The following is a 60,948-nucleotide window of genomic DNA, read 5'->3' as shown; positions in this document are numbered from 1 at the left end:
TATTCACGCAATGACACTATTAAAAAAATACACTAGTTCCACCTTAAATGCTGCTGCTATATTCACGCAATGACACTATTCACAAAAAATACACTAGTTCCACCTTAAATGCTGCTGCTATATTCACGCAATTACATTAGTTCCACCTTAAACCGCTAAGCAGTTAAGTTACAAGTGCCTGAACTAAACCACTGCACCACTTAAGGTGGAACAAAGCTACAAGCTGATGAGTAAACAGCCACGCTCTGTTCTTTTTTATGCTATTCCACCTTAAAAAGGTTCCACCTTTCATGCTAGTTAGTTCACTCCACTAGGTAGTGAACACTAGAGGTTGGAACACGGCCCTGCTCCTGAGGGTGTACTTCCGGTGCTCGGCGGAAGTGATCAGAGTGTTTGGAGGTGACCGAATGGCAGTATCAGAGTTCGGATTTCGGGTTTCTGTAATAAATTAAAGGTTAAACTCGGTTCCGGTCAGCGCGCGGGCCGCGGGGTTCGGTCAGCATGGGGTCCCACCTGGTGCGGAGCTACATCACGGAGCGGGAAGCGGCGCCGGACCCGCTGAAACCGAGCAAGTACGAGCCGGAGCTCGGCTTCAGTGCGGGGAGGACCGAGAGAGGTACTGCGACCCCATACTGATAAATACATAATAAATATATATTAAATACACATTAAATACAGATTAAATACAGATTAACACTTCAGCGCAGGCGGTCCGAGAGAGGTACTTACACCCCCACAGTATTGACACATACATATTACTATAAATACAATATGATATTATTGATTGATTGATTGATTGATTGATTGATTTTTCGGGGTTATACGGTCATGAAAAACCTGGAAAAGTCATGGAATTCCAAAATAGCAGTTTACCCAGTTTTACCCAGAAAGTTTTGGAAAAGTCAGGGAAATTTGCCATCTACAAACGAAGAAAAGCTATTTTGAGCTACCAAATACATCAGCCCTGAGTTAATTCAGTAATTTAGCTCTATACGATGAAGCTCTCAAGATTTGACACACATTTTATTATTGAAGATTGTTTCAACATTGCTTAAGGAAATTTTATTTTTTAAAATAAATTTTAGGCCTACTATAATCAATTTTGTTTATAGTTTTAGTTGACTGGTTTTATTGTGCATTTCTGCACTGATGATTTAACAATTGCATTGAAGGTATGGATAAGCCATGGAAAAGTCATGGAATTTTTTTGGTTAAAAACTGTTTGAACCCTGATTATTGCTTAATTGATTTGCATAATATTAGTGTTCGTGTAGCAAAGTACACAGACACATCATCCTCGCCTTCAGCACAGTTGAGCCTGCAAAGGAGCTGCAGAGGCAGAAATTACTGCAAAAAGGTTAGGACATGTTTATAAAATTGTATGGTATGTTTCATTACTTTAGAGGAAGAAATTTCACTTGAGGATGCCCCACAGGTGCTCAATTTGTTTTAGGTCTGGAGACTTACTTTAATACTTTAGTCATTGTTGTATGTCACAGTACATGTTGAAATTCAGCTCCCAGTGCTGGCAGCACTCACACAGCCCCACACCATGATGCTACCACCACCATGCTTTACTGTAAGAACTACCTGTACTACAGAAACCATTTATACTGAAACATTTACTGCTAAAACTCTACAGGTTATAATCAGAATCATTATTCCAGTATTAGCTTTAAAATGTTTAGTAATAACAATATAGGTGAGGTCTATAGAGGAAAAAAATTGTGTAGAAGGAGTACTGTTCCAAAATCCATCATTTAAAAATAAAGTAAAGAAAAACGTACCAAGACATGGCGATGGTCCACCCAAACTGACAGATTAAGGAGAGCACATGGTCATTCTGGCACTAAGACTAGCATTAGCATTAGCTTTAACTCCTGTAAGTTGTGAGGTGGAACCTCTATAAGAAACAGTGAGTTTTTGGTGCCGTGACCCTGATGTAATTTCACTAGTTGTGTTTGCTTGGAAGATTCTGTTATACCCAGAACTCCTCCCACAAGACCTGCCTGATGTTCAGTGCTGTTTACGTAATCTGTTAGTGGTGTTAATGTTATGGCAGTGTATATCATATATATGTAAGTGTATTTAACTGTAAGTGTGTTTATGTATTATGCAGTTCCCGTGGCGACGCAGGAGCAGATGAACCTGGCCATGCTGCCGGTGGAGCAGCGAGATTACTGCGCTCATCACCTCCTCAAACTCATGAAGTGCAAACGAGATAACTTCCCCAACTTCCTCGCCTGCAAACACGAGAGACACGACTGGGACTACTGCCAACACCAGGAGTAAGACCTTTACAATATAGTGATATTTAGATATATTGCATGATTTTCGTTTGCGATACATTATCGATACGTGGCATCAAATATTGATAGTTTTACTGAAACATAGTCTCTGTAAACTCTCTAAGAAATAATTTACCTTACTAAAGTTATTAAACCAGAATATATTTTATATTTTACGTTCTTAAATGATCAGTTTTAAACATCTCTGCTGGATTTTCTCAGTCAGCTTTATGAGGTAGAGTCACCTGGAATTCAGGCTTTCAGTTAACAGCTGTGCTGAACTCATCAAGAGTTAATTACTTGAATTTCTTGTTTCTTAATCTGTTTGAGAGCATCAGTTGTAAATAACTACTCAACTAAGTAAAGAAAAAAGTATCCTCAAGCGCAGTCCCAGCAAAGACCATCAAAAACATTATAATGATGGAACTGGCACTCATCAGGACCGCCCTAGGAAAGAAAGTTACCAGCCTCAGAAACCGCTAAAAGTTAACAGCTCCCCAGATAAGAGTATTTTAGTTTGTTTTCAACACTGTTTTTAAGTTACTACATGATTCCTTATGTGTTCCTTCATAGTCTGATAGATCACTTCACTATTCATTTATAATGTAGGATAAAATTCAATGTCTAAAAACATTAAATTAGAAGGTGTGTCCATGTTTAATTGGTACTGTAGTCCCAAAAATAATTGCAATAAATGGAATTAATGTCATTTTAAGATTATTTTGATAAACTATTTAGAGTGTTGTACATATTTTCCATATTTGTAGACCAGGGGTGTCAAACTCATTTTGGCCGAGGGCCACATTGGCATATTGGCTGTCCTCCGAGGGCCAGATGTAACTTATAAATGTAATAAAATGTAACCAAATGTAATATATGTAAATGAATGTAATTACTCCTTAATGTTAAATAACTCTCAATATATTATTTATTCAATCAAATATTACAGTTGCATGGAAAAAATGTTTGCTTGTTGCTCTATTAACATAAATCCTTTTAATTTGTCATGTCATGAAATCCAAAAACTCCATCAATCAAGAACCAAACTATTCAAGTGAATAGAAATGACATCAAGTTATATTAACTTTGAAATTATTAACTGAAATAAGGCTTAATAAATATAAAATCAAAAATTGTGAGCTGTTAAGAACATAGCATTTCCTCAGATTTAGCAGTTCCTCATCCAACCACTAGTGGGAGCTGCAGCAGCAGCACCACAAGTCCGCAGTCTTTACTGAGTCAGAGCTACAGCCCAGCCACGGGCTACAGGGCTCAGCTCAGCCAGTCTGGAGCGTTTTTACAATTTTTAAGTTCTTCTGTGTATGAAATAAAGATTTTTGTAACCGAATAATACAGCTCTCTACAGTTCATCTTTCAGCCCAATCAGCTAACAGCAGCCGTTTAGAGCATGAGTCACTGCTGGGATTACATTATAAACAGGTCAGTTATCGCGCTGCTAACCTCAGGATGTTTATAACTACGGAGTTTAGTGGACACACCACGGCTGCAAGGTTAGACTGTTGAAGGCTACTGAAGACTACTAAAGGCTATTGGAGGTTATTGAAAGGGTTATTGAGGGCAGAAATCAGTAAAGGCTGGTTAGATAAGTGATTCACGTCCTCGTACTTTGCTGCGGTGAAACTGCGACTAGCGCTGTCACAGTGATGTTTATTAACGTCATTAAAACAGATTTTGTCAGCTATTGTCTTATAAATGTTTACACAGAACTTATATCTCTCCTAAAAAGCGTTTATTTTGGTCAGTAACACTCTTCGTAACACAAAAGGCATACCGGTCTTTCGCCTTGAAGCACAGCCGTCCGTCTGCATCAACTTTTCTTTTTCTGGACATTATGGGATAAACATTTATATGTCTCAATTCCACCCGCGAAGTTACACCTTCCCTCCGGCAGGGTTTCCACATCAATGACTACACTGCCGTGTAGTGGCAGTAAGCCGTAACTTTGCGGGTAATACAATCGACAAGCATTGTGGGAAATGTATTTTTTGGTCAAAGAACGCTTCTGACTTATTTATTATAGACACTAAGATCTTACAAGCTCTCGCGGGCCACATAAAAAGACGTGGCGGGCCACATTTGGCCCGCGGGCCTTGTGTTTGACACATGTGTTGTAGACTGAAGATTCTCCACAAGAGGGTGCTATTAGCACATGCGCTGCATTTTGGTAGATAATATAATGATTTAAAGCAGCGACTTTCGACTGGTGGGTCAGGACCCAATAATTTGGTCATGTAAAGCTTGTAAAAAGTAATTTTTTATTTTATTTTATTTTATTTTTTATAATTAATGCTCACCTGATTTTGTACTCATCTTGTATATTGAGGATAAAAAGGAAACAGAGTTTCTTACTAATGTTCTCTGAATGCAGAGAAGTGAAAAATATTATTTTGTGGCCTTATTAATTTTGTGCAGTTTTTATAATCAATTTATTGTAGTAATTTTTATACATGTGTTCGTCTTGTTCATTCTCATTTTCTGCATATTTCTGTTTAAATGGGTTTTAAAGGCAGTTTTTCTAAATTAAAACTGAACAGCTGAGTAGCTACTTAATGACCATGAGGAAAAAGTGGGTCCCAGGCTGAGACCAGTTCAGAACCCCTGATATATAAGCTATTAAATGGATGTTTGCAGCTACTCCATTTATTATAAGCAGCAGAATTAGCTTAATCTGGCTGAATTTTTTTTATTTTTTTATTTTTCATGTTTAAATAATTTTCTCCCTGTATTTGTTCATTCTGACCCTGTTCTGTTTCTCTCTCTCTCTCTCTGCAGTTACGTGATGAGGATGAAGGAGTACGAGCGAGAGAGGAGACTGAACCTGAGGAAGAAGAGGCTCGAGGCTCAGGCAGCGTGATCATCCCTCCTTCATCTCCTCCTCCTCTTTCTCTCTTCATGTTCTTTCTTTTCTCTCTGTGTAAAAATCTCTCAGTAATAAAGAGTAAATAATATAAGCCTTTGTTTCAGACTCTCTTGTTTGTTGATTTGGAACACAGCCACCACAAACAAAAACCCTGTATACAAAGTCCCGTTATATAAAGTCCTGTATACAAAGTCCTGTTAAAGTCATATAAAGTCCTGCAGGCAGTAAAGCATCTTTCTAAGAATCCTAACTGCAGTTACATTAAATTTTAATTTAATTTAATGATATTCTGGTCAATTAAAATTTACATTTTAGCTGCTGTAAAGCGTCTTTCAAAGTATCCTAACTGCAGTTAAAATTAAAATTTTATGTAATTTAATGATTTTGATCAACTTTTTATTTAACTGGGTTTAATTGGTTTTTCAATTAGTTTACAAAGCAGAAAGGTTTTTCTACAATGGCAAAATGAATCTTCTCTTAATTTTTTTAACGGTATAATCAATTTTTCTTTAGTTACGTCATCCAGATCCATTTTTACATTTTCCTCAAATTCAGATTGTAAGTGGCAAAAATTAAAAACCTGAAAGTTGATGATCGCCATTTTTTCTGCAATATACTATAATTAAAAATGTTAAGTTTTATGCCCATTTCTCTTTTTCTGTATTTATCCTTAAATTACAGGTTATATCCTGTGTTGCCCACAGGTGGAAAGCGCTCAGGATTTCTTTGCTTTGCCATTTTTACGTGGTCTCCAGCGGTTGCATTATATATTTGATTTTTGTAGGCTGAATTAACAGAGCAGATAAAATATGTAATTATGACCATAATTAATGATATTCCGACAATTCCTATCAATACATAACCTCAATTTGTAAAAAAAACAAAAAACAATTGTCAATACATAACTAGAATTCACATATATAACTAATATATTGTGCATATATATATATATGGAATGGAATTATCTAATTACATATATTTCATATATAGTCTATTTTACCTTAAATTAATTTAAACCAGAAAAAACCTGCTGGTTAAGTGTATCTACAGTAGTTTTAGTGGCTCATTCTATACACACTTACAGATACAGTTATCTATCCATACAGAACAGAAATATATTTCTAATATTCCTTTGAAAATGTTAAAAAATATTTTGTTTTGCAACAGTTTAGAACAATTTTCAAAAACACACAGTTGAAATAGATTATTAATGATTAGTTTAGAATAATAAAGATTGGTGTCAGAAGTGGTTTGTTTAGTGTTGTGTTTAAGCCACGCCCACTGGATATCAGGATTGTACTCGTGTTGTTAGATCCCACTGTTCTGATTGGATAAAAAAGTAATGTTTTCTTTTATTCAGATTTTTTTAATATGATAGTGTGACATATTGCTTGTTCACAGTATCGCAATATATATGGATATATGGTGATATATTGAGTTGTAACCCCTGTATTTGTTCTTACATATACTGTATTTACATAGCCCTACAGTTATAGACTGTATCAGTTTAATAAAGGATCTATTCTTTCATTCCTTTAACCCAAGTATCTACAGATACACACACACACACCATCACACACAAGTAAAACAATTAATAAGTGTGTATTTAGAATGTAAACAATAATATTGGTAAACAGTGTTCAGACAAAAGTGCCAGAGAACGCTTCGATTTTCTTCATTTCTCTTTTCTTTTTTCAAGAAATCAACAAGAATAAATCATCGAGAACAGCGATAATCCAACGTTTGTGCTCTGTCAGGTTTATGTTCTGCTTCATACATCATATAACTGTTAGCCCAGTAACATTATTATATATTTGTTGTATATTTTTGGAGGGTTTTTACAGTGTTGAAGAGATCAGCACTGCTGCTGATGAACCAATACTATTAAAACTAGACTGAAGCGCTAAGCTGAGGGTAAAATAATTACTGTAATCTGATTTTAGTAGTCATTACATCACATTACATCACATCACTTCCAGTACCATTACAGAAACGCTGCATCGTTTACTATCAACCTAATCTGCTGGCTTGAAAGAGACTCGTAACAGGATTTTTACAGATTCATCTCAGTCTAAACAATCTGGATGCTTAAACTGGATTTTAAAAACTGTTTTCAGACTGCCAGCTCAAAATCAGATCATATCTACATTGTATCCAGACGGTATCCAAAATTGCCTGACTACCAAAAAATCTGATGTAAATCAGAACCAAACCACATTTGGAGTTTAGACTGCCCGTTCAAATCTGATTTTTTGGAATATCTAGCCACATTTATTTTTACAAATCAAATCCAACCTACATTTGTTGTTAGTTTCAAATTTGCCTACACAGCTAAAATCAGATTTTAAAGGCTATGTTCAGACTTTCAGCCTAAATTCAGACTAAATCTGATTTGGCTCATATCTAGACCATAACCAGATTGATTTAATCTGATTTTTTTTCTTCAAATTAAATGCAAACCACATTAGTTGGTGGTTTTCAAATGTATGACTATAATCAGATCTGTCCCGATGTTTCTCAGCCTGGATGCTCCAACTGGATTTCAAAGATTATGTTCAGACTGCCAGGCCAAATCAGATTTTTGGCTTATCTAGATCAAATATAAATCATGTTTGAAGGTGGTGTGAAAGGTGACTATAATCAAATCTGACTATAATCAAATATGTTTTTGCAAAAACATATGAATGAGGGTTTGAAACATAATTATAATCCGATTTGTACAGTCTGAACACTCTTGATGGTCGAATCGGATGTCAGAAGCTGTTTTCAGACTTTCAGTCCAAATCCAATTTTTGGTCAATAAAAGTGTATCCAGATCTCAGTCTGGGTCTCAGATTGGATCTGAACTTGCCTTTTACACATCATTTGCAACTTGACAAACAACGACCTCATCAAATCCAGAGTAAGAGAAAGTCCAAATCGGATGTGGTCACTTTCAAATGTCCACAAACAGTGTGGACAGTCCGATCTGAAAAATTATTCTGAATTACCTGCAGTCTGAACACTATAGCAACTGAACCTACACGTACCTCATCTACACTCCAAAAAACAGTCTCATTTTCTTGATGTAAGATCACTGTGGACCATATTTGCAGACATTACAGTAATACTCAGACAAAAAATAAATCATATCTACTCTTTATTTCCCTTTAACCCAAAGTAGTTGATCATTTCTATCTCACATTTGTAGGTAATGCTAATCGGTGTACATAAGCTTTCATTATAAATTAGCAACATTAGCATCATAGTTCCAGAACATCTTGCGAGGCACCAAACATGCCTTAACTGATCAACTACATCGGATTTAAAGGAAAAAAACTGTATATTTGACCGATACCTTTTTGCTAATGCTGTAAGTAATGCTTTGAAGTTGTTGTTGTTCTTCTTCAGTGCTGAGAGAAGGGCTTTAGACAGGGGAAGCGTTTAGGGAACGAGGGGTCGAGGCGAAGCTGCGTTTGGGACTCGGCCCGGCTCTGTTGGAGAGTTGAGGAATCCGATGAAGTTGGCTGGTTGTTGATGGAATCGGGAAGGTTTCTGAACAGACAGCTAGAGTTAAGGATTTAGGGAACGAGGGGTCAAGGCGAAGCTGCGTTTGGGACTCGGCCCGACTCTGTTGGAGAGCTGAGGAATCAGGATGAACTTGGCTGGTTGTTGGTGGACTCTGGAAGGTTTCTGAACAGATAGGTAGAGTTAAGGGTTTAGGGTTAGGGAACGAAAGCAGGGCAGCTGGATGGTGGTGGATTGGAACGATTGGAGCGATTGGAACGAGGCCGCTCTACAGTATAAAGGGCAGGATGGGCGAGCGGAGAGGGGGGTAGTCGCGGAACTCCTTCAGGTAGCTGCGGTGTTTCCCTTTGGCCCATACGGTCATCTGGATGAAGCCCACCAGGGTGAAGAAAGCCACCGGTAGACACTGCGTCATCAGAGTGAAGCCCAGCCAGGAACCCAACTGTAGGTAAAAACACCATTAGCACAGTTAGCATGATTAGCATGGTCAAATCCTAAAGCATCTAATATTTAACATACTGTTTAAATTAGGTGGAAAGTTGGCACTGATCCGAGCTCGTGGATTTTACTGTTCATGCTGTAAGTAAACAAATGCCTTTTTTATTTAGCCTTGTAAATACTAGTGAAACTTATATATTATATAGATGTATTAAACACAGAGTGATCTATTTTAAGCGGTTATTTCTTTTATTGTTGATTATTATTTCTTACAGCCAAAGAAAACCCAAAAATAAGTGTCTCAAATTTTTTTTATATTATATAAGAACAATTGGTACTTTTTGGTGTGCCAAGTCCTGCTGGAAAATGAAATCTCATTTCAGACGAGTCTGACAAGTCAAACGAGTGCTGGATGTTAATCTACACAGATTTCTGTCCTGAAAACTGTTTATTTGGGTGAGTAAATCTGACTAAAGCTGGAGCATTAGCATTAGCAGCTAACTGCTAGCGTTAGCGGCTAATACCACCTGACAGAGCATCGCTGAGGAACCCTGAGTGGGTTTGTTCCACATAGCTTGTTTTAACACCGTTAATGCGCAGACTACAGTCTGATATACTCGCCCTTCAACAGCAAGAGAGCTACCACTGTGGTTAGCAGCTAATGCTAATATACTGCTCCAGCAGTGCTAGCTGGGGTTAGCAGCAGGCTACAGGCCATTAGTGCTTACCGCTGAACAGCCAAAGAGCTAGCGCTTAGCGCGGTTAGCATCTAATGCTAAAACTGCTCCAGCCTTACTGCTGGAGAACTTCATTGAAACTCCTGTATAATGCTGCTCCTTAATACCTGACTGGTAGAATTCATACATAATGCACATCGGATTAGTGCACCTTATAGACCTATAGTCTTAAGTCCGCATTTGTTTTTGTAAAATCTCTTTTTGATTAATGATCTCACCTCATAGGTGTAGTTGGGGCAGGACACCAGCAGGAAGATCCAGGTGAAGGGGTTTTTAGTCGGATAGGGAATCTTCCTGGTCTTAGAGCCTTAAATTCAGAGCAGAAAAAAAGTAGAGATTAAGGACATTAATAACTTATAGATTTATGAAAACATTAAATCGACGTGTGTATTTGGGTGTATTAATGAGAGTCTGACCTGGAGGTCTGAGGTTCCTCAGTGCGATGTGGATGGAGAAGTTACCGATCTGACAGAACTGTAGAAACATAAAGAACAGAACTCAATACTCTGATCTGATCTGATCTGGGATCAGTGAGACTGAAGTGGAGTAAACTGATCTGGATCTTTACCAGGAAGATGATGAGCGCCATCTTCACCTGCTGCTCCCCATAAACTACAACACAAACATACAGTCAGAGTTTATTCATAAACTACAACACAAACCATCAGTGTTTATTCATTAACTACAAAATAAAATTAAATTCTGTAACAATAAAACCCAATCAGACTTTTTCCCAGCCCACAGTCCATAATTAATACATTTAGGCTTAAAACTAGACCTTACAAGATTCATACTGGATTAAAATATAATAACTATATAACTACTGCTTTCATACCTACATACCCACACTTGCTTCAGAATTTCATACTGGATTAAAACAACTCTATAAATTTTACCTTCAGGCTTAAAATCTTTAGACCCTACAAAATTCATACTGAATTAACACTGCTATAAAACTACTACTGTCCGATATACAGACCAACACCCACTAAAGAAATTCAAACCGGATTAAATCAACTCCATAATTATTGCTTTTAGACTTAGAACTGGACCCTACAAGATTCATACTGGATTGAAATACTACAAAACTATTACTGTCAAATCATAAAACCTACAATCACTGCAGAAATTCATACTGGATTAAATCGACTCCATAATTATTTTTAATCATTATTAGAATAAAAGACCCTAAAGAACTAGACCCTAAAAGGTTCATACTGGATAAAAATCATCCTACTGTCACACTGTAAAATCTACATTCGCTGCCAAATTTCATACCAGATTAAAATTACTTCATAATTATTGGTTTCAGTTTTAGAACTAGACCCTACAATATTCACACTGGATTAAAATCACTACATAACTATTACCGTCAGATCAGTTATTATTACTTTCACACTGAAAAGCATACAGCAGATTCATACTGAACTAAAATCACTTAATTTATGTCAGACCGTAAAGGCTTTACACTACAGAAATTCATACTGGGTTAAAATCACTACATTATTTATGTCACATTGTATACAATTTTCCCTGCAGATTTATACTGGAATTATTACTGTTATTAAAAGATTTTTAATTTTAAGTTTTTTAAGGTTGTAAAAACTACACACTGTAGTAATTCATACTGGAGTAAAATTATTATAATCATCACTGTAAGATAAAAAATAGACCCTACAAGGTTCTGGATACTAGATTAAAATCAGACTATAGACTATAAAAGTTACACAGCGCAGAAATTCATACTGGATAATGGAAGAGGCCACACACAGATTTAGTTATTTAAGTGTTTGTAAAAAGTGTGTATTAGTGAGCTGTGGGTTATCTGAGTGTTGATCCAGTAAGAATTATACAGGTGTTTGGTGTTGGGTGATGGGTGTGTACTCACTGGGTGGTGTGTAGAGTGGGTGGTTGATGTAGTACGCCATCCATGCAGCAAAACCCCAGTAATACGTGCAGTTCTGAAACAGACACACGTTATGTATCAATTTATCACTAAAATATCACCTTTAGAATGATATACATCAGGGGTGTCCAAACTACGGCCCGTTTCCTTTTTTGGAGCGGCCCGCGAGGTATTTTAGAAATAGAATGAAAGTTGGCCCGCTGTTAAGCAGGTTTTTATAATGTGAGATTCAAAGTTTGAACGCTAGGTGTCAGAAACGGGCCAAAGAGTCTAAAAGCGGAGAGGGTGCGCATTTCTAGCGCAAAAAAACGGGCCAAAGAGTCTAAAAGCAGAGAGAGTGCGCATTTCTAGCTCAGAAAAACAGGCCAAAGAGTCTAAAAGCAGAGAGAGTGCGCATTTCTAGCTCAGAAAAACAGGCCAAAGAGTCTAAAAGCGGAGAGAGTGCGCATTTCTAGCGCAGAAAAACGGGCCAAAGAGTCTAAAAGCGGAGAGAGTGCGCATTTCTAGCGCAGAAAAACAGGCCAAAGAGTCTAAAAGCAGAGAGAGTGCGCATTTCTACCTCATAAAAACGGGCCAAAGAGTCTGAAAGCAGAGAGGGTGCGCATTTTTAGCACAAAAAACAGGCCAAAGAGTCTAAAAGGGGTGAGAGTGTTCAAAAATCTTAGTTTACACAACACTGTCAAAGATAAAGATAGTAAGTCATGTAAAATGGTGTGTAAATGAAATAATCAGGAAATGTATTATTTAAAGTGGTATATTTCATTATTTGTTTTATTACAGAGTCTGTGGCCCGTATTTCTCCTTCTGGCCCCCAACAAAAAAAGTTTGGACACCCCTGATATACATGATCCAAAAAGACTGTAACAGGAGGAAAATGATGACCCTGTAATTCCCACTCTGGGAATTAGTGTAAAATACTGAAATAATACTCTTGTCGCCTCAGTATACATAATTCTCTTACTTCAGATACAGCTTCTGGATCTCTCAGCTTGCCCAGAAATGCATGTGTAAAGCATGCCCATGTGTTCTCTCTACTCACCTTAAAGATGTTGCGGAGCGGCATCGTCCCGTGAGAGAAGCGATGGACGAACAGTGTCTCTAGAAGTCTCTTAACGTAGTGGAAGGAGTGACACATACAAGCCAAACTACAACACAGAAAAAAAACTACATTACCCATCAGCCCCCACACCTTTAACACTATAACCAACTAAAGAAACAGGCCTAGTTTAATACTGTAATACTGTGAGTAATGTTATTTAGATGATGATTACAGGAGTATAAGATGTTAGAGGAGCTGAACTCACTGTACGACCCAGTGCTTGCTGGTGGTGAAGTCGTATTTGGGGGCGTAGATGAACGGCACCCGGAAATAAAACATCAGGTAGATCAACAGAGGACCCGCGTACTCTGTTAAAAACACCTGAAAGAGAGAAAAATCAATATATTACATTAGTTATCAGACATATCTCATCATTAAACAGCCAATGTTTAAAAAAATAAATAAATGAAAGTTTCAAAACCTTCCTAATGTTTATTTCTCAACTCACGACAGTCCATGTATGTATGGAGACCTAGCATTATGGTTAGGCCTTGCAATATATATATTTTTTATATGTGGACGATATATCGCCTCAGAATTTATTGCTATAACTTCAGTATATACTGCCTGGCCAAAAAAAAGTCACACTCCAATATTTGCTTGAACCTCCTATGATTACGGCACACATTCAATCTAATGGGGTTCAAGTCTGGGATCAGTTTAAGTTTTACTTTTACCTTTTTATTTACTTTATTTCATCCTTTTATTTATTTTTTTTATTCCCCATTTTATTTCTGGCCTGGGTAAACAGGGTAAATCTGGATATATCACACCTTCACATGAGCTTTTTCCATTGATCAAGAGTACAATTTGCTGGTTTTCCTCACTGATAAGTGCTTTTCTTAAAGCTACACAGCTGTTCAGTTCCTGCATTGTGTTTGTGGGGAAAGCTCTTACTTTCACTATTACACATCATATCCCTGAGTTGTAGTGCTGTTTTACTACCATTTGTTCATCCACTTTTTTATAACCCGTTGGACAGTTCTTAAGCAGATTACAGATGTTTCAGTAGATCTATCTCCTAAATTAGCATCTTTTAGCATCTTTTTTCATGAGCACAGGATGATTCTTTTCACAAAATTGTTTAACAAATGAGAAGCTACTCCCTGCTTCAGTTTGGGTTTTCAAGAGGTTATAAAGAGCAAAGAACTTATATTAACTCAATTAATAATTATTAATATTTCAAAGATGTAGATTTTTGGCAATTCACACTTTCTGTTTTGAAATGCTTGACTGACTACAATACTTTTGTTGAATGTTTCACCATAAAATCTGCAATAAATTGTTATTTAAATTGGGGGTGCCAATGGTTTTACAAATAAATGCTGAAAATATGCATCAATCATGTTTTTTGTCAAATAAATCATATCATAACTGAACTTTGTAAGTGGTAAAATATATAAATTTATAGAAATGCATTTCCTAAAGGAAAAACTAAATACATGCTGCAAATATGCTTAAATTAAGCAAAAGAATCTGCCAATGGGGTGAGCAACTTTTTCAGAAAATAAGCTTAATCACAAAGTCTCAAATGAGCTCAATTTTTTTTATAATTAAGTAAATAAGTAAAACAATCTCACATAGCGGTCGTCATCTCACGCCTCGACTACTGCAATGCCCTGCTAACTGGCCTCCCGGCCTGTGTAGTAAAACCACTCCAGATGATCCAGAATGCAGCAGCACGTCTGGTCTTCAACCAGCCAAAACGGGCACATGTCACCCCGCTGCACATTGAGCTCCATTGGCTACCAGTTGATGCTCGCATCAAATTCAAAGCTCTTACAATCGCCTACAAGGTGATGAAAGAACAGCTCCTTCCTACCTGCACTCGCTCCTGAAGGCTTACGCTACCTCCCGGCCGCTGCGCTCCTCCAGTGAACGTCGCCTTGCTTTGCCAAACACTCACACAAAGCAATCCTGACTGTTCTCATACAGAGTTCCCCAATGGTGGAACAAACTACCTTCCACTACCAGATCAGGAGAATCTCTCACTATCTTTAAGAAACTCCTGAAGACAGAGCTCTTCAAAGAGCACTTACTCTCCTAACACCTCTAACTAACTACCTTCTACTACCAGATCAGGAGAATCTCTCACTATCTTTAATAAACTCCTGAAGACAGAGCTCTTCAAAGAGCTCTTACTCTCCTAACACCTCTAACTAACTACCTTCTACTACCAGATCAGGAGAATCTCTCACTATCTTTAATAAACTCCTGAAGACAGAGCTCTTCAAAGAGCACTTACTCTCCTAACACCTCTAACTAACTACCTTCTACAACCAGATCAGGAGAATCTCTCACTATCTTTAATAAACTCCTGAAGACAGAGCTCTTCAAAGAGCACTTACTCTCCTAACACCTCTAACTAACTACCTTCTATTACCAGATCAGGAGAATCTCTCACTATCTTTAATAAACTCCTGAAGACAGAGCTCTTCAAACAGCACTTACTCTCCTAACACCTCTAACTAACTACCTTCTATTACCAGATCAGGAGAATCTCTCGCTATCTTTAATAAACTCCTGAAGACAGAGCTCTTCAAAGAGCACTTACTCTCCTAACACCTCTAACTATCTACCTTCTACTACCAGATCAGGAGAATCTCTCACTATCTTTAATAAACTCCTGAAGACTGAGCTCTTCAAAGAGCACTTACTCTCCTAACACCTCTAACTAACTACCTTCTACTACCAGATCAGGAGAATCTCTCACTATCTTTAATAAACTCCTGAAGACAGAGCTCTTCAAAGAGCACTTACTCTCCAAGCACCTCTAACTATCTACCTTCTACTACCAGATCAGGAGAATCTCTCACTATCTTTAATAAACTCCTGAAGACAGAGCTCTTCAAAGAGCACTTACTCTCCTAACACCTCTAACAAACTACCTTCTACTACCAGATCAGGAGAATCTCTCACTATCTTTAATAAACTCCTGAAGACAGAGCTCTTCAAACAGCACTTACTCTCTTAACACCTCTAACACACTAACTACTTCGAACCCCATTTCCTTCTTCCTCTCTTTCACTCCTCTATCCTATTACTCCCCTTTGTCCTCCTTTTATCCCTATCCAAAGATGTTTTACCTTTAAACTTATTTTACATTGTACTTGACTATTGTAAGTCGCTTTGGACAAAAGCGTCTGCCAAATGTAATGTAATGTAATGTAATGTAAATTACACAGTGGTTAAAAGACAAAATCTTATCGGAGAAAAAAAAAGATTTATTACCTAGAAATTAACTATAATAACTTTTTTGGAGGGTATGAAATATTTTAATGCAATATATTAAAAGAAAAAACTAAATCCTACATAGATTTCATATAAAATTAAATTAGATTAAAACCTATGCATGCTTTAATTTGTTTTTAATAAGTTAGTCATCCTATAGGAAGAAGAACATTCAGAAAAAGCCAAGGCATAACAATACAGCTCTCAGTGTTGAACAGAACTATAATTATAAGAGAATGTAGGTGATGAATGCTGGAAAACCCCCCACACACAATAAACAGAGCAGTACAGAGTCCAGCACTAACACCATCTCTTTAGGTGACCCTGCTGGTGTGGGCTGCTGGCAGGGGATCACATTTTTCCACTAGTTATATATATCCCCCACAAGCTTTGTATTTATGGGGTGGTCCGACTGAAGCTTTTACAAAGCAGACAAACCCACAGAGCCTCAAACTCATACATCTGATTATGGTTTATATACAGTGTGCATTAAAACTGTTTATTAAGAGTGTTTTCACACATGATAGTCCAGACCAGTCTGAACCAAGGTTTATTTTTTACACTGTAATCTGTATATTGTATTTAATTCGGTTAGTTTTGATTAGTTTCACACTGCACATGCACTAAACCACTTTATTACATCCTTCATATACTCTTTTGCATGAATGTGTGTGTGTGTGTGTGTGTGTGTGTGTGTGTGTGTGTTACCGTGACCCAGCTGATCTGTGCTCCGAGGTCTCTGAAGTAGAAGGTTGCTGTGGTACCCACAGGAAGGTGCTGTAGAACATCTTCATCCTTCAGAGACTTCCCCTCTGCAACACAGCATCACAGAGCATCAGTATCAGTACACCACCACCATCACCCCAATCATCATCATCATCACATCATAATCAATATCACACTAAAACTACAGCTGTGTGAAAGAATTAAACTATATATAGTACATGACTGTGCACACTATATAAACTGTATGGACTATATGGTCTGTGTAGGAAGTACAGACTGTATGGACTATGGTCTGTGTAGAGGTTACAGGGTATATGGACTATGAATTAAATGGAATATATGGTCTGTATAGACAGTACAGACTGTATGGGCTATATGGATTATATGGACTCTGTGGTCTGTGTAGACTGTATGGGCTATATGGGCTCTATAGGTTATATGGACTCTGTGGTGTGTGTAGACTGTATGGGCTATATGGGCTCTATGGGTTATATGGACTCTGCAGTCTGTGTAGACTATATGGGCTATATTGACTCTAAGGTCTGTGTAGACTGTATGGGCTATATGGACTCTATGGGTTATATGGACTCTGGTCTGTGTAGACTGTATGGGCTATATGGACTTCATGGTCTGTGTAGACTGTATGGGCTATATTTACTAAGGTCTGTGTAGACTGTATGGGCTATGTGGACTCTGTGGTCTGTGTAGACTGTATGGGCTATATGGACTATGGTCTGTGTGGACTGTATGGGCTATATGGACTTCATGGTCTGTGTAGACTGTTTGGGCTATATGGACTCTGTGCTCTGTGAAGACTGTATGGGCTATATGGATTCTATGGTCTGTGTAGGCTGTATGGGCTATATTGACTTTGTGTTCTGCGTAGACTGTATGGGCTATATGGACTCTATGGTCTGTGTAGACTGTATGGGCTATATGGACTCTATGGTGTGTGTAGACTATGGATCCTATGATCTGTGTAGATTATGCAGACTGTATGTAGTGTGGACTACATGGCCCATATGACCTGTGTAGACTGTATATACTGTAGGAAATAAATGGGCTCTATGGTCTGTATAGTGTGTATGGACACTATGGTCTGCGTGGACTGTATATACGGTTTGGACTATATGCACTGCATGATCTATGTAGACTACATAAACTGTATGGGTTGCAACTCATTTGTAGAAACATCTGTCCAGTTGTAAGGAGAGAACTTACTGGGGTCAAGACGAATGGACTGTCTGGCAGGATACCACTGAGGGTCTGAAACAAACAAACAAACAAACAAACAAACAAACAAATAATTAATAGAAACAGCCAGTTAATTAGTGCCCTAAATCACATATGCTAAACCTAAACAACATAATTTATCCACAGTTTTCTTCCATCATTTTCAATGCCCACCCACTAATGCATAATACCACCAGTACTGGTAGCCAGCATGCGCTTCTTCCAGGTCTTATAAAGAAGCAACAAACATCTCTAGACAGCTGAACACGCTTGGAGGAGAACACCAACTCCCGGCTCTGTTGTGTCAGCTACAAAGTGACCTGATTGGAGGAGAGGGAGGGCCATCCTGCCCACTAATTATCCAGGTACCTGTGGGGTGCCTCAAGGGTCAATTTTAGGCCCAGTTTTGTTTTCTGTATACATGCTTCCACCACTAGGTTATATTATTCAGAAACACAAAATACATTTCACTGCTTTAATGATAATTTACAGCTTTATTTGTCTTTGATGTACAGGGATGAGTCTAAGACACTTAGACCGTTGGGCCACCCAAGCAAAAGCAGAGAACGTGCTACAATGTTAAGATGTACTTAGCTAATTAGCTCCCATTAGCACGTTATGGTGTGTTGGTTGACTTACGGCTCCTGTGGAACATCGACTTGATCTCTCCGATGGTCGCATTGGGCTCCACCTGTTAGTCAACAAACACAAATAAACGCCGTCAGAGAGGCAGAGTGACGGAAATTAGCGGTAAATTTAGCAACCAAGGCTGTTCCCAGCTACAGGGGGGCACGCAACAGCTGCAATTCTTTCAGACAACACACACACACACACACACAGCAGGTGATGCATGTCCTAAATGTTTAAGCTGGGTCTGGTCTGTGGGTTTAGTCAAAGTGTGGGAGATAACTATTAGATTCTGAGCTTTATAACAGCAAAGCCTGAGCAGCCATTATATAACATGAATTTAATATTATATAATGATTTTTGTTGGTAGAAATTATGATTCTAATAATAAAACCAAACAGGAAAAGTGAAAAAGGGAATGCACATCCGGCTGACATTATTAAGAGCTTAGTTTTATTTTATTTATTACTTTGATTCATTAAAAAAAAAAAAAAAAACATAAACCCAAAAGCTCACCCGATTGGTCGATGCCTTCATTGCTCACACTAATATTTTCCAGTGTGACTTCATAATACACATTTTAAATTCACACTGACATCATGTGCAAAATTTCATGTGTGACATTAAATCACTCTAATTTAAATTTGGACATATTCCAGTTTTTGTTCCAATGTGACATCACAAACGATGCAAATCTATGTTGACATAAGTTTGTAAGATCTCTGGATCATTGATGCACACACATTTCTAGTGTGACATCATATTTAAAATTTCAGATTTACTATAATCAGGACACTTTAATTTCAATTGTGACATCATATAGCAATTTTAGTTCTGCTGTAACATCAGAGCACTCCTATTTCCATTGTGATATTATACACCATTTTCAGTTACAGTCTGACATCATATTCCAATATTTAGTTCTACTGTGACATCACAGCTCTTACATTTTTTTTCTGTGAGGTCACAATCGTCGCAATTCTACAATGATGTCAATAATGAGGTTATTTAGAGCACTAAATATTGTGCACTTTCATTTAGTGTGACATCATACTCCAGTTTCTAGTTCTACAATGATGTCAGAGAAATTATTTTGATTGTGACATCATATTTCACATTTCAGTTATACAGTGATGTCAGAGAACTCATTTTCCATTGTGATATCACACTTTCATTTTTAGTTATACAGTGATGTCAGAGAAGTCATTTTCAGTGTGACATCTTAGACCAAATTTCAGTTCTACTCATTTTGATTGTGACATCGTATTTCAAATTTCAGTTATACAGTGATGTCAGAATATTTTCACTGTGACATCATACTCCAATCATCAGTTCTACTGCAAACATAAATTAAAATGCAAACACTTTGATTCAATTGTGACATCACATTTCAATATATCACAGTTTTTACATTTCCACTGTGATATCACAAAGGTCACAATACTACAGTGACATCAGTGTTGAGTATTTCTGGAATACTGAAAGCCACACACTTATTTACAGCATGACATCATACTCCAATTTTAATTCTACTGTGACATCACAGCCCTTACATTTCCACTGTGAGGTCACAAAAGTCACAATTCTACAGTGACATCAGTGTTGAGGTTCTTTGGAACACTACAGTTCACTAAACTTCAGTTCTACTGTGATGTCAGAACACTTTTATTTAAATTTTTGACATCAGACTCTCACTGTAGTTGTACTGTGACATCACACAGTTTTCAGGTTTTTCCCCTGTGAGATCAGAAGAGTGGCGTGGGTGTGGAGGTGAGTGGCTGGGAGCCTGATCCGGATAATCCGGTGAGAACGGCCGGAGACTCTCTGCACACCTCGTTACGGATTCCTCAGAGCCGCTCAGAGAGGCTTCCGGAAACCCGGCCGGTCCTCAGTAACCCGGCACCACGCAAGACTACACCCAGGAACCACAGCCGCATTACCACACACGCTAAACATAGCAGCAGCCCGCGGGAAAACACTGTGCTAACCTGCTGCTGTCTGCACGCTCACACCAGGGTTTACCCAGAAATTTACATCATTTTCCCCGTTTTTTTTCCATAAATTTACTCATATTTTTGGGGTCTGAAGATATGCTATGAGGAGCTATGAGGCTAATATAGCTAACACGTAGTAGCAACTATGCTAACTATGCACAGAATGGCCAGAAACTGTGTGGAGATATTAAGTAACTCTAATAAATATAATGTTTGGCCGAAAAGTAAAAGTTTGGCCGAAGCCAAAACCAAAAAAAAAAAAAACATCGGACCAAAGGCCAATTACTGAATACTGAACATTGTATTTTGAATGATTTTTTGACTGTTTTTGCCCAAAAACTTTTTTTTTTTTTTGCAGATTTTTAAACTTTCACTATTTTTTTTTTCTCAAAAGCTACAATTTTTCGGACCACTTTTCACATTACAGCAGACAAATAGTTCATTATAAATTACTTTTTTTTTTTTTTAACTTATTCACACATTAAATGTTTTTTTTTTGTTTTAACATTTTTGACAAATTTGGTTGCAAGATTGAGTTTTCTGACACTGTATGACTTTTTCTAACTACACAAACTGAAGATCATAAGCAAAAATAACTATTGAGCTGAAATTTTTGTCCTGTATTTGTTCAGTTTTGAAAAAAATATAAGAAGGATATCTGGTTAAAAAGACGTAAAAAAAAAAAACTGTTAAGAGCTGATCGTTGAGACGTTTATGTAAGGACGTACCGATATTGCACGTCTATGAGGATATACACATTTATACCTTACACAGAGTTGAGACACCCTGGTAAAACTTTATTTAACTGTAAAACTAATACAAATAAATACAGAATAGCTTAAATCAGTAGTTTTTAAAGTAGCACAGCCAGTGTCGACGAATTGTAGAAGAGTGTCATAAATACATCAGCAGGCATTGAATTGAAATATTGGTCATAATTCTGATATCGTGCTTTTTTACCACTTTGAAAAGACGTCTTAACACCTTTTACTTTCACTCAGACGGGAACATTGTTTCAACAATCAGACAACATTTAACGTTTTTTTTTTAAATCTTTTTAACCAGACAGGTTCCAACATGCAACAGCTACTACTTTTAGGATATTAGGGAAATTAGTTCACAACTATTTGCTTAGTTTACCAAACTATTCATTAACAGAAAACAGTCCAACAATCTAAAGAAAAACATGTATCTCCATAAAAGCAACTTTACAGGGGAAGAAAAACATTTCTTAAAGCTACAGTCTGTACATTTTGGGGATTGTGTGGTTTGGTGAGAATGTACAATTACACAATTACCAGCCAGAACACTTGGGACACTGATACTATTAAAGGAGAACTCTGGTGTAAAATTACTGTTGTTGTAGTAAAACATGATAAAAAGTTCTTATCTTTGATAAATAGCTCACCTCCGTTCTCCCACAGCGTTCAGAGATATTTTATTAGTTTAATAGTTTGTTCAAACACCCTTCAGACTGGGAGATACGGGTCATAATTTGCTGTGATAAATCACTTTTTACACCGTTATCCAGCTCAAAGTAGCTCCACACCTCCTTACTAGAACCCGGAGAGCCTTGACATTTAAAACGAGGCATTAATAACTTAAAAAGTGCAGAAGAAGCTCATTAAAAACCTCTATTAACATCCCATGCTGGCTTCAGCTCCGAGCGCCGCCATTACTCTTGGCGTTTGGACAAACTGTTAAAATCTCTGGATCTCGGAACGCTGTGGGAGAGCGGCGGTGTGCTATTCATCAAAGATAAGAACTTTTTAAGTCCATTTTAGACCAGAGTTCTCCTTTAAATACAATACTATGTCCCCTCCCTACTCAGGAATACGACTACAAATATTAGGGAATACTGCTTTAAGTTTCAATGGAGAATTTATAATAAATAGTGTAATAAACTAAAAATAGACAAAAACGGAGATACATGTTTTTCTTTAAAAATCCAGCAGAAAGTTCCAGAGTGTAAAGCTGGTCTTACCTTATCCAGGAAGCAGAGCTTGTCCTTGGTCTTGGCGTCCAGAATCTCCACCTCGAAAAAGACCACAGCTTTCTTAGTTTTTTTGGCGGGTTTGCGCTTGGTGGGCGCGGGGGCCGAGGGGCCCGGAGCCGCCGCGGGGGCCGCAACCTTCTTAGGCTGGGTGGCTTCTAAAGCCAACGCATCCATATCCCCACTCTCGCTCTAATCTGCCCGTCCGCGAGCCCGCTAAACCCTCTGAAACCAGAGCAGCCCCCTGACCAGCCCGTCCAGCCCGTCAGCTGCAGCTCTCCCCCACTGATAATAAACCTCTCTCGCCCCTCAGACCTCTCTCTCTCTCCCCCCCCCCACTGATAATAAACCTCTCTCGCCCCTCAGACCTCTCTCTCTCTCTCCCCCACTGATAATAAACCTCTCTCGCCCCTCAGACCTGTCTCTCTCCCCACTGATAATAAACCTCTCTCGCCCCTCAGACCTCTCTCTCTCTCCCCCCCCCACTGATAATAAACCTCTCTCACCCCTCAGACCTCTCTCTCTCTCTCCCCCACTGATAATAAACCTCTCTCACCCCTCAGACCTCTCTCTCTCTCTCTCCCCCACTGATAATAAAACTCTCTCACCCCTCAGACCTCTCTCTCTCTCTCCCCCACTGATAATAAACCTCTCTCGCCCCTCAGACCTCTCTCTCTCTCTCTCTCTCCCCCACTGATAATAAACCTCTCTCACCCCTCAGACCTCTCTCTCTATCTCTCTCTCTCTACCCCCCCCACTGATAATAAACCTCTCTCGCCCCTCAGACCTCTCTCTCTCTCTCTCTCTCCCCCACTGATAATAAACCTCTCTCGCCCCTCAGACCTCCCTCTCTCTCTCTCCCCCCCACTGATAATAAACCTCTCTCACTCCTCAGACCTCCCTCTCTCTCTCTCCTTTACTGCTGTTACTCCTTTCTCGGCCAGCCCTCTTACTGTATGTCTCTCCCCCACTGCTACTACCCCTCTCTCAACCCTCAGACCTCTCTCTCTCTCTCTCTCTCTCTACCCCCCCCCACTGATAATAAACCTCTCTCGCCCATCAGACCTCTCTCTCTCTCTCTCCCCACTGATAATAAACCTCTCTCGCACCTTATGCCTCTCTCTCTCTCTCTTTCTCCTCTACTGATAAACCTCTCTCACCCCTCAGACCTCCTCTCTCTCTCTCCTTTACTGCTGTTACTCCTTTCACGGCCAGCTCTCTCACTGTCTGTCTCTCCCCTACTGCTGCTACCCCTCTCTCGACCCTCAGACCTCTATCTCTCTTGCTCTCCCCCACTGCCCTCACACCTCCCTCACCCAGTCCTCTCTGTCTCTCTCTCTCTCTCTCACCCCACCTATCTGTTTTCTCACACCCCCTTTGGGTCTTTCCCAAACCCCACTGTACACCACCTGTCAAATGTGGCTACGCCAAACTGAGAACTCACATAAACACATTCACACAAACATATATTGGTATTGGATGTGAATTATGGTACTTAAAAGATTGGATCCTATTGATGGATACTGATCGATATTGGTTAATACTCAGCATTAGAGGGGTATAAAGCCCTCAATATTAGAATGATGGAGCTCCTACCAATACTACAAGCTCCAATTCATTTGAATGGGACAGATAGTGTAGTAACAGTAGGCAATAGTTGCTGAACAGCATTAATGACCAGAGAATAGTTATACTGTTCTGATTGTGAATGAGCTCTTCAGGAACACTAGGCCATAGTGCTGTGTCCTCTAGGAGCAAGGACACAAACTGAGCATGTGCAGTGAGTGTGTGTGTGTGTGTGTAAGGTGGTTATAATTAGTGTGTTAAGGGGAGAAGGGGTGGGGATAGCCGGGGTGCTTTTCACATTTCCTCTAAACGGTGGGGGGTGGAAGGGTCATGTGTCCACCCTCTGTCCTAACTTTTAATTTATTGTTTATGTATGTGGGTGGGTCAAAATATCATGGAAAGTTTAATATATTGTTAAAACCTTTGTAATCTGAAGCTACATGAAGTTTGGAGGTGTGTAGTGATGATCTAATCTGAAGCTACATGAAGTTTGGAGGTGTGTAGTGATGATCTAATCTGAAGCTACATGAAGTTTGGAGGTGTGTAGTGATGATCTCTGAAGCTACATGAAGTTTGGAGGTGTGCAGTGATGATCTAATCTGAAGCTACATGAAGTTTGGAGGTGTGTAGTGATGAACTCTGAAGCTACATGAAGTTTGGAGGTGTGTAGTGATGAACTCTGAAGCTACATGAAGTTTGGAGGTGTGTAGTGATGATCTAATCTGAAGCTACATGAAGTTTGGAGGTGTCTAGTGATGATCTAATCTGAAGCTACATGAAGTTTGGAGGTGTGTAGTGATGATCTCTGAAGCTACATGAAGTTTGGAGGTGTCTGGTGATGATCTAATCTGAAGCTACGTGAAGTTTGGAGGTGTCTAGTGATGATCTAATCTGAAGCTACATGAAGTTTGGAGGTGTGAAGTGATGAACTCTGAAGCTACATGAAGTTTGGAGGTGTGTAGTGATGAACTTTGAAGCTACATGAAGTTTGGAGGTGTGTAGTGATGAACTCTGAAGCTACATGAAGTTTGGAGGTGTGTAGTGATGAACTCTGAAGCTACATGAAGTACAGATCAGATATCAAATCTGATCAAAGTACCTTAATGCTGAGTATAAAGCAATAGTATATAATCCAAGTACCACAACGCAAGTGCTGTCCAATCCCAATCCAATCAGAGTATTCTGAACATTCACCAATACTGACTGAATGATTAGTATCAATCCATATCAATCCAATCCAAGTACCATAGATTATTATGGTATGCATCAGATTTATGCAACAAATTTATGCAGCTGATTAATTCCAAAGTAAAAATCACTTTATTTTTGATAAACTAATATTGTGATGTTATTTATCTGTCACATTTCCGACTCTTAACACACACACACACACACACACACACTTACACAAAGGGGGGATTATTAATAGCTTGGGGAGGCATGTGCAGATGACACCGACAGCCACATAACTCAGTTTAACAGTGTCTCACTCACTCTCACACACACACACAACCTAACAGCGTCTCACACACACATGTGAAGGAGTCTCTCTCTCTCGTTTACAGGACAGGTGTCAGAAGCACCGGACTGAGAGCAGACCAGGGTTTTCTGGAAGATTCAGGAGTGGACACATTTCCCCTTCAATCCTAATAAATCAGGTGTGTGTGTGTGTGTATATATCTTGTAACAGACAGTGCTGTTAAATTTCATAGTTCTGCACTGATACTTCTGGAGCTCACTGTAAGGGTCCAGGGTGGTCTTGTGCATGTGTGTGTTTGGGTTTAGATGCATCCAGACTATGAAGAAACACATTAAGGAATCATGTAGTAACTTAAAAACAGTGTTAAAAACAAACTAAAATACTCCAAAGAAGCATTTAGATGCTCTTATCTGAGGAGCTGTTATTAACTTGCAGTTTCTGAAGCTGGTAACTCTTTAAAAAAAAAAAAAAAAAAAAACGTATCCTGTGCAACAGAGGAAACTCTCGCTCTTATGTTTCTGGGGTCATCCTGATGAGTGCCAGTTTCATCATTATAATGTTTTAATGGGCTTTGTGGAGAATGCACTTGAGAATACTTCCTCAAGGAAAGTTCTTAACATTTTTCTTTTCCGACTGACTGATTTTTTTTCTGTACTTAGTAAAGACTAGGGCTATTCACTGTATACCAACTCTTAACTCTTCAAACACATTAAGAGACAAAAAATACAAGTAATTAACTCTTGATGAGTTCAGCACAGCTGTTAATTGAAAGCCTGAATTCTATCTAGGTGACTCTACCTCATAAAACTGACTGAGGAAATGCAGACACAGGTGCCACGTTTAAGAACGTTTAACACTTATTTTATACTAAATAATTCCATATGTTTTTCTTCATAGTTTGGATTAGTTTAGTATAAATCTACAATACAGAACTTTTTTAATTTTAAATAATGAAAAACACTTTCTATGTTCAGTGTATGTCTGATTATGGGCCAGATTTGTCTTATCACTTATTAACGACCTTTGCATTAGAAGAGCTGTTGCAACACTATCCAGCCAATCACATGATATTAGCTAATACAAGTGTTACGGGTTTTAATATTGTAGCTCATTTGTGTGTGTGTGTGTGTGTGTGTGTGTGTATATATGTATATGTATATGTATATATATATATATATATATATATATATATATATATATATATATATATATATATATATATATATATATATATATATAATTTTACACTAATAATTAGACAAACGTTTTGAGACACCCCCTTATTTATTGTTTTAAAGGCTCTTAAAAAATAATTTATCCTGCTTTTGTTACGGTCTCTACTGTCCAGAAAAGACTTCCAACTAGATTTTGGTGCAACATTGTTGTGAGGATTTGATTGCATTGAGCCAGAGGCCTGTTCTATTTGTAGTATTTCTCTACTACAGGTACTATATATATATATATATATATATATATATATATATATATATATATATATATATATATATATATATATATATATATATAATATTTAAAAATCAGTCAGGTGCAGTCAAGCAATCAGTCAAGTATTTGTAAACTTGGCCTATACACCACATAGCATAGTAAGGGAATGTCTACAAATACAATATATATTTTAATATAATTGTGCTAGTTTGTCCAATTACTTTTAAGACTATATTTCATTCCTATTGAGTTTATGTACAGAAGGTCCAATAGTCCACTGTCCAAATACTTTTGCACCTGACTGCAAAAATTATATTAGTAGAATTTTGGCTCCCCCATGTGGTTACATTGCGTTATAACCAGCATACCCATTCATTCAGTGCTGCTCAAATCAAGTAAACAGCATTGTTTACAGTTACACAGTCTGTTAATCCAGATTACACACGTGTGCTAATCCGGATTAAACATAGACAGGTCCCAAAGTCAGTGAGTCAGTCAGACAGTGAGTCAGTTAGTTAGACATTAGGGTATTGCCATTCAATACAAGCATGGTGGTGGTAGCCTCAATATAATTCAATGTAAGTGTTAATGTATGCTTCTATTAGTTCTATTATATATTCATTCAAATAATCCGAATTCATGCAACTAGGAAAAAGAAAATCCTGTTATAATAAGATTAGATGGAATGAATGGATCCACACCCATAGAGCACCAAAACAGCATCAAAGATCCAATAATATCGAATTATATCGAGTAAAGTAGCGTCTAAATCAATTATATACACGTTAAATGCGCTTAGGGAGCGTCTATAAATCAGAGCGCTGTTTGAAAAACGTAAAAAACAAAACAAGACACTGCGCCACTCTAATGAAATAGGAAATCCTAATAATGATACAAATCTGATACAATTGTTACAATTATGAGCTTTATTCAGATATATATTCTATATATATAGTTATATATATGTACACGTGCTCTAGTTCAGTTATTGTGCAATCTATAGCAGCAGGTTAAAGCTGGACTGACAGGACAGGGAGGTACAGCTCCACTAATCTCCTCCATACTGCCCCAGTAACACGATCCCAGTCTAAAACACCACCCCATCTACTCTACCAGTAACACCAGTAACCAGTAACACCAGTACCCGTGTCTAATACCCACTGGTTTTGTTAATAATGAGGGTTTAATGCAGCTCTTACCTCGTAATGCTTCATTTTTGCTGCAGTTTCAAACTCTTTGTCGTTGCAAGATGTCTTCAGACAGGTCCAAGGTCCAATCAGGGCGCTCGGAAGACATTCCGAGGGCCAATCAGCGCTGAGGATGTTGCCACGCGCTGGACCCGCCCCCTTTGTCTTTCTGGCCAATCGTAGAGCTGGAGGATGCAAGGAGGTGGGTGGTGATTGGACCAAATGTAGGAGATAAGAGCTCGTGCTGAACTCACCTGAACTGACTGAATAACTGAGAGGTGAGATCAGATTTTAGAGTTCAAACGTAGAAGTTCAGAAGTACCAGCTCAAGCTTTTTACACTTTGAGTAAAAGTGTTTTTAAAAAGTAATGGTTTTAAAACTACTTAAAGTATAAAATTAAAAGTAATGTCGGGGGAAAAATAAAGCCAGTCCTATAGTGTCCTATAGTGCACTACCCCCCCTCCCAAAAAAACAAAATGTTCTAAAAGCCATAATGACTATAATGTTAAAATATTCAAATGTTAATGTTGATAATATAATTTGGGATGCACTAGGCTCCTCCCTAGTGTTTCAGATGCATATATGCCACATTGTAAATGAATGTATTTTAGTAGAATGTAAATATATTAAGGGGTTTTATTGAATGATGAGAAGCCGGAATGAAAACAAGCTGAAATTAAATCAGAGTATTGAGGCTATTTAAAAAAAAAATAACCTATTCTTTTGGCAAGGACTTTTACTGTATAATAATTGCACTAGACAGGCTGTGTTTGTACAGTATTTGCACTTGCACTTCTGTGTCAGCAATTTGTGCGACTCACTCAAAGTAGCTGAGTGTAGCATTCATTTAAGGGAGTGTCCACAAATAATAGGACTCAAATGACAAGAAGAGTAAAGGCATTGACACGCTTTTTCACCTTTTTAACCATGATGTTCTAGAGGTGACTTGGTCAGAATTTCTCCAGAACATTAGGGGAAGGGATTGGTCCTGGTATGCAGTGGTCAGAAGAACCTAGGATGGAGAAACGGTGAAGAAATAGTGAAGTCATGGCCACCAAACTCAACAACAACTTCAGAGCTCATGTGGAGTCCATGCCTCAATGGCTTAGAGCTGATTTGATTGGATGCGAAGGGTCTACACGTAAATAAGCAGGTGGTTTTAATGTTATGGCTAATAATGAGTGTACACAGCACTCTTTGTATTTAAACTGTAAGATAAGCCTTATAATAAAGGCAAAACATTGGGCTTTTAAATGGTATATTTAAGACCATAGGCCCCATATACTAGTTATACTGTATGTATCGATGTGCAGTACAGCATGGTATTACAGTGTGTTGCAGAATAAATGTTGAATATTTAATAATCTGCTAAATAAGAGGTTTTATTACGAACCTGAATGTCATTAGCATCCACCCCCTGCTGTACCAAGAAGATGCAATAAAAACCCCAATATGAAAGTGAAAGTGGCCTCCAGTCTCTTTTTATATATTAAGCTGAGTCATTCCTAAATACAGGGGAAATACTGTATCATAATCTGCTGGTGGGAAGTTTGGTACTTACTGTAGGTTCTTTCATTCTCTTCATCTATTATAGTTCACAGATCTGTCTAAAGCTATGGAAATGTATTCATTATGCACCAAAAGGCCCAGTTTTGGTAATAAGAACATCATTAAATTGGCTTTTTGCTTCCTATTTGAAAATGTATCTGAAACCTCTGACTTCTGTATTGCATTGGCTTGCAGTGCAGAAATGGACATTTAAATAATAAATATTTTATATATTAATATTATTATTTATGGGGAGCAACTTTCACCTAAAAAAGAGTTAATGTGAGAAAAGGTTCAGAGCTATAAACTAACCATTCAAAATTTGTAATGAATTAATGTTGATTTTCAATGGTTCATTTCATCACTAGCCATGACGTCTTTTAGGTAATGTATTATGTTATATAAAGGTTGTTTAAAGGTAGTTTTTTGTCCATCATCAACTTTACAAGATGCAATGCAACCAAAAAATATATATTTTTCTTTTATTCAATGTTTTTTTTTTTTGCTATCAGGAGGACACTTTATTAGACACATAACTATTAAACAAACAAAGTTAAACAAACTATTTTATACTGCTTGTATTTAAAAGTAGAATTTTTCACTTTTACTGAAGTAATATTAGTATTAATGGAGTATTTATGGTTAATGGAAGCCCATTCCCACCACCTAAAATTTAAATAAACAGCTCATTATTTTTCTTATTATTAAGTAAACTGCTATCTCATTATTTGGAGATACTAAGTCATTTTTCTGAGATAGTAAGAAATAATTCTGAGATAGGAAGTCATTAATTTGAGATAGTAAATCATTATTTTGATCAAGATCAAGTAGTTTTATTGTTAATACTGCTTATGTACAGGACATACAGATAATTGAAATTACTTTATTAATTTGAGATAGTAAATCATTATTTTAAGATAGTAAGTCAATATTTTGAGATAGTAAATCAATATTTTGAGATAGAAGTCATTATTTTAAGATAGTAGATCATCATTTTAAGATAGAAGTCATTGTTTTGAGATAGTAAAATAATGAATTAGTATTTTAAAACAATGAGATTGCAGTTTACTTAATAATAACAAAATAGTTTTTATAGTATTTTATTTAGGTGGTGTGAATGGGCTTTCATAATGTTTTATCCTTTCAAATAAGGATGTTTTATTTGTCTAATTAAGTTAAAATCAGTAAAAATACAGGAAATATTATAATAAACGACGATAAACTACTTTTTTACCTGTTTATATGAATCTGTCAACGTGTTCCTGTTTTTGTGTCGTTTTTTTCTGTTGCTCGCCGATGATTGGCCGTCATTTAGATTCAAAGATGTTTTAAAGCTTGATTGACAGTCTACCGGGCCAATCAGCGAGCTAGAATTGACGGAGTGGGCGTGGTTTGGGCTGTGCTCTGTTGAGAAGGTGCTGGAGAGTCGGAGAAACTTCTGGAACTTTCCGCGGCGGTTATATAGCGCGGGCGGCCGCAGCTCAGCGGGCAGAGCTCGAAGCTGCAGCCGCGGAGAGAGAGCACTGAGATCGGCTAGGATCTGGAGAGATCACCGCTGCGGAGAACCGGACTTTACCGCTGAGCTCTGACCCCGCGAATCTGTTTACCCGCTTCTTTAGCGTTATTTTCCGCTTTAGCTGCGCTGACACTAAGTTTTCGTAGATGGTGAAGATGGGGAAGGATTATTACAGTGTTCTGGGGATTAAAAAAGGGGCGTCGGACGACGAGATAAAGAAAGCGTACCGGAAACAGGCGCTGAAATATCACCCCGATAAAAACAAGTCCCCCGGAGCCGAGGAGAAGTTCAAGGAGATCGCCGAGGCTTACGACGTGCTGAGCGACTCCAAAAAGAAGGATATTTACGATAGATTCGGGGAGGAAGGTGAGTACAGACCTGATATACACTAAAACTCTAAATTTACTTTAAAAAATGTATATATAGGCCAATAAAACTCACTCTAAAGTGTATTAGGGCTGCACGATACACCTATATATTAGGGGTGGGAATCGATTACTATCTCACGATTCGATTCGATTCCGATTTTGGGGGCCACGATTCGATTCAAAATCGATTTTTGATTCAAAACGATTTGAATTATAAATATTTCTGCTTCTGGCTTATGAATCGTATTGAAAAAAAACCCTCCATAATATACACTGGTCCTGGAGCAAGTAATGTGTTACAAAAACAATAAAATGTGCAGGAATGTGGGTCCTCAGTGACAGAGGAATCACTGGGATATCACAATGACGTTAATGAACAATAAATAAATAATAAATAACACTGCTTTATTACCAGGCTACTAGCGGTGGTGTGTAGGTGACGCTGCTGGGCTGATGTGATGATAGCAGTGGAGCGCTAAAGTTCAGGAGCAGCTGCTGATTAACTAGTTAATTTAAGGTCGTTGTATTTCTTCAGAAAGGGGGCAGGAGGTGGAGAAATTAATTCATATTGTCCATTCCTTAATTCCTCTGTGATGAGGAGCTGAAATTAGCTCTGATTAGCTTATTGTTATTTTTCCGTTCCGCCTTAAATGCTGCAGCCCGCTGCCACCTGTAGCGTTATTTAAGGTGGAACTGGAAAGTTAGCTAGTTAGCTAGCTAACAGTTACTGAAACTAACTACTAGCGATCTTTTTTATGCTTGTTATGAAGCATTCTGCCATAAAACATTGAAACTACACGTTAATCTAAGGTAATATAGTGCTTGTTCTGCCATCTTACCGGTGATTCTCAAACACCTACGCTCTGTGTGTGTGTCTGGAAGATCTCCAAAGGGACAAGCGCTATCCCCAGGGTTGCCAGGTCCAACAAAAATACCCAGCCCAAAATCAGTCTAAAACCCGCCCCTCAGAATCGATTTTGGGACATTTTAAATCGATTCTGAATCGTAGTAAATGAGAATCAAGATTCTTATGTGAATCGATTTTTTGGCACACCTCTACTATATATCCTGTCAGCATCGTCCTCGTAATTGCGCATGCGCACTTTTTTCCTCAAAATCAGTTTGATTATATTGTAATTTCTTGGATACTTTTAATGCTGTACAATATGGTAAAAATATATATCGCAATATGTTTCTTAATTTCCGGTTGATAAAACAATATTGCATTTGTAAAATTATGTTTCTCGCTAAAATGTTATTTTATTATTATTAATGTTAACATTTTTTGGGGGTACTTTTAAGGCTGGATGATATGGTAAATATATACATCAATATATGTTTTATTAATTTCGGTTGATAAAACAATATTAAATTATTAAAGTTATTAGTTTCTCACCAAAATATATTATTTTATTAATATTATTAATATTAACTTTTTTCCCAGATACTTTTAAGGCTGGATGATATGGTAAATATATACATCAATATGTTTCTCACTAAAATAGATTATCATCCAATTAACTTTTTTAGATGCATTTAAGGCTGGACGATATGGTAAAAAAAAAAATATATATATATATATATATATATATATAAATAAAAAAACAATTACGTCATAAGTCTTATATTGATATGAACAGTACAGCTCAGTACTCAATAAAAAAACTAACCCGAAACATTAAAATATCGATATATTGCCTTGCAATAGATACATTATTAATTTAATAATTTTTGATATTGCATTATATATAGCAGAAAAAAAGCATATCATTATGTCTCTTTTCCCCCAGTAGTTGATATATATTGTGCTTGTCATTGTGTTTTCGGTGGCATATAGCTAGCTATATATAAATTCCCCTTGTTTTACACTTGGTCAAACTTTCTCGATGAGTGGACCAATCGAAACTCTCTGCTTTTTTTTTTTTTTGGAAAACCATGTGTTTTATTGAACAGTAATAGTAACACATTTGGGGAAGAGTGAATTTTATAATGTTACCATAAATACAATCTGCAATACCAATGCAATCAAATGACCTGTAATAAACTGTAATAACATTTTGTATTTATGCATTTGTGGCAAAGTTAGCATCTAACCAGCGTCCTGTGACATCAGTAAATTATAGCATTGCCATGTTTTACGCCAGTTTTAATGATGGTAGATCTGAATAATTGAATGTAAAACTGCTGCAGAGCTTCAGGTTGAACTTGTTGAAAGTCATCCAGCTCCACACCCAGCGCTGGGAGCTAATCCAGTCCTGACCCAGAAACTGCTGTAACAGGTCCAGACTAGCAGGCCTACATTCTGCTGCTACGTCACTAACTGATGTGTTAGTGTATGTGTATATATATATATATATATATATATATATATATATATATATATATATATATATATATATATATATATATATATATATAGGCAATAAACTGTATGTACAGCTGCACATGTATGCACTTAAAGTCAGTAATATGATTTATATATGTAGTTTGTTAGAATCCTGCGTTTCTATTGGCCGGTAGATGTCCGTGCTGCTGTGTGTGTTTGTGTGAAGTTGTTCTGGTAAATGCTGGAAGCTTCTGGGCTGAGTTCTGTCAGCACTCTCTTTAATGCACCACGTGTCTGTGATGCCCTGAGGGCAGCAGGGAAACACAGCTACGTGTCAGACAGGCATTTCCCTCTTTAGTTCAGTTTAAATGCAAATAAATAAGAAAATCGTAGTTTAAAGATTTTTTTTAACATGTTTAACATGTTTTTTAAACATTAAAACGAAAGAAAAGTACATTTATCCTCCTAAAACTGTGCTAACATATCTCAGGAACTATATTCCTAGATAAAAGATAAGATAAAATAAGATAATCCTTTATTTAATCACACAATGGGGAAATTTGCATTGTTACAGCAGCACAAAGGAAAGCACAGGGAAGTTGGGCAGGAAAATATATAAACAAATAATAATAGATCTATATTTACCAAATAATACAGGAAGAAAAGAAAAACACTAACAAAATAATGAAGGAAAAATATATTCCTATAGAGTAGGTTGTTACCATTATTATTGCACAAGGACTAACAGTGAATACATATCAAATAAATACTAAAGAAAAAGATGAGAAAATAATTGCACACTAAACATATTGAGAAAGAGATCACAGTACATAGTGAATTGGATATTGCACACAATAAAGCATTACAGCTTTATTGCTATACTGAAGAAGTAGTTTCTATAGTAGTATATTCCAATATTGCCAGGAACTATATTCCTATTAGATTCCACTTATGTTTGTCTTCACACCTGTACATGTCAGTAAGTTTATGCATCCATGTTGCACATTTTATTTTATTTTATTTTATATTTATATTTATATATTTTATGTTCTTACAACTCTACAATTAAAGTTAATAGTAATATCATTATTACTACTGGTTTAGATATTCCTGTAGTGGAATTCATTACAGCACAGTTAATCTTACATCTGCACATCATACAATTCCCCCTCTTAGTTGCTTTTTTAAATTATATTTCTTATATCTTTATACTGTTATATAGCCTATATATCATCCTATTCATGATTATTTTTTAACTTTTTAATTATTGTTCTTTGTCTAGCTAGCTAGCTATATTTGACTGTATTCCGTCTGCACAAAGTATTTAAATTTTTAATAGCATATATTTATGTTGTGAGTTGTTGCATTAAAACATATAAATCATATATTTATAGGAAACTGTCTGGAAGTTAATGTAAAAAAGATTTTATTCCTTGTGATTTTGAAGCATGTCTATTGATCACTTCAACAACTGATAAACTTATAGACAATATCCCATCATGTATAATATATTAATAAATAGCTCATAATATTCTATAGTTTCTAAAGCAAATCCAAATATTATTTTGTTTTTATTATTTCTCTTTAATTACTTCTAACGTCGGCCTGTAATTTGGGCAAGTGTCGTATACTCGTTGACGAGTTTTGTGTCAATAAGTGTCCAGCAAGTGATTTTACTTTATTTTTAATAGCTCTTTTTATGTGCCTAAATAAAGCATTACTACAATTCTGTTATTATATGGCTGCCGTCTGTCAGAGATCATATAGTGTAGTTTACAGAAAGTTTACAGTGTTCTGTATTTATAGCACAGACTAAACAAGCCAAAAACAAGCTCTGTTTATGAGCAAGAACTTGGTTATATGGTATATACAGAATTGCAATACAGGGGTTACGCAGTATATACTGTCAAATTTTAGAAAGAACATCAAGATCTAACGACAGAATATAACACTAATATCTTAGTGGGTGGGGTTTTAACACAACATTAAATTAACCACTTCTGACACCAATCACCAATTAACTGTGGCTCATTCTGGGATGTATCTCTGCAGGGTTGAAGGGTGGAGCTGGTGGAGGAGGTCCAAATGGCCCCGGCGGTTTTACCTACACGTTCCAGGGCGACCCTCACGCCATGTTCAGCGAGTTCTTCGGCGGCAGGAACCCGTTCGAGCAGTTCTTCGGCCACGGTTACGGTCCTGAAGAGGACATGGAGACGGACAACCCCTTCATGAACTTCGGTATGGGAGGAATGGGGGGGATGGGCGGTGGTCGGCCCTTCAACATGCGGCCCGGTGGGCCGGGCGGGAAGCTGGAGAAGAGGCAGGACCCGCCGGTGACCCACGAACTGAAGGTCAGCCTGGAGGAGGTGTTCAGCGGCTGCACCAAGAAGATGAAGATCTCCCGCCGGAGGCTGAACCCCGACGGCAGGAGCACCAGGTCCGAGGACAAGATCCTGACGGTGGAGGTGAAGAAAGGCTGGAAGGAGGGAACCAAGGTCACCTTCCCCAAAGAGGGCGACGAGACGCCGACCAACATTCCCGCCGACGTGGTGTTCGTGGTGAAGGACAAGCCGCACCCGGTGTTCAAACGAGACGGATCTGATATCATCTACCCAGCCAAGGTCACGCTGAAGGAGGTGAGTGAAGGGTTTGGTTAAAGTTTAACAAATTTCAACAAATTGATTAGATTAATACAGTAAGGTTCAGGATTTTATTAAAAAATGCACTAAATACTAGGAATTCACCAATTTTTTTGTTGTTTTCCGAAACCAAAACTTGACAAAATGAAAAATAAGTACATTTACCTCGGCAGTGCAATTCTTATCTTAGATTTACCCAAGCATTTAATTTAACCATACATTTACCTCAGCTGTGCTATTTTATGCAAAAATGTACCTCAGTGGTGCAATTCTAAAAAAATAATTTATATTTGTAGTGCTTTTCCTGAGCATTGCTTTTTAAATCTTAAATTTACCTCAGCAGTGCTAATTTAATAATAAAATTACAATAGCAGTTCTGTTTTAACCATATTACCTCAGCACTTCTGTTCTAATCACAAATTTACTTCATCAGAACTGTTCTACTATAAATTTACCACAGCAATGCTAATTTAACCATACGTTTACCTCATCAGTTTACCTAATCAGAGCTGTTCTTACTCTAAATGTATCTTAGCAGTGCTAATTAAATATAGAGTTACCTTAAAATCACAAAAAACGTGGACATTTATTGGTCAAAAAGCATATGAACCCTGTGCTAAGGGGTAATGTAGCGTTTAGTATTTCTGAAAATAATAATGAATTACTAATAAAATACTAAATAAAAGCTGTGTACTCCTGTTGCAGGCTCTGTGCGGGTGCTCAGTGAAGGCTCCCACGCTGGACGGACGCTCCGTTACCGTCACGGTGCAGGACATCGTACGCCCCGGGATGAAGAGGCGTGTCACAGGGGAGGGGCTTCCCTTTCCTAAAACCCCGGATCGCCGTGGCGACCTCATCGTGGAGTTCGAAGTGAAGTTCCCTGAAAGGTTAAGCCAGGACGCCAAGGACACCATCGCTCGAGTCCTGCCCACGTCCTGAGCCCCGTACCCAACCCGCTCCGTCACGGGGACGCCCGTAGAGCTGGTGGCGTGAAACTGAGGCGTAACGAGCGGTGATGATGCAAAGTCACGTCCACGCCTCGTCCAACTCGCCAACTGTGTCTCTGATCTCTATAACGCTGGACTGTGAAAGCCAGCGACTGCTGGACAGACTGGTATATAAAACGCTGAGCTTCATTTACGCTTTCAGGACCGTTTTCCGTGAGTTTGCTTATGAACTCACAGGACTTTCCGATCACTGCCGCACAAACTTTCAGCGTTAAGCTGATACCAAAGTAGCAGAAAATTTAACAAACTGTTATTAGCAGCCTGTGTAAAGGAAAGGATGTTTCTTCTATGCACTTTTGTAATATTGTAAGCTTTTGTCAGCTTTCATTTACTTGAATCTTGTAAATACTATAGTAAATACTTCTTCCAATTGAATTTAGTTTATTTTTATTTTCATTACGCAGCAATGTTGTAATGGAATAAATGGGTGTCTGCTTTGTCGGACGTTTACAGATTCGTTTGAACTTTGTTTGTGGTTCTTTACATACTATACTCTACTATCCAACTTCCTGCAGAGTACACATATCTTCATGTAGCTTCAGATTAGATCATCACTGCACACCTCCAAACTTCATGTAGCTTCAGAGTTCATCACTTCACACCTCCAAACTTCATGTAGCTTCAGATTAGATCATCACTGCACACCTCCAAACTTCATGTAGCTTCAGAGTTCATCACTACACACCTCCAAACTTCATGTAGCTTCAGATTAGTTCATCACTACACACCTCCAAACTTCATGTAGCTTCAGATTAGTTCATCACTACACACCTCCAAACTTCATGTAGCTTCAGAGTTCATCACTACACACCTCCAAACTTCATGTAGCTTCAGAGTTCATCACTACACACCTCCAAACTTCATGTAGCTTCAGATTAGATCATCACTACACACCTCCAAACTTCATGTAGCTTCAGATTAGTTCATCACTACACACCTCCAAACTTCATTTAGCTTCAGAGTTCATCAATCACTACACACCTCCAAACTTCATGTAGCTTCAGATTAGTTCATCACTACACACCTCCAAACTTCATGTAGCTTCAGATTAGTTCATCACTACACACCTCCAAACTACATGTAGCTTCAGATTAGATCATCACTACACACCTCCAAACTTCATGTAGCTTCAGATTAGATCATCACTACACACCTCCAAACTTCATGTAGCTTCAGATTAGTTCATCACTACACACCTCCAAACTTCATGTAGCTTCAGATTAGTTCATCACTACACACCTCCAAACTTCATGTAGCTTCAGATTAGTTCATCACTACACACCTCCAAACTTCATGTAGCTTCAGATTAGATCATCACTACACACCTCCAAACTTCATGCATGTGATGAATAATACACACCCAAACTCGTGTAGACAATAACAACAATTTATTAAACAGATAATATTCCATACATGATAAATGCACTCAACCAATAAAGCACATATACAAGATTAATATGGCTTAAAACACGAGCATATCTGCAAAAGAGGACCAAGAACCACTGCTGAATCACCATTACGGTATCCTGTAAACTGTTTTTAATGAAAACTAGCACAGACCAGGATCAAAAGTTCATATTTGGCATGACAAACAGTGGCTCGGTTCCCTTCTAAATATTTTAAACCAGATTATTCTTATTTTGTATTTTTTTAAAGTTTCAAAACAACAAAAACTTAAATATGATTAATGAATTTTAAATACAAAAGAACCAATGTATCAAACTCCTTACTAAAAGCAAGAGAATAACAATAAATCTTCAATTACTTCTTAAAAACAGTAGAAAAATCAATAAACACAAACTGGAAAAGCCCAGCAACCATTTAACTTTAGTTTAAAGGAACATAAACGTCTCACATGGTTATTTGGAAACAAAATCCCAGTATATAAAACAGCATTTAACATTACATCATAATATACAGCTCTAAAAAAAATAATATGGATGGTAACAGCCATCAAACCAAACTGAACTGCTTGAATTTTTGCACCAGGAGTAAAGCAGCATAAAGTTATCCAAAAGCAACTCTTAAAACTTTATGAATATAAACTTGTTTTCTTTGCATTATTTGAGGTCTGAAAGCTCTGCACCTTTTTTGTTATTTCAGCCATTTCTCATTTTCTGTAAATAAATGCTCTAAATGAGAATATTTTTATTTGGAATTTGGGAGAAATGTTGTCTGTAGTTTATAGAATAAAAGATTCATAGGAATATACCCACCACCATTTAGAGGAAGCAACCAAACACTGGCAAGCTAGCTACCACTAACACAACCTGTACACAGTTCTGAATGAAAAACGTAGCTTAGCTACCCAGCTAACAAATGAACACTACTTTTATCACTAAAAAAAAAAAAAATCAATTTCTACTTTTCAAATGTATCTTTTAATCCCAAGTCTCTTTGAGTTTTGGGGGACATGATGATTAGCTAAGTATGTACTTTTTAACAAATTAGCTAACAAATTAGTGCCAGTTCCACCAGTATAAAATGTAAATTTCAAATAACTGGATTCCAGCTTTCAGCAAGATTACATCTTTTACTCCCAAGTTTCCTAAGTGTTTTGGGGGGCGTGATGATTATCTTAGCGTTTAGTTTATCTTAGCTACCCAGCTAACAAATTAGTGCCAGTTCCACCAGTATAAAATTTAAAGCTGTATCAGATTCCAGCTTTCAGTAAGATTACAGCTTTTAATCTCAGGTCTCCTCGTATTTCAGGATCTGTGTGTTTTGCAGTGAGCTATGCTAAACTTAAAATAAATAAACCCCTAATAAGCGCTAAACACTGTAGCTCTGGTAAACAAATAGTCATATGATTGACTGATTTAATGATAAGCAGGTATGTTATTTATGAATTCTATATTGGTGGAATGTGTGCAAACCTGTTAACTAGTTACCAAAGCCATGGATATACTTATTCTACAAGCAGTTTTAATAACAGATGATTTGCCTTTTCGAAGTTTTGTAAGTGTAATTTCTCTACTGATCATCATGTTGTTGATTCTGAGTGGGTGAAACTGCTTCAGTCCTTTTGATGTTTTTGCAAAAGCAGAGTTTCATCATCAACTTAATGCACTTCTCTCTGACCTGCAAACAGAAGAAACGAGAATTCTTCAAATAAAGAATTAATCTCAATATTTCTGGTACACTGAGAGGTAGAAGGAGAACATTTGCACTGACATGCCATCATGTTACCTCAGTGGAGGGCTTTGGAGTAGCTACACCTGTATAAGTTGTGAGGTGTTATATGAGTGAGGCTGAATACTAGTAGGTCAGTATGCTTATTGTTTTCTATTTCAAAAGTTGTGCTAACTGTTGTCCATCTTGACTCGATCAGGAAAAGCACCGTGTCTACGTCAACCTGTGAATTAGTATTCATGGCCCCGTCCACCTCGGCTCGGGACCGCCCACAGACAGAGCTAAAGCCGGGCAGCAACGCTGTCTCGTTAGATAGGAGCTAACAGCGCTAGGAACAGAACAGCATGGCAGTTCGTTCCTGTGTTATTTGTGCAAATAACACATCAGTGTTCTATGCTTTACCCAGTAATTCAGAGCTAAGAAACAAATGGTAAGAATTTGTCTATGGAGGGACACCACCAGCCAAGTACAATTGATATAGGTATGTGTATGTTTAAAAAGTCCTGTTTACACTAAAAAAAAAAGGCATAGAAGGCTAATTTTACCACCCACAGTGGACAGGGTAGTGCAGTGGGTGGTAATGATCATGACCAACAGCGTCTGGTTAGAACTGTGCATGAAATTAATTTCAGCTACAAATATTTGGCATAGATCCAGTTTCAATTCCTGATTTCTCTGACACAGCTCCCTTTAAAGTTCAATGTACTCCTAAAAGTACATATCACACTTGTAATGCATCGCAAAACATAGTGTAAAGACAAAGCATGCTAGAATTCCAAATGTATCCCATAATGCAAAAAAGTGGTGTTGTGCCAGACGTCCTCAGAGCAGCACAAAGATGGTTTGTTTGCTTGTATGTTCACTAGTCAGTTCACTATATTGCAAATGTGAACAATTGAAATGTATACTACAATACTGCAAACACAAAAGGCATGATTTACTGATACTGACCCAACACAAGTCCACATATTAAGTACCCCTGTATGGCGTCACATTAATGTCAAAAGTAGAGAGGTGCCAAAATACCAGGTGAAAAAAATTATATAGCGTGTTTTAACATTTCGAGTGTGTAAATGAACTTCTCATGAGCACAAATGTGAAACTAGCGGGCAAAAAAAGGGAATCGTGTTGCTCTCAAGCTATATTTTCCTCCTGTTTTTTTTTGCTTTTTTTCCTCACGCACTGTGTGAATTACCTGCAGCAGCAGTTTGCGCTCGGTTGTGTTTTTTCGGTTAAGTTTTGAAAGGGGTGGTTTGACAGTTTGGGGGTGGGGCGGCGTCGCCTCCCTCAGCGAACGCTATTGGCTGATATCTCCAGGGTTCGTGACGGACCGCCTACCTTCACGAGCCGGAGGAGGGCGGGAAGAGAGACGGCAGGAAAGTTAGTTTAGTCCCCGGAGCGACCCGCTCTGTCTGCTTATCTCTCCGGTCCGTCACGAACCCGCTCTGTCTGCCCGGGCTCTCGCCTGTAGCAACCGTCTCTTGCCTGGAGCAATCGCTTGCCGGATCTTACGGGTTACCGCCTAGAGCCTAGAGGCTCTCTGGGGGTAACCCGTAAGATCCGGCAAGCGATCGCTCCAGGCAAGAGACGGTTGCTACAGGCGAGAGCCCGGGCAGACAGAGCGGGTCGCTCTGGGAACTAAGCTCCGGCGCACCGGAGAACAGGCTATTTGGATGTTAGCATAGCCAGTGCAGTCTCTCCTGCCGTCTCTCTTTCCCCCCCTCCTCCGACTCGTGGAGGTAGGCGGTCCGTCACGAACCCTGGAGATATCAGCCAATAGCGTTCGCTGAGGAAGGTGAGCTTGGCCCCGCCCCCAAACTGTCAAAACCACCCCTTTCAAACCTTGAGCGCAAAAAACTCAGCCGAGCGCAAACTGCTGCTGCAGGTAATTCAGACGGCGCGAGAGGAAAAAAAAACACCCGAGAGGAGAAAAATGAAGCTCGAGAGCAACATTTTCTTCACGATTCCCTTTTTTTTGCTCACTAGTTTCACATTTGTGCTCAGGAGAAGCTCATGTACACACGCAAAATGTTAAAACACACTGGTTAATTGTTTTCACCTGGCATTTTTCGCCCTCGACTTTTGACATAAATGTGACGCCATACCCCTGGCCTAAACCACATTTATAAATACAACCCTTCACATCTATGGAGAGGAATTAGTGCCAAATTGAAAAATGCATTGCTTTTCCTCACTAACATGCAGAATAAGTGCCAAAAGGACATGCAAAACTACTATTACATTACATTTCATTGCACTTGATCTCTTCATTGAAAAATGATACACACTACTTCACCTGCTGAATGCTGAATTAGTGCCAGAATTTAATAAAATTCACTTTGAATTGTTATCAAGGCACAGCTGTATTACTTTTCACCATAAGGTACTTTAAACATGAACTCCTCCTTGAAGTGTAATACTCACAAGATTGCTTTTAAACACGGATGTGTGGAAAACGTGCCACAATAAAAAGTAATACAGATGGGACAATCGATCGGCAATGTATTGGTATCGGCCGAATTTTTGCCAAAATCCGGTTTTGGCTTTCGACTGATATTCCTCTTCCTTAAGCCGATCAGATTCAGTAGTTTAGGGTTTAGCAGTTAATCAGAGCTCTGTGTGGATGGTTGGTGAAACTGCTCACTTACAGGAAGCTGCAGTTCTTCATCCAACCACTAGTCGGAGCTGCAGCAGCAAAAGCCATGCTGACTTTTACCCCCAGTCACAGAGCTACAGCACAGCCACAAGCTACAGGCTACAGGCTCAGTCAGTCTGGAGCGTTTTTACAGTATCTGCAGTTCATGTGTGGAGGACCAATCCGCCACGTAGTGAAAAAGGAAATAAACATTTTAACCCCACTAACCGGATAATACAACGCTCTACAGTTCATCTTTCAGCCCAGTCAGTGAGTCACAGAGCTGGGTTAGCTCACAAGCTAACAGCAGCAGTTTAGAGCAGCCATCACGGAGTCACTGCTGGGATTACATTATAAACAGGTCAGTTAGCGCTGCTAACCTCAGGATGTTTATAACTACGGAGTTTATTGGACACGGCTGAAAGGTTAGACTGTTGAAGGCTTCTAGATACTATTAAAGGCTATTATTGGAGGTTATTGAAAGGGTTATTGGGGGCAGAAATCAGTACAGGCTGGTTAGATAAGTGATTCACGTCCTCGCTGCGAATAATACACAGCGCTGTCACAGTTTCATAAAAGAAAATAGGCTTCTTCCATGTTGTACTGTTTATTAACATCATTCAATCAGATTTCGTTTTTTACAACCATTGGGGAATTTAGTTAAAAGCTCAATCTTATAGCTGTAACATTACTTACTAAAAATGTGGAGTTTAAATCAAGTCCGTGCTCGTAATAATAGTTTATGAGGGCGGGCAGAGTCAGGCTGGATTTTTTGCCCAATCTAAATTCTATCTGAAGCATTAGATTAACGTTACTGTTGTTCTTATTAAAATAATATATTATTAGTTATATATTAACAGTCAATATGAGATATTTTAAGCAGTAAGATGACTCCAAAAAACAGGCTGTGAGGTGGCTGATGTTGGGACACATTCCTGCGGTATTGACATATAAATATAAAAAATCTGTTATATTATCAGATTAAAGTTATATTACCAGATAAAAGTCGTTATATTGTTAGATTAAAGTCGATATATTATCAGATATGTTGTTATATTACCAGATAAAAGTAGTTATATTACCATATTAAAGTTATATTACCAGATAAAAGTAGTTATATTACCATATTAAAGTTATATTACCAGATGAAAGTCGTTATATTGCCAGATAAAAGCCAAATTACCATATCAAAGTCATTATATTGCCAGCTTAAAGTCGTTATATTACCAGATTAAAGTCGTTATATTGCCATATTAAAGTCGTTATATTACCAGATTAAAGTCGTTATATGACCAGATAAAAGTTGTAATATTACCAGATTAAAGTGGTTACATTACCAGATTAAAGTCATATTACCAGATAAAAGTCGTTATATTGCCAGACTAAATTTGTTATATTACCAGATTAAAGTCATATTACCAGATAAAAGCCATAATACCATATCAAAGTCGTTATATTGCCAGATTAAAGTCGTTATATGACCAGATTAAAGTCGTTATATTGCCAGATTAAAGTGGTTTTATTACCAGATTAATGTCATATTACCAGATTAAAGCCATAATACCAGATAAAAGTCGTTATATTGCCAGATTAAAGTCGTTATATTACCAGATAAAAGTTGTAATATTACCAGATTAAAGTCATTACATTACCAGATTAAAGTCGTTATATTGCCAGATTAAAGTCGTTATATTGCCAGATAAAAGTCGTTATATTACCAGATAAAAGTCGTTATATTACCAGATTAAAGTCGTTATATTGCCAGATAAAAGTCGTTATATTGCCAGATTAAAGTCGTTATATTGCCAGATTAAAGTCGTTATATTGCCAGATTAAAGCCATAATACCAGATAAAAGTCGTTATATTGCCAGATTAAAGTCGTTATATTACCAGATAAAAGTTGTAATATTACCAGATTAAAGTGGTTACATTACCAGATTAAAGTCGTTATATTGCCAGATTAAAGTCGTTATATTGCCAGATAAAAGTCGTTATATTACCAGATAAAAGTCGTTATATTGCCAGATTAAAGTCGTTATATTGCCAGATAAAAGTCGTTATATTGCCAGATTAAAGTCGTTATATTGCCAGATTAAAGTCGTTATATTGCCAGATTAAAGTCGTTATATTGCCAGATTAAAGTTGTTTTATTACAAGATTAATGTTTAATTCTTTTTCCATGAATTAATCCCTTCATATCATCCAGTGTACATATACTACAAGATTCTTGATCTGACTGCAATCAATGCTTAAATCAGTGTATCCAGGACTAAGAATAATTCAAATAAAAGTCATTTTAAAATGAACATCAGTATAACAAACTCATGATTGGCACTCAAGGAAAGCTGCAAAGAAAAAAAGGTGGCGGTTTTCATGTTAATATCTAATGCAAGAAACGAAAAGATATTACTGATAATTTTCGAAGCGCAGGATAATGGACTGACACACACACACACACACACACACACACACACCGATGGGACAATTTCAGCATCTCCAATTCACCTGACGACGTGATTGGACTATAGTTTAGATTCTCTGCTCGAGGCCCGACCTGAACTCGAGCCGATATTTCCCACCACTTTCCTCGGGCCGGGTCGGTCGAGCTCAAGAAACAGTCCGTTTGTGTTTTAGCTTTTCGGAGATCTGTTCTTAATAAATATTTTTTTTAATAATAGGACTGTGCTTTTTTAGTGTTGCAGTGTTATTTAGCATCATGTAACTCATGAGTATTACACTTCAAGGAGGAATTCATGTTTAAAGTACCTTATGGTGAAAAGTAATACAGCTGTGCCTTGATAACATTTCAAAGTGAATTTTATTAAATTCTGGCACTAATTCAGCATTTGGTTTTGAAAATGCAAATTAGTGTGAATTGTTGTTCAAAAAAGAGATCAAGTGCAATGAAATGTAACGCAATAATAGTTTTGCATTTCCTTTTGGCACTTATTCTGCATGTTAGTGAGGAAAAGCAATGCATTTTGTGGATTGCTTTTACATATTTCCACCCTAACGTTTACTTTTCAATTTGGCACTAATTCCTCTCCATACACATCATAACTCCTAAATGATAAATGTATTTATCCCAATTAACACTTTACTGGATTATAAACACAGTATAAAAGGTTGTTTGATAGAGTGAGGGTTACTGGGTTGGCTGACCTCTCGGTTGAAGACGCAGTAGACCAGGAAGATGAAGACACTCTGCAGTGAGATGCTGAAATCTAAAAAGAGTTCTGTAGAGCTAAAAAAAACAGCTATCCAGGAACAACCAATGATAAAAAACTGGGCAATGGTTTTGAACAGGATGCTCAAAATGACCTTTTTGTCAGATCTCTGAGAGTCCAGCCTCTGCAAGTCTGGCTGATTTAGCTTTTTCAGAGCCAAGGCAACGTAGATAAAGATTATCACAAACAGAATCAAGTTTACCTGCAAAACAAAAACATAAACTCTTAAATTTCACTTTATATCAGAAGGGCCAGGGGGTTTGCTCTGGCAGAAATGAATGAATAAAATCTAGTGTCACCCAGAGGAAGCACCATCTTGGATTATTGTAGGACTTACTGCAAGAATGCAATACACTGGACCAGAAACAATCCATAAATAGCACGAAAAACACTGCACTGCAGCAGAAATGCCCATCACAACCCCGGGAACACCATATCCAATCACAATCAGACTTTTCCACCCAAACACCTCCCTCTGACGGGTTCTGAGCTTTGTGAGGTTCTTTGCAGAGATGAAGAGCAGAACTGCATCAATCAGCATCCACATAAAAGCACAGAGTGTGATGTAGACCCACAAGCTGTGTACAATTCCAGGAAGCTGTGGACCCTGTTGGACAAAAAGTGAGGGAGAAAAAGAAGATGCTGTCGATGTTTTACACAGCAAAATATATGTAAATCAAGATGTTTAAAAAAACGTGACGTTCAATGACACGCAAGCGGAGAGCACACACAGAAACGTGGATCATTCTGTCGACACATTGCCACTGTGCTGAAATCTCTCGGGCTCTCCCTTTATCCATTACTCGCTCAGTCTCTTCCTCTCTCTCGCCAACTTGCTCTGTCTCTCGCTCTTATGCTGTCTCTCCCTCATTCCCTCTGTCTCTCCCTATTTCTCACTTACTCACTCTACCATTCTCTTGCTCTCTCTCTGTGTTTCACGCTCACGTTGTCTCTCGTTCAGTCTCTCCCTCTCTCTCACTTACATTGTCTATCCCTTTCTCTCCTTCTCTCTTGCTCTCTTTCTTTTTTTCTCTCGCTTACTCGCTCTGACTTTCCCTCTCTCGATTTCTCTCTGTCTCTCCTTCTCTCTTACTCACTCCCTCCCTCACTCTCTCTCTCTCTCTGTCTCTCATTGTGACAGTATGAGAATGTGATTAATCATGTTGGCTATTAAATAAATAGGATGTGTGATAATAATAATCACTTTTTTTATTCATTTTTGTAACAATTTAGAAAAAGGTATTGAAAAAAGTACAGTTTGGGAAGCCAGTCCAGTTCTGAAACAGCATTCTTTGGACAGGAGAAACTAAGATCAGCCTGTTCCAGAATGCTGTGAAGAATAATGTACGGAGAAGGTTTAGAAAGGATTGACAAAAGGCTCTCCACATCCTCTGTAAAACATGGTGGTGGTAGTATGATGGTATGCATGGATTCCACTGCCACTGGGTCACTAGTGTTTATTGAAGATGTGATAAAAGACAGAAGCAGAAGGATGAATTCTGAAGTTTCAGGGAGTTACTTTTTGCTCAGATTCAACCAAACGCAGCAGGCTGACTAGATGGTGCTTCACAGTACAGATGGACAAAAACCCAAAACAGACTAAAAATCAACTGCAAAGCAGTGGAGTCAATCACCAGAACTGAAACCAGTCTAGCAGAATTTCACTTACTTAATACAAATAATACAAAACTAAAGACCCACAAACCAGTGACAACTGAAGACGCTGCAGTAAAAACCTGGCAAAGCATCATAAAAGATCCTCATATCTCACCTTTACTAGTGTGATCAACATGGTGATATAAGTCAACAGCAGGCTCACGCACAGATTCAGCAGAGCCACAGTGTTCCTGTTCAGTTTTCGCCGACACACAGCAAAGGTCAACAGAGTCAAGATCAGGAACACGATTCCCACAGATATGGACACAGTCGTAAACAGTCGCGTGTTGTCTGTTAGATCAAAAGAACACATCTAGAGTGATGTAACTCTGATATACAACAATATAAATATATTAACAGAGCTGTTCCTTAAACAGTGGTATGAAAAACACTTTCTAAACTTTTTTTCAGGTGACTTAATAAAGGCTCTTACTGTATGAGTAATTTGCAACGTATGAGTAATCTGCAACGTATGAGTAATCTGCACAGTAGTACATTGTGTTTTTATTAATTGGAATTGTTGTGCAGTTGTTCAGCTCTTCAGTGTCGTTCCCGTCCACACAGAGCTCAATATATTCTGTGTTTTTCTCCTAAACAAGCAAAACACAGAAAAGATTATTATAATAATCATCTAATCTTTTACAAGAAACAACAATATTCAGTGTGACTGGAAATAAGTCTGGTCAACTTCAAACACTGTATAAATCTGCTGCACACAGTTCAACAGGAAATATATATCAGTGTGTGGAACTAATGTGTTTCTAATACTTAAATAAACACCACATGTTGGTCTTCGTAAAATCTCATTTGAACCTTTTTGTTCATAATTTTTTAAATAATCACTAATAAATCTGACTCACTCTGAGCTGTATGGTGATGTTGGACTGTGGGTCAGTGGTGTTGAATTGGATGGTTGATAACAGTGTAGAGACCACGCTCTCAACGAGCTCCTCATCCTGTAAAGCTGAGATGTTGCTGTATCTCAAAAAAGACTTAGCAGAAAACCCTGAAATATTAAAAAAGGAATACAAGTAAATAAATACTGCTCAGATTAACCTAAATCAACAGATGTTACAAACAAATGCAATATTCACAACATGGCAGTGTAGTAAACAATTAATGTGTGAATAAGTAAATAAGTTTAGCCTGGTATGCATTTAATACAAATGATTATCTAATACTTTAAGAACTGTTTACTGATGTCGCAGTTTTCAGTAACCAGATACTAACATATTATTATTTATCCTTAATGTAACGTGTCACCAATAAAGCGATATATACAGATAAAGGTTGGGTTAAACATTCTTATATTAAATTTGCATGAATCATATAATGTCTTTTCTGCAGTATGTTTAAACATGCAAATTATTTATTTGCACTGTAATTTGAGCCAGGGTGCCCAATATATAAAGTGGGGGAAAAGTATTTAGTCAGTCAGCAATTGTGCAAGTTCTCCCACTTAAAAAGAAGAGAGGCCTGTAAATGACATCATAGGTAGACCTCAACTATGAAAGACAAAATGATAAAATCACATTGTCTGATTTTTAAAGAATGTATTTGCAAATAATGGTGGAAAATAAGTATTTGGTCGCCTACAAACAACCAAGATTTCTGGCTCACAGACCTGTAACTTCTTCTTTAAGAGGCTCTTCTGTCCTCCACTCATTACCTGTATTAATGGCACCTGTTTGACCTCGTTATCTGTATGAAAGACATGCCCACAACCCCAAGTCTCACTTAATCACACTCCAAACTCCACTATGATGAAGACCAAAGAGCTGTGGAAGAACACCAGAAACAAAACTGTAGACCTGCTGCACCAGGCTGGGAGACTGAATCTGCAATAGGCAGCAGCTCGGTGTGAAGAAATCTCCTGTGGGAGCAATAATCAGAAAATGGAAGACCTACAAGACCACTGCTAATTTCCCTCCATCAGGGGCTCCACGCAAGACCTCAGCCCGTGGGGTCAAAATAATCACAAGAACAGGGATAAAAATCCCAGAACCACACGGGGGGACCTAGTGAATGACCTGCAGGAAGCTGGAACCAACGTTACACAATACACCATCAGTAACACACTACACCGTCAGTAACACACTACACCATCAGTAACACACTACGCCGTCAGTAACACACTACACCATCAGTAACACACTACACCATCAGTAACACACTACGCCGTCAGTAACACACTACACCGTCAGTAACACACAACACACTACACCATCAGTAACACACTACACCATCAGTAACACACTACGCCGTCAGTAACACACTACGCCGTCAGTAACACAGTACACCGTCAGTAACACACTACGCCGTCAGTAACACACTACGCCGTCAGTAACACACTACGCCGTCAGTAACACACTACGCCTTCAGTAACACACTACGCCGCCAGTAACACACTACACCGTCAGTAACACACTACGCCGTCAGTAACACACTACGCCGTCAGTAACACACTACGCCGTCAGTAACACACTACGCCGTCAGTAACACACTACGCCGTCAGTCAGTAACACACTACACCATCAGTAACACACTACGCCGTCAGTAACACACTACGGTGTCAGTAACACACTATGCCGTCAGTAACACACTACGCCGTCAGTAACACACTACGCCGTCAGTAACACACTACACCGTCAGTAACACACTACGCCATCAGTAACACACTACACCGTCAGTCAGTAACACACTACACCATCAGTAACACACTACGCCGTCAGTAACACACTACGGTGTCAGTAACACACTACGCCGTCAGTAACACACTACGCCGTCAGTAACACACTACGCCGTCAGTAACACACTACGCCGTCAGTCAGTAACACACTACACCATCAGTAACACACTACGCCGTCAGTAACACACTACGCCGTCAGTAACACACTACACCGTCAGTCAGTAACACACTACGCCGTCAGTAACACACTACGCCGTCAGTAACACACTATGCCGTCAGTCAGTAACACACTACACCATCAGTAACACACTACGCCGTCAGTAACACACTACACCGTCAGTAACACACTACGCCGTCAGTAACACACTACGCCGTCAGTAACACACTACGCCGTCAGTAACACACTACGCCATCAGTAACACACTACACCGTCAGTCAGTAACACACTACACCATCAGTAACACACTACACCGTCAGTAACACACTACGGTGTCAGTAACACACTATGCCGTCAGTAACACACTACGCCGTCAGTCAGTAACACACTACACCATCAGTAACACACTACGCCGTCAGTAACACACTACGCCATCAGTAACACACTACACCGTCAGTAACACACTACACCATCAGTAACACACTACACCGTCAGTAACACACTACACCGTCAGTAACACACTACGCCATCAGTAACACACTACACCGTCAGTCAGTAACACACTACACCATCAGTAACACACTACGCCGTCAGTAACACACTACGCCGTCAGTAACACACTACGCCGTCAGTAACACACTACACCGTCAGTCAGTAACACACTACACCATCAGTAACACACTACGCCGTCAGTAACACACTACGCCGTCAGTAACACACTATGCCGTCAGTCAGTAACACACTACACCATCAGTAACACACTACGCCGTCAGTAACACACTACACCATCAGTAACACACTACACCGTCAGTAACACACAACGCCGTCAGTAACACACTACACCGTCAGTAACACACAACACCATCAGTAACACACTACACCATCAGTAACACACTACGCCGTCAGTAACACACTACGCCATCAGTAACACACTACACCGTCAGTAACACACAACGCCGTCAGTAACACACAACGCCGTCAGTAACACACTACACCATCAGTAACACACAACACCATCAGTAACACACTACACCATCAGTAACACACTATGCCGTCAGTAACACACTACGCCGTCAGTAACACACTATGCCGTCAGTAACACACTACGCCGTCAGTAACACACTACACCGTCAGTAACACACTACGCCGTCAGTAACACACTACGCCACCAGGGACTCAGATCTTGCAGTGCCAGTGTCCCCCTGCTTAAGCCAGTGCATATCCGGGTGTGTCTGAAGTTTGCTAGAGAGCATTTGGATGTTCCAGAAGAGTATTGGGAGAATGTTATCTGGTCAGATGAAACCAAAGTAGAACTGTTTGGTACAAACACAACTCGTCGTGTTTGGAGGAGAATGCTGCTGAGTTGCATTCAAAGAACACCATCCCAACTGTGAAGCATGGGGGTGGCAGCATCATGCTTTGGGGCTGTTTCTCTGTAGGACCAGGACGACTGTTCAGTGTATATGAAAGAATGATTGGGGTCGTGTATTGTAAGATTTTGAGTGCAAACCTCCTTCCATTAGCAAGGGCATTAAATATGAAATGTGGCTGGGTCTTTCAGCATGACAATGATCCCAAGCACACTGCCAGGACTGCAGCAAAGGAGGTGGCTTAGTAAGAAACGTTTCAAGGTCCTGGAGTGGCCAAGCCAGTCTCCAGATCTCAACCCCACAGAAAAGCTTTAGAGGGAGATGAAAGTCTGTGTTGCCCGTCAAAAGCCCCAAAACCTCACTGCTCTAGAGGAGATCTGCATGAAGGAATGGGCCAACATACCCGCAACGTTGTCACAGTGCCAACCTTGTAAAGACTTACAGAAAACGTTTGACCTCTGTCATTGCCAACAAAGGATATATAACAAAGTATTGAGATTAATTTTTGTTAATGAGCAAAGGTTAATGACCATCTTGGTTTAATCCAAGATGGCGGCGCGTCCAAATGCTGCGGCTACTCTCTCTCCCGAGGAAACAGCGTTTTCGTGTTTTTTGTCCCGTAAGTCGCAGTGTTTTTGTACGTCTTTGTCGTGCGTTCACGTCCTGAAACACACCTACAGCCGTGAGTTTCTGCTTGAAGTCGGCAGAAACTCACTTTTGGAGTTAAACCGCAGACTCAGAGAAGAGTGAAGAGAGTCTGCGGCGTGCTCCGGACACCTGCACCCCCACCGCTGCAGCTCGCCCACAATGGAAGCGCCACAGGCGGCAGGCGAGGAGGCAGAAGCGGGATAAGCGCGGAGGTATCCGAGCGAGGCTAGCGGCTAACCCACACAAGCCAGCTATCCCCACCATGTTTTTGGCCAACGTACGCTCTCTGGACAATAAACTGGACTACATCCGCTTACTTCAATCAACTCAGAAGACCGTGAGACCGTGAGTTCCACCGGTAGTGGAACTGATGATTATCAAGTGCCGTCCGTTCTATCTACCGAGATGCTTTTCTCATTCTAGCTGGAGATTTCAACCATGCAGACCCAAAGAGTGTGTTTTCTGGTCTTTTTAAACATATAGACTTTCCTACCAGGGGAAACAACACATTGGACCAGGTCTTTACTACACACAGAAGAGATACGCTAATGCCAGCTTACAGACCACTGGTTAAAGTCACCAAACCAGTTCTTAAGCAGGTACGAGTGTGGCCAGAGGGTTCCTCAGAGGCACTTCAGGACTGTTTCAGCACAACAGACTGGAATATGTTCAGAGCGGCTGCCACCCACAACAACTCCACAGACATTCAGGAGTACACAGAAACTGTCTCTGCCTATATCACAAAGTGCACTGATGATGTAACCGACCTCAAGACCATCACTATTCGAGCGAATCAGAAACCATGGCTGACAGGAGAGGTCCACAAGCTCCTGAAGGCTAAAAATGCAGCCTTCACAACAGGAGACCAGGCAGGCCTGAGGACAGCCAGGGCCAACCTGTCCCGCGGGATCAGGAAAGCTAAGAGGCTGTACTCAAACAAGATATCCCAACGCTTCAGTGACAGCAGAGACACACGGAACCTGTGGCAGGGTATCCAGTCTATCACAGGCTATAAACCACATCCACAGACCTGTGACAGCGACACATCTCTGCTGATCGACCTGAATGGGTTCTTCGCAAGGTTCGAGCCACTCAACAACACACCCGCCCAGAAATCCATCCTTCCTCCTGGTGACCAGGTGCTGACGCTGTCCCCAGAGAGTGTGAGGAGAGCATTCAGCAGGATCAATGCTCGGAAAGCTCCTGGGCCTGACAACATTCCTGGTCGTGTGTTGAGAGACTGTGCCTGGGAACTCGCAGAGGTTTATACTGACATCTATAACACCTATCTGAGTCAGGCGGTGGTTCCCACATGCTTCAAAGCCACCACCATCATCCCTGTCCCAAAGAAGGCAACGCCATCCTGTTCAACGACTATCGTCCGGTTGCACTCACCCCCATCCTCATGAAGTGCTTCGAACGACTAGTCATGCATCACATCAAGTCTTCGCTCCCCCCCTCCCTGGACCCCTACCAATTTGCATATCGGTCAAATTGCTCGACCGATGATGCCATCTCCACTGTTCTCCACTCAGGCCTCACACACCTGGACAAGAAGAACACCTACGTCAGAATGCTGTTTGTTGACTTCAGCTCAGCATTCAACACAATCATCCCCCAACAGCTCATACACAAACTGGACAGTCTGGGGCTGAGCACTTCACTGTGCAACTGGCTGTTAGACTTCCTGACTGGAAGACCACAGGCAGTGCGGGTTGGCAGCAGCACATCCAGCATCACCACACTGAACACAGGGGCTCCCCAAGGATGTGTGCTGAGACCCTTCTGTTCACTCTGCTGACCCACGATTGCACACCAGCACACACCTCCAACCTCTTTGTCAAGTTTGCGGATGACACGACGGTGGTGGGTCTCATCAGCAACAACGATGAGTCACACTACAGGAGCGAGGTGAGCCGCCTGGCCTCCTGGTGCAAACAGTACAGTACTGAAACTCTGCACTACAATACACAACGTACTTGTCCCTTTCCAATCGGACTGGCAGTACCCAATACCTGCACTACTGCTATACTTGCACTGTCAATACACACTTTCATTCCCCAAAAACTTTACACACTCATTCACTTTACTTTACCAGCCTTAAGCTATATATCCTATTTGCACTACTGTTATACGGGTTCTATTTATATTTATACTGTCATTCCATCTCAATCACCATCAATATTGCACTATTGTCTTTCGTCTTACTTGTTTATTATTATTTATTATGTTTATTGTGTCTTGTTGTTTTGTACATATAGTGTCTCCCACTCTTTATATTATATATCTTATTTATTTTTATTTATGCTACTGCACCTGTTTCTGTCTCATGTATGTCTATTTGTGTCCCTGCTGTATTGTACACATAGTGTCTCCCATTCTTTTCTTTTATATATCTATTATCTGTACTTGCTGTAAAATTTGGGAAGGAGGGTAACATAATTTCAATTCTCTGTATGTCCTGTACATATGCAGTATTGACAATAAAACTACTTGACTTGACTTGAAATACTTATTTTCCACCATTATTTGCAAATAAATTCTTTAATAATCAGACAATGTGATTTTCTTTTTTTTGTATTTTGTCTCTTGTAGTTGAGGTCTACCTATGATGTCAATTACAGGCAGAACTTGGTTACTGACTACATTTTTCCCCAATGTATACACATATACACTCCAGAAATATATGGTACTTTTTCAGCTATATGGTGAGTAAAATCAGCACCTGAACATCCGTATGATGAACTGGAGAGAGTAGAACGACACACGCGCGTCTGTTTATAACCAGTACAGAAATTCTTGTCACAGAAAGATGAACCACAGGAGGAATTGTCTGTGCAGAAAATAAATTAATCATGGGTGTGGTTAATTTTGGGAGTAACGTGAAATAAACCAATCAGCTTGTTACTTGTTCATCATTCTCTTTAAGAGTCAGGTGAGCTCTGACTTTGGTGGATTGCTATTGTAACGGTGCAGCTACCTGGACGTGTCCAACAAACTCTTCTCAGCAGAGGAAACTGAGCTGCTGGTTGACGCTGTGAAGGAGCTCCAGCAGCTCATTTACGGGAACAGCAATGTTATTTTATTTACTATTTTGTGTTCTGTTTTAGTGTAGATAGGTAAGGGATGTCTGACTGTTGTCAGGGTTTAAATCAATCAGTGGTGCACCTGTGTTTTCCACCATGCCTATCAGTGTAGATATATTCAGAAGCACTGTTGGAAGATGGTATAAGATGTGAAAATAGACTGTTGTTGGGGTGTAAGATAGCACTGAGCATTGCAAAGTGCCCTGTTCAGGGAGTATGATAGGACCAAATCAATTGGTTCATTTAATTTAATCTCCCAAAAGCACCACAGACAACTCTGAAAAAATACAGAAACAGATACCGTTGTGGTCTAGCTTTAAAAAAATCAAGACTTAGCACCAAGGGTATGTGAGACACAGATACATATATTACAGAAAGTGTGATAGTAGTCAGACATGTAAAAGACATTATTTTTTACAGCATGCCAATTAATGCTACATTCAGCATATGTAGTTTTACACAGACCCCCTCAGTACATTATTAAACAGAACATCCTATAATAAAGCCATAAGATGATGTTAACCTACCTGTTTTTGGAATTAAGTATCTTATCATACTTCCATCACTACAGTTTACATTCCTTACACTTTCCATCACTGTGTAACACGAGTACACATAGAGATCTGCAGATCCTCCTCCATTCACATTACTATTCATGTTCTTTAAGCAGTAGAACATCTGCTGAGAGTCACCAGTATCATAAAGGTAATACCATCCCTCTTCCAATTCAGGGAACTGCAGTGTCGAGACAGCAAACGAGTTGGAGCCAACCCGTGAGAAAGGTGCATATTTACACACCCAACAAACATCTGAGAACCAGAGAAGTGAACATGTGAACAGAAATAGCAACACAAACAGATTCAAAAACATAAAAATAAAAAATAAAAAATCATATGTGAGATTTGATGAATACTACCATAATCAGTGCATTCTCCCCATTTCCCATCTCTGGTATAGTTATCAGTGGTGCTGCACCATCGTTTATATGTGTTGTTATACTGGTGATCAGTGCTGCTCCATGGTGTAGATTTAGTAAAACTGATGCAGTCAGTGTGATTATTTCCATTGTAGAAGAATGGAAAAACACACTGAGATCCTCTAGAGTTCCCCTTAACTGTGTCTGAACAGAAACAACATTATTAAATATTGTATGTGTGTCCTAACAAAAGTTACATTTATGCATTTCATTTCATTTATATTTATTATATATAAATTTAATTTAATTGTAGGCATATAATTTATTAACCAAATCATTGGTGGTTTCTTAAACAATTTTATAAAAAAAAAAAACATTTATAAACTCCTATAAAAAGACAGTAAAAATCACTTGATGTTTTTTCAGGTCACTTAATATAGGATCTTACATGATGGGTAATCTGCACAGTAGTACATTGTGTTTTTATTAATTGGAATGGGTTTGCAGTTGTTCAGCTCTTCAGTGTCGTTCCCGTCCACACAGAGCTCAATATATTCTGTGTTTTTCTCCTAAACAAGCAAAACACAGAAAAGATTATTCTAATAATCATCCAATCTTTTACAAGAAACAACAATATTCAGTGTAACTGGAAATAAGTCTGGTCAACTTCAAACACTGTATAAATCTGCTGCACACAGTTCAACAGGAAATATATATCAGTGTGTGGAACTTATCAGCAGTTTCTGTGAGCTAATGTGTTTTTAATACTTTATAAAAGAAGATTGAGGCTTTAATTCCTGCTGGATGCACTATGTTTTTTGACAGATATAATTCTTAGTTCTGTTTGCTAGGGCACCATTTAATCACTGTATTTATCTCACTATAAGGTGCACTTATAGTGCACCTTATAGCACCTTTTCCCCAAAATCGACAGTGCGCCTGTATTTCCACTGAAGTACAGAGTTATACAGGGGTTTCAGTTTAGTTCTCCAGCACCGAGACTGGAGCAGCATTAGTATTAGCTGCTATTCATGTGTGCATAACAAGCAGAGTGTACGCCCTGAGCATAGATAGGTAATGGTGTCTGTTGTTTAACAGGGTTAAAATCAATCAGTGGTGCACCTGTGTTTTCCACCATGCCTATCATTGTTAATGTATTTAGAAGCACTATAGAAAATAGTGCTGCTAAAATGGACTGTTGGTGGGGTGTAAGATACTGGAACACTCAGCGCTACACTGAGGAATCCTGTCAGTAGCCACTATTGCTAATGCTCCATCTAGTGCTGGCCGATTATGGCCAAAAAAAATCTTCGATTATAATTAAATTTTTCAAAACTAGGTTTACAAAAAAAAAAAAAAACAATTTTAATATACTGACGTCGGTCTCAGCTGGCCTTTCAAACAGTCCTGAATCTGACCAGCTGGATCAGGCAGCTGCGAGTCACGCAATTACTCGTTTTGAAAATCGCATTACACTATAATTCGAATTAATTCTCAAAATTCCCAGCACTAGCTCCACCCACACTTTACTTATCCAAATAAACAGTGTTACACAGAAATCTGTGTAACTTAACATCCAGCTCTCTCTTCACTAAAAAAAGTCTTTTTATTAGTTATTTAGCTTTATTTATCTTAGCTTTACTTAACTTAGTTAGCTATCCCCCACCCCCACCCAGTGGCGAGACCTGCTGAATTATAAGTTCCTTATAGTGTCTCCTATAATGCGCCTTAAAATCCAGTGTGCCTTATGTTTGAAAATAAACCAGAAAATAGACGTTTGTTTATATTGCGTCTTATAGTCCGAAACAAACGTTGGCCTTTGTAAAAAACAAAAAGAAAAATCCAAAATCTTCCAGATAATCACTAATAAATCTGACTCACTCTGAGCTGTATGGTGATGTTGGGCTGTGGGTCAGTGGAGCTGAATTGGACAGTTGATAACAGTGTAGAGACCACGCTCTTAACGAGTGCCTCATCCTGTAAAGCTGAGATGTTGTTGTATCTCAAAAAAGACTTAGCAGAAAATCCTGAAATATTAAAAAAGATATAAAAGTAAATAAATACTGCTCAGATTAACCTAAATCAACAGATGTTACAAACAAATGCAATATTCACAACATGGCAGTGTAGTAAACAATTAATGTGTGAATAAGTAAATAAGTTTAGCCTGGTATGCATTTAATACAAATTATTATCTAATACTTTAAGAACTGTTTACTGATGTCGCAGTTTTCAGTAACCAGATACTAACATATTATTATTTATCCTTAATGTAACGTGTCACCAATAAAGCGATATATACAGATAAAGGTTGGGTTAAACGTTCTTATATTAAATTTGCATAAATCATATAATGTCTTTTCTGCAGTATGTTTAAACATGCAAATTATTTATTTGCACTGTAATTTGAGCCAGGGTGCCCAATATATAAAGTGGGGGAAAAGTATTTAGTCAGTCAGCAATTGTGCAAGTTCTCCCACTCAAAAAGAAGAGAGGCCTGTAAATGACTTCATAGGTAGACCTCAACTATGAAAGACAAAATGATAAAATCACATTGTCTGATTTTTAAAGAATGTATTTGCAAATAATGGTGGAAAATAAGTATTTGGTCGCCTACAAACAACCAAGATTTCTGGCTCACAGACCTGTAACTTCTTCTTTAAGAGGCTCTTCTGTCCTCCACTCATTACCTGTATTAATGGCACCTGTTTGACCTCGTTATCTGTATGAAAGACATGCCCACAACCCCAAGTCTCACTTAATCACACTCCAAACTCCACTATGGTGAAGACCAAAGAGCTGTGGAAGGACACCAGAAACAAAACTGTAGACCTGCTGCACCAGGCTGGGAGACTGAATCTGCAATAGGCAGCAGCTCGGTGTGAAGAAATCTACTGTGGGAGCAATAATCAGAAAATGGAAGACCTACAAGACCACTGCTAATCTCCCTCCATCAGGGGCTCCACGCAAGACCTCAGCCCGTGGGGTCAAAATAATCACAAGAACAGGGATAAAAATCCCAGAACCACACGGGGGGACCTAGTGAATGCCCTGCAGGAAGCTGGAACCAACGTTACACAATACACCATCAGTAACACACTACACCATCAGTAACACACTACGCCGTCAGTAACACACTACACCATCAGTAACACACTACGCCGTCAGTAACACACTACACCGTCAGTCAGTAACACACTACACCATCAGTAACACACAACACACTACACCATCAGTAACACACTACACCGTCAGTAACACACTACACCGTCAGTAACACACTACACCGTCAGTAACACACAACACACTACACCATCAGTAACACACTACACCGTCAGTAACACACTACGCCATCAGTAACACACTACACCATCAGTAACACACTACACCGTCAGTAACACACTACGCCGTCAGTAACACACTATGCCGTCAGTAACACACTACACCATCAGTAACACACTACACCGTCAGTAACACACTACACCGTCAGTAACACACTACGCCTTCAGTAACACACTACGCCTTCAGTAACACACTACACCTTCAGTAACACACTACACCGTCAGTAACACACTACACCGTCAGTAACAGACTACACCGTCAGTAACACACTACGCCTTCAGTAACACACTACGCCGTCAGTAACACACTACGCCATCAGTAACACACTACCCCGTCAGTAACACA

At 38.8% G+C, this 60,948-nt stretch overlaps 3 protein-coding genes across 4 annotated transcripts; 2 read left to right on the top strand and 1 right to left on the bottom strand.

The window, feature by feature from the left end:
- The first annotated feature begins 343 nt into the window (after window positions 1-343).
- On the top strand, window positions 344-5,260 carry ndufb7 (NADH:ubiquinone oxidoreductase subunit B7). The gene is made up of 3 exons (XM_007238093.4): window positions 344-616; window positions 2,120-2,288; window positions 5,082-5,260. The coding sequence occupies exons 1-3, from the start codon at window positions 502-504 to the stop codon at window positions 5,161-5,163; spliced, it is 366 nt and encodes a 121-aa protein (XP_007238155.2). The 5' UTR covers window positions 344-501; the 3' UTR covers window positions 5,164-5,260.
- Window positions 5,261-6,752: 1,492 nt separating this feature from the next.
- tecrb (trans-2,3-enoyl-CoA reductase b) lies at window positions 6,753-28,483 on the bottom strand. Of its 2 annotated transcripts, XM_007238095.4 has the most exons (12): window positions 28,352-28,483; window positions 22,652-22,702; window positions 18,686-18,737; window positions 18,035-18,079; window positions 16,796-16,899; window positions 13,062-13,177; window positions 12,797-12,902; window positions 11,740-11,812; window positions 10,420-10,463; window positions 10,268-10,325; window positions 10,070-10,158; window positions 6,753-9,118 (listed from the first exon to the last, which is right to left on the bottom strand). In XM_007238095.4, exons 1-12 carry the CDS (start codon window positions 28,364-28,366, stop codon window positions 8,945-8,947), a joined length of 927 nt encoding a protein of 308 aa, XP_007238157.1. In that variant the 5' UTR covers window positions 28,367-28,483; the 3' UTR covers window positions 6,753-8,944. The 2 variants fall into 2 exon arrangements, with proteins under 2 accessions (XP_007238157.1, XP_007238156.3); XM_007238094.4 differs by lacking the exon at window positions 28,352-28,483 and having other exon boundaries at window positions 22,652-22,977.
- A 2,824-nt stretch (window positions 28,484-31,307) lies between these two features.
- Window positions 31,308-38,201, top strand: dnajb1b (DnaJ heat shock protein family (Hsp40) member B1b). Its single transcript, XM_007238092.4, has 3 exons — window positions 31,308-31,770; window positions 36,151-36,734; window positions 37,443-38,201. The coding sequence occupies exons 1-3, from the start codon at window positions 31,551-31,553 to the stop codon at window positions 37,674-37,676; spliced, it is 1,038 nt and encodes a 345-aa protein (XP_007238154.1). The 5' UTR covers window positions 31,308-31,550; the 3' UTR covers window positions 37,677-38,201.
- Window positions 38,202-60,948: the final 22,747 nt, after the last annotated feature.

The sequence above is a fragment of the Astyanax mexicanus genome, chromosome 21, assembly GCF_023375975.1.
Source record: "Astyanax mexicanus isolate ESR-SI-001 chromosome 21, AstMex3_surface, whole genome shotgun sequence".
NCBI classification, from domain to species: domain Eukaryota; kingdom Metazoa; phylum Chordata; class Actinopteri; order Characiformes; family Acestrorhamphidae; genus Astyanax; species Astyanax mexicanus.
The sequence above is the reverse complement of the archived record's forward strand: the minus strand, read 5'-3'. Positions and strand labels throughout refer to the sequence as shown.

What these genes read in the sequence shown, in the direction of transcription:
- tecrb (XM_007238094.4), bottom strand. Translation starts at nt 22,837, where the DNA reads ATGGATGCGTTGGCTTTAGAAGCCACCCAGCCTAAGAAGGTTGCGGCC. An exon ending in GTCGATGTTCCACAGGAGCC is followed by an intron (nt 18,080 to 18,685) that starts GTAAGTCAACCA and finishes TGTTTGTTTCAG; the next exon opens with ACCCTCAGTGGTATCCTGCC. An exon ending in GAGGAACCTCAGACCTCCAG is followed by an intron (nt 10,159 to 10,267) that starts GTCAGACTCTCA and finishes TCTGAATTTAAG; the next exon opens with GCTCTAAGACCAGGAAGATT.
- ndufb7 (XM_007238093.4), top strand. Translation starts at nt 502, where the DNA reads ATGGGGTCCCACCTGGTGCGGAGCTACATCACGGAGCGGGAAGCGGCG. An exon ending in TGCGGGGAGGACCGAGAGAG is followed by an intron (nt 617 to 2,119) that starts GTACTGCGACCC and finishes TGTATTATGCAG; the next exon opens with TTCCCGTGGCGACGCAGGAG. An exon ending in GACTACTGCCAACACCAGGA is followed by an intron (nt 2,289 to 5,081) that starts GTAAGACCTTTA and finishes CTCTCTCTGCAG; the next exon opens with TTACGTGATGAGGATGAAGG.
- dnajb1b (XM_007238092.4), top strand. Translation starts at nt 31,551, where the DNA reads ATGGTGAAGATGGGGAAGGATTATTACAGTGTTCTGGGGATTAAAAAA. An exon ending in CGATAGATTCGGGGAGGAAG is followed by an intron (nt 31,771 to 36,150) that starts GTGAGTACAGAC and finishes GTATCTCTGCAG; the next exon opens with GGTTGAAGGGTGGAGCTGGT. An exon ending in CCAAGGTCACGCTGAAGGAG is followed by an intron (nt 36,735 to 37,442) that starts GTGAGTGAAGGG and finishes CTCCTGTTGCAG; the next exon opens with GCTCTGTGCGGGTGCTCAGT.